This window comes from Sabethes cyaneus, chromosome 3, assembly GCF_943734655.1.
Source record: "Sabethes cyaneus chromosome 3, idSabCyanKW18_F2, whole genome shotgun sequence".
Lineage (NCBI taxonomy): Eukaryota > Metazoa > Arthropoda > Insecta > Diptera > Culicidae > Sabethes > Sabethes cyaneus.
The window spans coordinates 106,200,069-106,272,157 of record NC_071355.1 but is presented as its reverse complement, the minus strand read 5'-3'; the positions used below and the strand labels follow the sequence as shown (position 1 = coordinate 106,272,157).

Sequence of the window (72,089 nt, the reverse complement as noted above, 5' to 3'; positions counted from 1 at the left end):
GGGGGGGCTCCTGTACAAATGAAATACAAATTTCCTCCTAACTCGAGAACTAATCAAGCAAATAGAGCAACATTTGGCATGTGGGTGTTTTTTTTGGTGACAAGAATTTATTCTATGGTGAATTGAGACCCTTCCCCTCTTTATAAGAGGAATTATAACTCCTCTCCCCTTTAAGAGGGGGGACTTCCATACAAATTTCCTCATAACTCGAGAACTAATCAAGCAAATGCAGCCAAATTTGGCATGTGAAGGTTTTCGAGAGCAAGAAAATTTTCTATGGTGAATTAGGACCCCTCCCCACTTTAAGAGGAGGGGCTCCTGTACAAATGAAATACAAATTTCCTCATAACTCGAGAACTAATCAAGCGAATTGGGTCCTAAAATTTGTGATAAAAAGATGATTTTTTTAGAAGGAACGATAAAGCTTCCCATTATGACTACCAGAGTATAGTTTTTTCTTTTTTAAATAGATGCAGAGCACTAAAAAATTAAAAAACAAAAATATTGTTATTTATTCTCCCTTGACATAACGAAAATAACACGTTTCTGGCAACAATGATAACTTTTTCTCACTGGCAACTCTGGTTTGACATTAGAGCAGCTGATCGTTTTGACAGTTACAGCTTCGCAGTTGTCTCTTGTGCTTGTCTGCGTTTTGCTGGTCGTGAGGAAGTGGAACATCAAATTTGTACTAGTTATCGGATAAAAGTTTTGATTCGGGCAATGTATTCCAATCCATCGATTCACGGTGCTAGACTTTGTCCAAATCTAGTTTGCGCTAAGAATGACTAAACGATGTCAAACTGATGGCCAACAGTATAATCTCGGTACAATCGACCCGCAGAACAGTATGAAAAAAAACGCCAACCGAAACTGGCACCGTATTATCAACCAGATTGGTATGTTCTGCTACTCCGATGTGAATCAGCAGTAGGGCGAACGGCAGACCAAAAATTTCTGTGCGTTTCTAACCAAACACGGTCGCATCTCGATGGCGGGTGTTGCATCCGAAAACTGAAGTCATCCACGCTGTGACCAAGTGCAGTCACTACGCTTATTGCTGATTTTGACAAAGGCCTTAATTAAACTGAGATGACCGGAACCGGAAAATGAGCTATAAACTCAGAAAATGTTTTAGGTCGCGATTGCCAAGCCATTTCCTGACTTTGCAACTTTTGACTTTTTGACACACTATCACATGAGCGTGAAGGTAAACAAAAAGTTTTCCGTGACATTTCAAGACATACTATGTTTTTTTTTATAATTCGTGTTGTCTAGACACCGCTTGACACAACCATGCACAACTATAGTTTGTCTATATAAGGTTGCCCAAATGTTTATTTTTTGTTCAAAATTTCACAAAATTAACAAAAAGGTTTTTAACGGCAATAGCCTAAAAATATAAAATTGAATATCAAAATATGTGTTCCTAACCCTAACCTCATCGATTCTAGCTAAAAACGACATAGGGCTTTAGGACCCAATTGAACCAAATTTGGCATGTGTGTGTTTTTGGAGACAATTTTGTTTTCAATGATGAATTGGGACCCCTCCCCACTTTAGGAGGGGGGGTCCTATACAAACGAAATACAAATTTCCTCATAACTCGAGAACTAATCCAGCAAATGGAACCAAATTTGGCGTGTAGGTGTTTTTGGAGGCAAGAATTTTTTCTGTGATGAATTAGGACCTCTTCCCACATTAGGAGGGGGGCTCCAATACAAATGAAATACAAATTTCCCCATAACTCGAGAACTAATCAAGCAAATAGAACCAAATTCGGCATGTGGAGGTTTTTGGAGGCAAAAATATTTTCTACGGTGAATTAGGATCCTTCCACACTTCAAGAGGGGGGGCTTCTACACAAATGAAATACAAATTTCCTCATAATTCGAGAACTAATCAAGCAAATGGAACCATATTTGGCATGTGGGTGTTTTTGGAGGCAACCATTTTTCCCATGATGAATTAGGACTTCTTACCTTTTTAGGAGGGGGGGGGGGGGCTCCCATTCAAACGAAATACAAATTTGCTCATAACTTTAGAACTAATCAAGCAAATGGAACCAAATTTGGCATGTGAGAGTTTTAGATGGCAGAATTTTTTTTCTGTGGTGTATTACGACCCCTTTCCCTTTTAAGAGGGTGGGCTCCCATACAAATGAAATACAAATTTCCTTATAATTTGAGTACTAATCAAGCAAATGGAACCAAATTTAGCATGTAGGAGATTTTTGAGTCTTGAATTTATTTTATGATAGTTAGAGACCTCTCACCCCTGTGGTAGGGGGATATGGACTCTCATACAAATAAAACAGAAATTTTTGCGAAACTCAAAAACTAATCCAACTCGAGAAATTCGAGACTCTTCCATAAAACATTAATCAATAACAAGACCACAAAAACTATCTATAGTAACACTAGATCATTCAGGACGAGCCGGTCGCGAGTGTTGCCGGTGACCCGCCGTCGGAAGCGCCGCCCACTGGGGGGCTTGCAAAACTCGAGAAGTGACAAAGATCATCCGAGATTCATGATTTATGTACAACACAGGTTAATTTGTGGCAATACGAAGTTTGTCGGGTCAGCTAGTATCATAATAAATATACACATATACGCTAGCGCCGTTCGATGAGAAAACTTTGAACTATTTTTCATACCATCTTGAAGGTGACAGTCACTTGGGTAAAATTCTCGAAGATCACTACTTTCTAAGTAATCAGTAGCGTAAGTAACAGCCCATACAGTAATATTATCTATACGGTAACGCCACGTAGTGAGAGAATTCTGCACTATTTTCTATACCATCTGCAAGGCTGCTATTACTCAAACAACTTTCCCTAAGAAAATAATATCTTATGTTGCACGGATTATGAGCTATAGCAAATAAAACGAGGTAGCATATACACTAGCGCCGCACGTTGAGAATATTCTGAACTATTTTCAGTGCCATCTTCGAGATGACAGTCATTTGAAGAAGCTTTCCGAAGACTGCAACTTTCTAAATAGTCAGTAGCGTAGGATACAGCCTATACAAAAATATTACATATGCACAAGCGCCACGTAGCGAGAAAATCCTGAACTACTACCGCCTGCCCGCTAACCTACCTTTCAATGAAGATGATGGTAATATGATTCCAAGATATGCACTTGCACCCTTTTTAGTCCAAGTAGTAATTCCTTGTAATCGCTTGGAATAAAAAGGGTACAAGTGCATAACTTAGAAGGAAGGGGTGTAAGTGAAAATAACATTTTCAAAAATGTCTTATAAATTCCGAAAATTAAAATGCTTTTCCAAGATTTCAATAGAAATTAATAAAGTGAAGTTAACAGAACCATAGTGCGTCATTAGTTTTGTATTATATAACCTGACGAATTTTCTAGATGATGTTAACTTTGGTTCCGATTTTCTCGAAATTTACTTTTTGTACTTACACCCCTTTCCTTCTGAGCCACTCATATGAAAACAAAATTGTAAATATTAGTATAAAATGCAATATATTGAATGCAAAAAACCCGATGCGATTCGCCTTTCGTGTTATCGAGAAAAAATATTTGAAATAAGGCAAAAAATATGGCGTAAAAGGTACTATGCCCATTGGCGGAACTAGCGCTCATTTCTAGGGGGGCTATAGCCCCCGGAATTTTTTTCAACCGTTTTATTTCGTCGGCATATTAAAATTAATGCCTGGAATCTTATAAAAGTCATGCAAATAAACTTTACTCTGAAGTTATTCGTACCTATAGTTATTTAACTATTGGTTTTTCAAAAATTACAAAACTTAGTCAACTTTTCTAGGGAGGGCTAAATCTTTGGTAGGGTGGCTTAGCCTCCCCCTAGTTCCGCCAATGCTAGCTAGCACAGCGAAAAGCAATCCTCACTCGGTTTGTTTGCATTTTGTAGATTGGCCTTTTTGAAAATTTGGTGTCGATTTCACATAAATTATTTACAGGCGTTTTTTGAAAAACGCTCATTTAGAATTCAATTAGTCTTGTTTTTCTCAATTGTAAATTAACTTGTTTGTAAAACTGGGTCAATTGGCACCAAAATATGTCATTATAAAACACACACACACAAGTTTGATTTATTTGCACGAAAATGAAAGCAAACGTAATAGGAATAACAAGAACCGCCAAAGCCAGAGAAAAAGGACACCAATCGTGACTCTCTCGAGGTATATACGATATTCAAACTAATAGGGTAACGGATCCATATTTCGCCACTTTTATCTAAAAAATTTGCATGAAACGAAACAGAACAAGGTTCTATAAGTTCAGATATTCGATAACATGAAAATATTATACTTCGGACATTTCTTTTACTGATTCAATCATCATATTCATACTAAATTGTGTGTTTTTTTCGTTATATTGATTATTTAAATGTGTATTCTGGGCCCAAATTTCGCCAACCTCTGGACCCAAATTTCGCCACTTTAGAAAAATCCAATTCAAATAGATTTTAATGTCAAATTTATAAATGAATTCTCTATATTCCTAATAAATCCAGTTGTTAAATAGTTTTTGCTTCGTTTTCAAGTGATTATTTATAAAACGTTTTTGAAAACCAATAAAATAGCAATAAAACCACAAATAAATCAATGAAAAGCAACAAAATAGGAGAAATATTTTTACATATTGAATAAAATTCACTCATAAAGTAACTTAATTTTCTTCTGTATTAACCTCTCTAAGGTCTACATCATTTACAGCATCACAAAATCCACTAAAAAGGTCGTAACTTTTTTATCTTTCAATATTTTTTCACCAAATTTGGGGTATTTCCCGAATATCTTTTGCATTTTCGTAAAATCTATAGATAATGGCCATATAACTTATGACCCCGACGTTAGTCCGGAGTTCCCTGGGGTGCCGTGACATGGGGTTTTTAGATGAAGATGCCAAATATTTGAAATTTGTCTGAAATCTGTTGATTTTTGTAACTATATCATCGACTGTGGACATATCAGTTACTTTGCCGTAGTTACGAGTAAAGGGGCATTTCAGCGTCAGTAATATATGTCGTGTCGCATATCAAAAAACGTCACAAAATTCGACAAAATAGCGGTTGGTGACCATCTCATGTCTCTCAGAAGCCATGTGACCGGTTCCGGCCCCGGGAAGGTTTCTTTTCTGATTCAAGCACGGAACGGATTTCGAAGGAACTTGTCCGAGACCTGGCTTCTGAGAGACCTGAGATAATTGCCAATCGCTATTTTGTGGTGGTGATGTTTTTTGATATGCCACACGACATATGTTACTGATGCTGAAAATTCCCTTTTTAGGAACCGGTTCCGGATTCATAGTGTCACCCCGGATCCGGATGCGCACCATGGCTCGTAACTGCGGCAAAGTAACTGATGAGTCCACAGTCGATGATATATTTATAAAAATCAACAGATTTAAAAAAAAATTAAATACTTGGCAACTTTATCTAAAAAAGCCATGTCACGTCCCCCAAGAAACTCCGGAATAAATCCGGGGCCATAAGACATATGGCCATTATCTATAGATATTATGAAAATAGAAAAGATTTTCGGGACATCCCCCAAATTTGGTGAAAAAAATATTGAAAGATATAAAAGTTTTAAAAAAAAACCAATTTAGTGAATTTTGCGATGCTAAAAATGATGTAGACCTTAAGTGGTTAATATTATTTTCTGTCAAATTATCAAATTGTATTAGGGGGAAGTCACACACATTAATCACACAAAATCGCCATTAAATTTTCTGTTACAAACTTCGCCGACTTTAATTACACTTTATTGAAACACGATTTTCCCTGTAAACACTTCGTTTAATTTTAAAAATATGTTTTGTATTCCCAAAGATTCCACAACAATAATTCACTTGTCGTCCCTTTAACATTGAATAGCAGGGAATTTCGTGTAGTCAATGGCACTGAAATCCAACTGATGAAGTAATAAAACTCTTAATCCACTTTTAAAACTTTGTACCGTTAAGGAAACTGTAATATTCAAGATAAATGATCGATATTTAGTTAACTAACTTTTTTTATTGATTTTGTTCTAATTTCTGCAATTTTTTAAAAGAAATCACATAACTAGAAACCATACAAAGAAAACCGGTTTAAAAAAATCAAGTGGCGAAATTTGGATCCATGACTAAAAATGGATACCATGTTTCGCCACTTTAATTTTGATGAATTTTTCCAAATTATCCAAAGTTTAAAGTGAAATCGGCATAAAATTAGTTGAAATATTGTACATAGAATCATATTAGTCAAGAATAATTGAATAATGAAACAGTTTGAGCACATTTTTCCCCAATAGTATTTTCGCCTCTCGTTTTGATTTTGTAAAAAAATATACACTAAGTATGAGATGGTATTTTCAAATTGTAAGTAATACATGATAAATTAATAACAAGCCAAAGGTATCAATTATTTTTGGTCGTACATGCCCTTAATTTTACCAATTCGTCAAATAATTTCTTTTAAGTTGACCAAAAATATGCAAAAAAGCTTTGGATTCATCAAACTGGCGAAATATGGCTCCTGGCGAAATATGGATCCTCTACCCTATGTCCGCACGTGGTAGTTTCGCCAAATCTAACAAAACAGTCCTTGCCCTTGGTGGTCTTACTAAAGTTAAGGTTGAATTACTTTTAAAAAAGTTTAAGTACACTCAAGTCGCCTTTTACAAAAGGATCAAAATCATACAAAATCAATACCGCGTATAGTTAATTCCGAAATTCGTGTTAAAAAACCGTGTAAATTCCACAATTCGCATAAAAAATCTTGTAAATTTCAAACCTACATGCAAAAATAGACGTTTTGAGCACATCCGCGAAAATCGCGTAAAAACCACGTAAATTCCGAAATTCGCGTAAAAAGACCTCGTAAATTCTGAAATTCACCTGAAAATAGTCGTAAAAATAGTAGCATTAGCATTAGGTTGCTTCGAAATACGAGGAGAGAAACCAGCAAATTCAATAGCTGCAGCTAAACAATAAGCTGATTGAAAAATCTAATATAGATGAATATTTGATTGGAATTAGTGCCACTAGATTTATCTTTTTTTTCTCAAATGGCTACGGAGGACGCACTTCGGATAAAACTATTACCACATCCTGTGGGCTCTTGGAAAAGATTTCAGAAGAAAATACTATTATGTCAGATCGTGGATTTTCAATTTAGGATATTTTAAAGGAAAAGAACGCTTCATTAAATATGCCAGCCGGAGAGCAGCTTTCTGTTATTGACATTGACAATAATAAAAAATTGCAACAGTTAGAATCCATGTGGAATACGGAATAAAGCAAATGCGAGAGAGGTATCAAATTCTGACAAATGCGGTCTATGACATTAATGACAAAAACACAATAATGTGATGGTCTTGGATATGATTGTAATATATATCTGAAAATATTTTAGTAAATCTTAGTAAGTCCATTCTTACTGACTAATCTATCCAAAAGGTTTCTGCGTTTATATCATGTAACGGGTGGCAACTAAAATTTGGATTTTTTTTCTAAAGCTGTCAAAAAAAGACAAAGATCATGAAGAAGATCTGATTTACCAAAATTAAAGATACATTATCCGTTGTTGAAAAAAAAATTAGTGTACATTTGAAAACGGTCCGTAATCGGCTGTTCGTCGAAGCTTCCGTTTACTGTCTGAACAGCCCGGTAAACATTGTTACCTAACATTAACCAGATTGTTACGTAACTGTGTTATAATGTGAGGTTGTAGTTACGTAACCTGGGAGTAACAGGATGGTTGAAATTTCCCACTTTTTTACATAACAATGTAACATTGCAATAACATTAAAGCAATGTAACGTTACGTCACATAATTGCCATTGTTATGTAACAAACCCATTATTTCTGTTATGTAACAATATAAATGTTTTTGTAACATCACAAAACATACTTAACTGTAACACCTCCATAATACTTGCCACCAGAATGTATGTAAAGCCTTGATAACACTATGCGAATTGACTAACTACTATTTTTTATTTATTTACAAGTCTTCGACTAATTCGTACAGACTGTCGCTACATATTACTTATTCTATGTTTAAAGGTTATTTTACTAATATTAAAATCATAGCACTCTGAAATATTGTCAAACTCTCTACAGCAAACATTAAACGGATTATTTTGGACATATTGAGTACGATACGCAGGAAGCCGAAGGAAATGAGGCTGGCGAGTAGGCCTTGGTGGCACGTTAATTGGAACACGGCTCAGCAAGTCGGGGCAGTCAAAAACAAAAAGCCGTTACAGCAGCGTCCTTCTAGTTGTCAGCGTCGGTAGATGGATAAGCGCGCATCGGTTTTCGTAATGCGGTAGACGAACTGGATCGCGCCAGGCAGGAGTCGTAGAGCATATCGAACAAAGTGGCGCTGGATTCGTTCGATTCGATTTACTTGCACAGCATGATAAGGAGCCCACACAGACACTCCATACTCCAAAATGCTCCGTACAAGTGCACAATATAACGACTTTAGGCAGTAGACATCTTGGAATTGCTTCGTGTTTCGTTTGACGAACCCCAATACAGTATAGGCGTAGACGCAATGTGCTGTGTGAAACTCAATTTGCTGTCTAGTAGAATGCCCAGATCTTTCACTGTATTTACACGGTTGATACTTGCTGCAGACATTTTATAATCGAATGTTATAACGTTGCGTCTTTTTCTGCAGAAAGAGATAGCATTACATTTCTGTATATTCACTTCCATCCCGTTCAGCGAGCACCAGTTTACTAACGCGTCAATGTCAGCTTGGATTGCACAGCAGTCAACCGCTGACGTTACTACACGAAAAAATTTGAGATCATCTGCGAGCATGTATTTAGGAGACTGTATGGTGGTGCACAGATCGTTTACAAATAGTATAAACAGCAGTGGACCTAGATGGCTTCCCTGAGGCACACCCGATTCGATCTTAAACGGAAGTGAACTCGTTCCATCTATGCGGACGTATGCAGTACGCTCGGTGAGATACGACAGTATCCACCGTGTTAACCATTCGGGGAATCCAATTTTTTCTAATTTGGCCACCAATATGAAATGCGGCACTTTATCGAAAGCCTTTGCAAAATCGATATAAACGGCATCGACTTGCTATCGTTTATCAAGTGCACTGATCAGCGATGAAACGTAAGCCATCAGGTTGGTCGTCGTTGATCGTTTTTTAACGAACCCATGCTGCCATTCGGAAATAATGTGGCGGATCTCCGGATACAGCAAATCATGGACGAGGCTTTCAAATATCTTTGGTAGACAGCTCAGAATCGAAATAGCACGGTAATTAGTGACTTCATGAAGACTACATGCTTTATGAATCGGCGTAATTCGGTCCGGCGCCCTTAGCTCCATCGATTGAACGCAGCTTCATTATAACATCATTTAGCGGGAAGTTGAAAAGCGGCAAATTCAAATCGAAACACGGCAGACTATTCAAATACGCTTCAGACGAAGGTGGGCGGTTATTACTTTGCACGCTTCGAAAAAAGGATGAGAATAGATTTGCCGATTGCAACTGCGACTCGGCTACATTGTCATTGTAACGTACACGACGAGGGACTCCAGTTGGCTGCTTCCTACTTTTAACGTAAGTCCAGAACGATTTGGGATCACTCGTTAAGTTTTCTTCCATGCGATGAATATAACAACGAAAACAACATGCATGCAAAGAGTTATATTCGCTCTCTATTGCACGCAATGCAACTTTACGCTGTTCGTCTTTCGAACGAAAATATTGTTTCCTAGCCTTGCGAAGACGATTTCGTAGATACTGCAGCTCACTATTCCACCAGGGTTGCCTTCTACCACAAGAACGACGAGGTTTTTTAGCGGCACCAATTCACGAAATACGGCAAACATTTGCTCGTACAAGCGAGACACAGCTTCATCAACACTGCATTCAATCAAAATATCCTCCCAGTGAACATCAGAAAATGATCTGTTAAGTAGTTCAAAATCGCATCGATTGAAATCGAAGGCAAACGGATCCTCAGCGCTATCGGAATTTGTTTTCTCATCGGCTAATTCAAATAGCAACACAAAGGGTCGGTGGTGGCGGTCAACTCCAAGCAATGGTACCGGTGGCTCTAGTAATTGCACGCAACTGTTATCACTAATAAAGGCGAGATCGAGAAGCCTGCCATTTACATTTGTCAAATTATTTATTTGAAATAAGCCACTTGTCATAACAGACTCTAGCAAAGCAGTTTCTTGTTCAGTCGAAACATTAATCGGTAACAGACAATTCAAATTTTCATCGGGCATCCAACACAACTGTGGCAGATTGTAATCGCCAACAACCAATACCACATCGCGATCATCTGCTTGATCTACAATCTTCTGCACACATGCCGCATGTTGTTCATATAACACCGGTGCACTGTTCGGCGGGAGATAAATACAGCAAATAGTCATATTGAAATTTGGCAGTAAGATCCGAACAATAATCTTTTCCAACCGATCACAGTCAGCAATGCAAACAGCCGTACTATGAAGCTCATTCTTAACAGCTATCAATACACCGCCACCGCGTCTGTATTGGCTCGTTAGGGTGTTTCTATCACAACGGTAAATGGTGTATTTATTCGTAAGCTCAGAACTTCGAATATCATCATTCAACAACGTTCGAAAACAGACACTGAGGAAGCCTGCAAGTCGTAGGCGAAATACGTATCTGTCATTGAATAAAATACACATAGTAGAATTAAATTGGATAAGTTTTCTTATTTTTACCTTTGTTATACTATATAACAAAGGTTTAGAAATTGGTCGAAAAACACGAAATTGATCCGAGGCCCGTAGGGCCGAATCACATATACCAATCGATAGAGCTCGACGAACTGAGCAATGTCTGTGTGTGTGTGTATGTGTGTATGTGCAGCTCATTTTCTATCGCCTGTTTCTCGAATATGGCTGAACCGATTTGATCGCTTTTACTTTTGTTTGAAAGGTATTATTGTCTAGTATATCACTATTGAATTGCTTTGCGGTCCGACGTTTCGTTTAAAAGTTATAAGCAAAAATGTGAAAACTACGTGACACGCGTTTCTCCTGAACTACGCAACCAATTTTAACGATCTTAGTACCAAACGAAAGCTCTTGCTGTTACTAAACTTTTTACCAAGTTTTATTGAAAACGGACAAGCAGTTTAAAAGTTAGCCTTAAAAAACCATTTTTGATAAGGTTCAAATGATCGCCTGTTTCTCAGAGATGGCCAAGCCGATTTATGCGCTATTAGTTTTATTTGGCAGGTAATATAGCCGGATCGATCACTATTGAATGGTTTTTGGATTGGACGTTTAATTTGAAAGTTATGAGCAATCGTATACACCACACCAAAATCTATACCTATAAAGAAGGATTTCTGTCTGTCTGTCTGTCTGTCTGTCTGTCCTGTGTTCCTTATAGAATCAAAAACTACTGAACCAATCGGCGTGAAAATTTGCATGTAGAGGTTTTTGGGGCCAGGAAAGGTTTTAGTGATGGTTAGAGACCCCTCCGCCCACTAAGAGGGGGAGCTCCCATACAAATGAAACACAAATTTCTGCATAACTCGAGAACTAATCAAGCAAATAGAACCAAATTTGGCATGTGGGTGTTTTGGGTGACAAGAATTTATTCTAGGGTAATTTGAGACCCCTCCACTCTTTATAAGGGGAATTATAACTCCTCTCCCCTTTAAGAGGGGGGGTTTCCATACAAATTTCCTCATAACTCGAGAACTAATCAAGCAAATGCAACCAAATTTGGCATGTGCAGGTTTTCGAGAGCAAGAAAATTTTCTATGGTGAATTAGGACCCCTCCCCACTTTAAGAGGAGGGGCTCCTGTACAAATGAAATACAAATTTCCTCATAACTCGAGAACTAATCAAGCGAATTGAACCAAATTTGGCATGTGTGTGTTTTTGGAGACAATTTTTTTTTTCAATGATGAATTGGGACCCCTCCCCACTTTAGGAGGGGGGGTCCTATACAAACGAAATACAAATTTCCTCATAACTCGAGAACTAATCCAGCAAATGGAACCAAATTTGGCGTGTAGGTGTTTTTGGAGGCAAGAATTTTTTCTGTGATGAATTAGGACCTCTTCCCACATTAGGAGGGGGGGGCTCCAATACAAATGAAATACAAATTTCCCCATAACTCGAGAACTAATCAAGCAAATAGAACCAAATTCGGCATGTGGAGGTTTTTGGAGGCAAAAATATTTTCTACGGTGAATTAGGATCCTTCCACACTTCAAGAGGGGGGGCTTCTACACAAATGAAATACAAATTTCCTCATAATTCGAGAACTAATCAAGCAAATGGAACCATATTTGGCATGTGGGTGTTTTTGGAGGCAACCATTTTTCCCATGATGAATTAGGACTTCTTACCTTTTTAGGAGGGGGGGTGGGCTCCCATGCAAACGAAAAACAAATTTGCTCATAACTTTAGAACTAATCAAGCAAATGGAACCAAATTTGGCATGTGAGAGTTTTAGATGGCAGAATGTTTTTTCTGTGGTGTATTACGACCCCTTTCCCTTTTAAGAGGGTGGGCTCCCATACAAATGAAATACAAATTTCCTTATAATTTGAGTACTAATCAAGCAAATGGAACCAAATTTAGCATGTAGGAGATTTTTGAGTCTTGAATTTATTTTATGATAGTTAGAGACCTCTCACCCCTGTGGTAGGGGGATATGGACTCTCATACAAATAAAACAGAAATTTTTGCGAAACTCAAAAACTAATCCAACTCGAGAAATTCGAGACTCTTCCATAAAACATTAATCAATAACAAGACCACAAAAACTATCTATAGTAACACTAGATCATTCAGGACGAGCCGGTCGCGAGTGTTGCCGGTGACCCGCCGTCGGAAGCGCCGCCCACTGGGGGGCTTGCAAAACTCGAGAAGTGACAAAGATCATCCGAGATTCATGATTTATGTACAACACAGGTTAATTTGTGGCAATACGAAGTTTGTCGGGTCAGCTAGTTAACAATAATTTACAATGATTTTAACCAAGATAATTTACCTAATTTCAATTATTTTAATATCAAACGAGAGGTTTTCACACTACGAATATATATGCAAAATTTCATAAGAGTTGGTTTTACCGGTCAAAAGATTATAACCCTCGAACACTCGCGCCCACTTTTATAACACGGTTACTTGCGCGCACAAAAGCCCAAAACCAAAGAAAACATGTGCACTAGAGTTTTGACTAAGAAAACTTAGTTTTAAGTTTATTAAACCTTTGGAAGAGTTTCGTAAAATTGAAAGCTCTATTGTCTGGTAGAATTTGAATTTTGATTAATCCCCCTAAAAGTGAAATAAAAAAATTATTTTCCTTTAGTTTCAATATAACACATTGATGTGTTCTGCAAACTTTTAGAGCATATTATTGCAAGAAATTTTGCTAAAGACAGTAACCTTCTATCTCTTCAGTGAAGATAGAAAAATCTTATTTATTGTATATGAATTGGTAAAGTCAGTTTTTCTATTCTAACTCTTTTTGTAATTATTGTATGACTTTTTCATGTATTACAAAGTAGTACAAATAATAAAAATACATAACTTTGCTGAATTTAATATACCTCTATGTTTGCTTGTTTAGGAACTGTAGAACTTTGATTGTGAAAAACACCCTGATTTTGACCCCGAATTACTCGACTACCAACAGACGGATACATCTTAAACATTTTACATTTGCTGGTAGTTTTGCTGCATACAGACACCATTTTTTCCATATGAAGAAACGAGAGAAAATTCCAGTTGGGTCAATTGCGGTACACGTCACATGCTACTTGCTTCGTTTCTGTGATGTCGGTTTATGCTAATCTTGTTTCCTAACAATTTAAAGTATTAGTGCATTAAATAATGCTGACATTTTGCTCATAACAAGTTTACTGAAGAATATACGTTAGTATATACGTAATATACGATTTGTGACTTTATAACAATATGGCATTCAAAAACACATGTTGTACAAAATACAACAGCGTGAGTAACCGAAGGTTAATAAAAATTGATGAAATTTATTCAAGAAAACTTTATTGTTGTGAATCAAATAGAATGGCATTACAGGAAATTACGCATAATTCAAAAACTTATAAACTAGACCTTTACTACTCAATGTATATGTTAAAGAATTATATTTCATCTTACAACATACTTTTACTTGCACTTACCTTCATTAGTAACAACTCACTCAGCAATGTCATGAGAAAAGGCACTATCAAAATTTATAAGTGCTTCTATTTGTTTCAAATTTTGTAAACTTATTCAATTTCCAAAAATTTCATGTAAGCCAAACGTGTCGATTTCTATCTCAAATAGCAAGTAAGATCGTATAACAAAGGTTCCTTTCACCACTAGGTGGATTAAATCAGGTTTTATTTTTAGGTTTCGTATTGATTGACGTTTTGATAGGCAAGTGCGAATGTGCGGCAATCATTAGCAGGAACAGTTGGATGCGAAATTGTATGTCTAGTTGAGAGCGAAACGTTATTGATTCGGGGAAGCGTGTTTGATCGTTCGCAATTGGTAGCGGAGTTAACAGTGCGGTTGTATGGTGACATTATTGGCTTATTGCGATTGAGTTCCATCTGGCGTGAGTAAAAATCGAAAGAACGTGCGTGGACGTGTACTATGTTGGAAGTCAAAAGGTCGGATGATAATTCCTTTCTGCCAGGTCGATCTGGATAAAGCTAAATCTCTTAATTCCATCTCGACACCAGCTTTAAAAGAAACAAACGTGAGTTCCTCAAGTGTTTTCCCTTTCGGAACCAACTTAACGACGTCAACAGTCTTATCTGTATTCAAATAGCTTCGCACAAGTTTCTCGATCTGATTTACCGTAGCTTGCGGATCAAATCCAGATAAATACAGCCAAAACAATTTTTCCTTTTTAGAAGCAGCCAGAGGGATAGCATCGTTAGGCTCAATATCTCTGGTGCCTTCAGAGGCATTATCACGCTGCGTTGGTTGTTCGTCCGGAATTATTAGTCGTGGCCTTTTACGTGAGTTTTTTGATTGTTGCGATCAGGGATTGAACAATCACTTTGACTCAATTCACATTCATTTGACAGTACCGTCTCAGTCATGCAGAATTTGAAAAAGTTATATATGGGACGATTGAAAAACTAGTTCTTATCTACAACTTTTCTGAATGAAGTATTGCTGTATCTATTGTATTTACGGTGCTACAATGCTAGTACCTCTTTAGTGACTAAGTGAATGTTCATTTAGTCATTAACGAGTTACTAGCATTGTAGCACCGTAACTACAAAAGATACAGCAAAACTTTATTCAACAAAATTGTAGATAATAACTAATTCTACAAATGTCCCATATAAAAGTTTGTGAAATTTTGCCTGGTTGAGACGGTACTGTCAAATGAATGTAAATTGAGTCAAAGTGATCGTGCCATCCCGCATCCATCGTGCAGGCAAGGGAGTCCGCTGGAGAATCGTATTTATCTTCGTAGTGTTCAGTGCAATTTCCTTCCGCAGCAGATCAAGCACTTTGTTTTGATCGTCAACCATTGTCTGCATAGCGTTGTTAGTAAACTATATGGCTTGATGAAAACGAGCGTTATTCATCATTTTCAAACACACATTACACATCCAAAATAATTGTGAACTACCGGCGATAGCATCTCGAGCTTCAGCAGCTATACGTGCACATTTCAGATGGAAAGAAGATTTGCAAAAGCTCTTGCAAACGATTTCGCCAGCTTCTACTAGATCGTGAGCACAACCACAACAAACAGACTCCATTGCTTTTTCAACTCGTTCGCTATTCATTTGGAAAGCAATGTAGTATAATGCAGATTTTTCACTTAATTTTTCACAATTCCTTAAAAATGTTGTACTCCAACTGATACCGATGAAGCGATGAAAGAAGCGTCTGATACGTTATACTCAGCCCCAATAAACATCCGAGAAAAAAAACAGAAAAACGTAGAATTAGCACAGCTAGAAAGCAACAGCTAGTCAATTGTTTACCTTACGCACACAATCTTCCACTAGTTCAATCAATACTAGCGAGTGCACCTAAGAGCTGATCATAAACTCACGCAGTTAACGATCAGCTTGCAAGCTCATTTGCTAGCAGCTGCATAGCCAACTCGCCTAGTATTTTCGAGACTTGACATACATTCACGCCTCCGCAACCAATCTTTGTTCTTTAAATGGTCGTTAAATAAAAAGTACATTTAGATTCCAAATCATTTATTATTCGATTCCTTTTAATTCATGTAGGGTTGATGGTCCAGTAGTTGTCGTAGTCAGGGATGGAAGATCAGTGATTTTGATAAAATCTGTGAGTTATCGCCACACGCACAGATCACGATCCGTACAGATCATGACAAACAGTGAATCTTCAGCGTTGATCACAAGATTTTGTTCTCTGAACAGTCTCAGCAGTCGATCACAGTGTTACATCTTACCTAGCTGCGAGAAAAAGGTCACACATGTTGTTTGTATTGGGACTCATACGATGCACGCAACCAATCGTCTGTATCTGTTATATTTCTCAACGCAATCATACAATGAACATGATCTGACATGAGGTTTGTCATAATCTGTACGAATCGCGACAAAGTGTTTGTCGCTTACAAGTAGTGATGACATTGAATCTGGATCTGATTCTAATCGCTTCTATGATCTTGATCGCTAGAAGCGATTTTTTTCCATCCCTGATCGTAGTACTTGTAGTGGTGGAAACTTGAAACATTCCGTTATTTTTGCAGATTTTGGTACAGTTTGACAAGTATCGAACTACCAGTACCAGTTTCATTTGGTAAGTATCAAACGTCACACGCAGTACCTTGTAAGTCGCAAGGGCCTGCATAGTATCGTCGTCCCGCTAGTAAAAACAAAGTTAGATTAAACTTCTCGGACGGTAGTTCTACAGTCGACGAAGGAAGAGGAACAATTTGTGTCTAAAAATAACACAACCCAGGTCACTAGCTTAATAAGGGGGGTTGTGCAGTCTCCTTTTGTCCAGCGCCTCTGTGGTGAACACACGGTGTTCAACACTGAAAGTAACACAACGTTGCTGTTCAGTAACACAGAAGTAACATAGCAATGTTACAAAGTTATCAAAATTTGACGTAACATTTAAATAAAAAAATGGTAGCATTGTTACGTTAAAATGTTACCTGTAGGTTATGTAGCAATAACATTAAATTTGTAACATTACATTTTTTATCAAAATTTGATGTAACATTTAAATAAAAAAAATGGTAGCATTGTTACGTTAAAATATTATCCGTAGGTTATGTAACAAGAACATTAAGTTTGTAATGTTACAAACTTAACCCTCTAACGGGTAAGGCCGTCTGTAGACGGCCTTCGCTTTTGGAGCTCCAGAGCCGAATACGAAATTTGTTTTAAATTGACAATATGCAAAACGTGTTCAGAACAGATTTCTTCACATTTTGATATTAATATCGCAACATTCTGACTGCATTCAAAAGTTATCATTTTTCAAAAACAAAAATTCCGAAAACTTTCGAAAATAATTAATGCACGAATATTTCCTTTTTTACTTTTGATGAAAAAGCACATCTAGAACGAAATGATTGACCTTAAAATTTTTCTATGAGTAAATTTCATGCTTTATATCCCTCCCATGGGTAGGTGGTTTGTCGTGTTCTTCGGCATCATCCTATAGCTTAGTTCCGCATGTAGAATGTAATATAGTTTAAGTTAGATATATGTGTAGTATGTAGTATTGCATAATTTACCTTTACGTGTAGTATGTGTTTCGTAAAGCGGAATGGAGCGGAATTGAACGGATTTGATTTTAAATCAAATCCATTCAGGCCGAAGCACCGGGAGGGCTTACTCAGTTCCCTAGATGAATTGCTGATATGCACAGAAATTTCTCTAGAAAACTGAAACAAAATCCTACCCACCATTCATGAGATTTTTACTTACTCATGAAAATTAAAATTTATCGCTAGTTAGAACGAACGAGTGTTCAAAAATGATGTGATGTCTTTATTTGCGTAATCGATGAGATTGTCATAGAATTTGTGGCTGTTATGCGATTATGGACAGCACAGCACTGAAAAATATACACACACGTACATGTATACATGTGTATACATGTATGAGTGTGCATGGGTGTATAGGTATGAATGAATATATGTTTGAGTGTTCTATGATGAGTCGGAATTTTTTCTTATACTTATGCTGCCAAACTACAATTGATAATGGGCAGGAAGTTATAGTCAGTAGCTGTGTTTCCTGTGTCAGTTTCCTATGTTATTACTATTATTACTAATATTGCTATCGTTGTTGTTACTGTCACCTCTATTGTATTGTTTTCTTGCTATTCTTCAACGATATTGCGTTGTTGCTGGGAGTTGGCTGCAAGTTAGTGTACGCCGATGACCAGAAATTGTTTGCATCGATAGGAAATATAGACGACTGCCGCCGCTTGCAAGATTTGCTTGATTTTTTCACTGACTGGTGTAAACGGAACTGGCTCATTGTAAGCATAGCTAAATGTGAAGTGATGAGTTTTTACCGCATCAAAAACCCGATCACCTTTGGTTACACTATCGATGGTGTTGAGTTACGCAGAGTGGACCGAGTTAGTGACCTCGGCGTTTTGCTGGACACCAAACTGACGTTTAATCTACATCGTGAGTTGATTATCTCCAAAGCATCTCGACAGCTTGGTTTCATCTTTAAAATTGGTCGGAACTTTAAGGATCCACACTGTCTTAAATCATTGTACTGCGCCCTAGTACGTCCACTACTGGAGAATTGTAGTCTTGTTTGGTTTCCTAAACAGCTAACATGGAATCTTCGGATTGAACGTGTGCAACGGAGATTTATCCGACTAGCATTGCGACACTTGCCCTGGGAACATCCGGATATCTTACCTGCTTACGTAGATAGGTGCCGTTTACTCGACTTGGACACCCTTGAACACCGACGCAAGATGCAACAAGCAATATTCGTAGCAAAAACTATCAATGGCGAAATCGACTCTCCAAACTTGCTTTCCATGATTAATTTTCGCGCATCACAACGACCGTTGCAATCAACTGGACTAGTTCAAACGCAGTTTCATCGGACGGCGTTCGGATATAGCGAACCGATAACTGAATGTATCAGGACCTTTTCTAATGTAGAGGAACTTTTTGACTTTGGTTTACCGTCACACTTGTTTGCACAGAGATTGCGTAGAGCTTATTTAGAATAAGATTTTATTCATGTAGACAATTTGAAGGTCAGATGAATTATATATAATAAATAAATAAATAAATGTAATTAATTATAATTATTATTTTCTTATTTCCCTCCTTTAGTAGAATGATTTGCATGTCTTGTGACTAACCGCATTAACGGTATTCAACTAACAACATAAAATGATCATGAATGACGCTGTTTGTCTCCCAAGGGCCCTCCTAATGCTGATGAGCCTCTGTCGGAGAGTCCATCAAGTCGGACGGTGGCAACTCACCGGCGGCCTGCTCCTCTTCATTCTTGCGGCTGTCGTCGCGGTCGGACTTAGTGGATCTCTCGAAAAGCTTTATAGCCTCGATATATATTTTGTTCTGTCCATTGCCCAATCCTGTCAGACTTCAACTGGAATTCCATTTCTAACTAAATCTTTTTAGAGTATAGCTCTTCAAGTAAAAACAGGTATTCGATTCTCTGGCTGATACAAGCGATAGCGAAGGGCTGTCCTCAATATACTATCATTCTCACTTCCTAAAATATGGTCGTAGTACATAATATATGGCCATGGTATGAGGATTTTTTCGATTCAATACCATCCTCACAGAATTATCAACTTTGTTAACATCTTATTAAGTCTTGCTTTAGTGACAGCTTGCACTTAAGACTTAACACGGCATATATACATATCTCCAAGTGAAGTTCTACATGATACACCTAATCCTTTCTTAGTTACAGAATTGCTTCAATTTGACTACGGTCTGAAGAGCATACCGACAAATCGGTTGACTACCGCTACAAATAGGCAATTATTGCCACCGGGAATAATACGAGCTAGTACCAGTCCCCATTATATCGCATCTGCTCTATTTTGCGGAAGTTCAAATAGTTTTTCGATAGTTCTGAGCGATAATATTGCTCTTGAATAATATTCCGCACAAAATATTCGAAAATTTACGCCAACAGCTACAATACTGCAAAGATGGTAAATAAAGAAGCGGCTGTGACTTTTAATGAGCATAGGTGGTTGAACAGCGCTGGGTCAACCGTGATGACATGGGTAGTTGGAGAGATGAGTAGCGTCCATTCTAGCGAGTAGTTAGTCGGTAGTAGCATAGGTGATGGACAGACATAGAATTCTCGTGATATTACTAACCCGAAAATTGCAATCAACATGTTGACTAAAAATTTCCTCTTTTCTTTTCTTTTCTTTTCTGCCTGATCTCTATCGCTTCTTCTCACGGTAACAATAATGTTGTCGTGAGGAACGGCAAGAAATCAGCCACAGATGACTACACTGGTGACAACGATGGATGAGGACGCCGTGGTGCCGTGAATAAGCAGTAAGAAAGGGACGAACAACACGAGGAAACAAACAAAAGAAGGAGAAAACAAGATAAGTACAAGCCATCTTATTCAATATTCACGGCAATAAGTACACAATTATAACGAGTTCTGTCACTCTTCTTCCTTCTCATAATCCATAATCACCAACGCATTATGGCGCTAGTGTTATCCGCAAGGATTCTTTTATCATTGTCACAACCACCTTATCTCAGCCCTGGACAGACTTGGCTCTAACTGCCCCACCTCGTGCTGCAAACAGAAACAGAAACAGAGTAAATTTCATGCTTTATATCAATTTTGCAATGCATTTGAATTGAAAAAATTTCTGGGTAGAGCGTTAGACATGAAAAACGAAAAAGAGAAATTGGACTTTTTCTAACCTGGCGCTCCTGCAGATAATTATTTTTGCATGAAAATCAGAACTTAAGGTTCTTTTGTGTGTACTTTCATGATAAAACAGTCATTAGCTTGATCGCATCGTTTTTACGATGTTGCCCGTTAGAGGGTTACTGTTATTGTTACATAACCTACAGGTAACATTTTAACTAATCGAGCTCGAGAAATTTTAGACTCTTTCATAAAACATTAGTCAATAACAAAACCACCAGAAACTATCAATAGTAACATTAGATGATTCAGGGCGGGACGGACACAGGCCTAGAATTTTGCCGGCGACCTGCCGTCGGAGGCACCGGCCACTGCGGGAGAGGGGGGGGGGTTGATCTAGGAAAATAAATAAACCTCTATCTAGGTTTATTTATTTTCCTAGATCTACTGGCCTCTATAACTTTCCTTCAGTTGGGTGACCCTTGCGAAATGGTACTTTCTACGAAAAGGTTTTCCGTGAAATGGTACATCCCGCGTAAGGTTTTTTGCGAAATTCTATATTCCGCGTTATGGTCAACCGAGAATTGGTGTTCTGCAAAATGGTATTCGCCGAAATGATTTGTAATGATGGCGAATGTTTAAATGCTATCCGCTTTATTTTATCAGGCTAAGAAATGGGGGAGTTGTTTTCTATTTTACTGTGAGGATAAAATTTGTATATTAAAACACCCATGAACTCCTCAGAAACTTGCAAAACTCGAGATTGTGACAAAGGTCATCCAAGATTTACGATTTATGTACAACACAGTTTTATTTGTGGCAATATGAAGTTTGTCGGGTCAGCTAGTGTTTTACATAAATATTACTAATGAGATTTTTCACTTGGCCTGACCGAAAACTGAAATTATTTTAATCAGCCTTTTTCCTTGTTACTTACCAAATGGTCGGCCATTGAAATATGATATGATTAAATAAAACCCATTCCCTTGAATAATAAATTTGATTTCTTTTTTAAATAAATTAAACTTTTAATATCATGTTAAATGTCGATTATTGAATATGTCACAGAGAATACGGCATGTAACAAAAATCATTTTATAACTTAAATCATATCAAATTGTACACAATGGTAGCATCTGCATTAAATTAATGGTAGGAAACTTGTTCGCACGCAGTGTCTTCACGTACTATTGTATAGTAGTGATTCTATGCTAAACGGATTTGGCCTCATACTATTCCTATGCGTATCGGTATTTTCATCCAGAGCATCATCGATACTGTCTCTCCTATCCATTAAACAGTCTTCTGGTGTTTCATTAGATTCTGCTCCGCCGACTACATCGATCGGATCCTCATCGTCATCGTCGTCATCGCCAGCTTCGCTATCAGAGCTAGAGTTATGACGATGCTGGGACAGATATTCTGCTTTAAGCGCTTCCAAATCTACTGCAATGCCTTTAGCTCGTAATTTTCTAGCTTGGCGCTCTAACGCTTTAGCCAACTTTTTTCTCCGTCGAGCTCTGAAAAGAGAAACAATTTTTATGAGAATGACAGAAAAAGGAATATGTTGTAACTATATTAACAAAATTAAATTTAACACATGCAATAATTTAATACAAATAGAAACAAGAAATATCCCTTTTTTGCAAGTAAATTCAAAATACCATCCGTCTCCATTACTTCATTTTAACTTTATTTCTTCAAGAAATTGTAACAGTTTAGCAACACTATTTTGGCAGGTAACAAGCCGCGTTTTTATTCGTGTTCAAAATATTCGATTTACTTGTTGAAATCGATAATCTAAATCGCGATTATTCATACTGGGACGAGTTGATAATTCCGGGCCCCTGGTGGACTAAACCGCAATCAGGCACCCTCAAAATGTGAAACGCCGGCTCGAAGCCGAATATAACCTCCAAGATGGCCCTTGTCGTGCAAAGAGCCCATATCGAATTCGAACCACATCCCCCAAATTGACGTCATTACCGGACTTAGTGATCGAGGATGAAACTTCCAATAGCGGCACCCCTTTAACGCAAGTTACTGCGAACATCCCCGTGAGAACTGACTTCGAAATGCTGGGTGATGATGGTAACGACAATGACGTTCACGATCTGTCTGAGATCGCTTACAGCTCAAAAACAACCGCACTTCCTAAAACGAATAAGGTGCGTACTCCTCCGATCTGTATCGTTAATAAAACCACAAAGCAAGTACGAGAACTCTTGGTCAAAATAATGATTGGACAGGAAAAATACCACATGGAAGCTACCAAAATGGGTGTGCAATTGTTTTGTTAAGAAGAGGAAGGATTTCACTGTGTTTTGGACATACTCAAGACAATTATTATTTAGTTTCATACCTACACTCGCGCTGCTGAGCAACCGGTATAAATCACCCTATCAGGATTGCCAGTATTTGTTGTTATGGTGGTGTTCACATCAGTAAACTGCAACAGGAATTGGAAACACACGGTCTCCAGCCCAACGAGATGAAACATTTCTCTCGAAAAATTAGCGGTTGGAAGAAAGTGCGCTCTATCTACACTATTTCCCAGAGGAACCATCAAGCTATCGATTTAACAAAAAGTGAGGGCAATTTTAAATGCCAATGTAAAATGGTGTTGCTACGGATGCGGTACAATGTCATCGATGTCAATGGTTCGGACATGGAATGCGGAACTGCAATCTTGCCCCGTGTGTTAAATGCAGTGAGAAATATTTGTCTACATTATGCTCGCTTCTAAAAAAACAGCTGGAGATATCGCGAAATTCAATCCGTTGTGCAAACTCTCAACAGGTAAGAACTATTGCAAACGACAAAAGCAAAAACAGAACGATCGCCGACACCAACAGCTCAACCCGAGACTATCTCGAGCTAAGCCGCATCAAAAAACACCTTGAAAATACACAGATAATCCCTGACGTACATTTTGGCTTCAACAGAGATAATTCAACCAATCGCCAGTTGGTTAGACTTGTGAGAAAAGGTCGGGGCCACTTCGCATATAAAAAATCTTCAGGTATTGTCCTCTTGGATGTCGAGAAAGCATATGATTCTGTCTGGCAGGAAGAAGGTCTTCACAAAATGCTCCAAGTAAACTTGCCTTTGAATATCCTGAAAATCATCCGTTCTTTTCCATTGAATCGCTCGTTCTACGTCGCAGTTAATTGACAATCGTCAGATCAGAAAGCCGTTTTGGTGATCCACAAAGAGGCCTTTTGGCGTTCCACAAGGACGTGTTCTGAGCCCCACGCTGTATAATATTTTCACAGCCAACCTAGTGATGCTTGATGACGTCAAATATTTTCTTTTCGCGGACAACACTAGTTACACCAAATTGCAAGCTGCCCAAAACGCTATTGGGAACTACCAAAAGCAATGGAAAACCAATACTAGCAAAACGGAGCTCACGTGATCTTCCTCACAGTCAGATCATCGTGTGTGGGCAACCAATCCCATGGTCGAACGACGTACCTAGGTCTAATCGAAAAGCCCTTTAACAAGAAGACTGATATTTCTGTTATTTTCGGGACTGTGGTGTTTGTTTTGTTTGTTTTGTTCCTCTAACTATCCTCTAAGCTATCTTATAACTAGCAAGGATTTTTTTCAATTTTTTCCTTAAATTGCCCAAATATTAATTTATAGATCCTCATTAGCTATTACAATTTGAATAACAAAGTTGTTGAAAGTTATCATCTGTCTCACTTCACGTACACTATCACCTACAATGAAAATAAATTGAATTGAATCGAAAAGAAATTGTAACTAAAACAAAACATTAGAGTAGGGCGGGGCATAAGTGCGATGTTTGAAGTTGTCTTCAATTTTTGTCAGTTATAAAGAAGGGCAACAACAAAATATATGTTATAGCGATGCAATAGCTCAATGTGTTCACATTGAAATATAAATTATCTGAAATAATAGTTTTATGCAAAATAAATTCTGATCAAGTGCCGATTCGCACTTTTACCCCACTAGCCCGACCAGCATTCGACAAAATAGCGATTGGTGATCACCTCATGTCTCTCAGAGGCCGTATGACTGGTTCCGCGCTCGGGAAGGGTTTCTTTCCTGATTCATGCACGGAACGGATTTCGGAGGAACCTGTTCGGGACCTGGAATCGGCCATATGGCCTCTGAGAGACATGAGATGATCGCCAATCGCTATTTTGTCGAGTGCTGATGTTTTTTATGTGCGACACGATTAGGGCTGTCGGTATTGGGCACTTTTGGTGAAAACCGGTATTTCGGTATTAGCGTAGAAAATACCGGTAGTACCGGTAAAATACCGGTATTGGCAGATTATTCGCAATCAATAGAAATGTCGATGTTTTTAAGTAAATATTTTTGTTTTTAAACTATTACTTCAGTGTTGTTGCTTTGCAAAGTAGTATTAAGGCAGAAATACTACGCTTAGCGATTTATTTCCTTTGGTAGAACGAATTTTGTTGCCAACGCTTCTAACAATTGAAGAAACTTCCGCTTTCATCGAAGTCTGACGAACGACTTTAGGCGCATCAGGAATTTTTCTATCATTTCTTCAAATTTATAGTAGGAAACCCCGCTTTTAACTATTTTCAAAAATCTCCGTATTGCAGCTTCCAGCATAATGGATGCACTGGTCTCTTACAGTCTCTTCACGAATTTTACCTCTATCCCTAAATCGGAGCGCTTGCATCATCGTGCACAGATACCTTCTCTTCTCTGCTTTTAATCCCACTCTTCGTAGATAGTGGCTTGGAGATTTCATCTACTTGTTGAATCAATATATCACATGAAAGACTTCAAACATATTCCAGATTCTTTCCTGGTAGATCCTTTGATGCCAAGAATACTCAAAAAGCGCGAAAATTCCCATATTCTAATTACGGACCGGCATCGTCGACACAAATAAATGAAGCTGACTTTCTCGTACCTTCGCATCATACATGAAGTCACTTGTTTCATTTATTGAACAGAACGTTTCAAGCAAACTTCAGCTGAAGTTAGTGACTATATCAAATGACGACGACTGGCAGTCAGGCACGACTTATTAATGTTGTGTAAATTCAAAGTTGTTGATCTTCTAGTGAATATTTGAAATAGCAACACTTCACCATGACGACCGGTTTTAAAGTTTCATTTGTATTTTTCTATATACAAATGAAACCGGTCGTCATGGTGAAGTGAAAATGGTTTCATGGTTGAAGTCAGTTTAGAAACGAATCGGCGTCGCTGCAGTTGAAACTGAAGTTTTATTACTTCATTGTTGAGTGACTATTGTATTTACTATTGTAAGCAACGGGCCCTGATCTTGTTTCCTAAATTCGTTAAGTGAGAGCTTCGAATAGTTTGGTGGCTTGTACATATGTATCAAGTCAAGTTGTTCAAAAATAAATTGAAACGTGACGTTTGGCTTATACACTGAAACATTTGCATGAAACATACAGCAAAGATGCTGTACTGTGCCTTAAACGGGTTCAAAAGGTATAATTGTTTGACCCACAGTGTCACCCTATTCATTGCTAGTAGTCGAAGAATCTCGTCATCATTAACATGAAGTTGTTTTTCTATGAGTTTTACAATCTTTTATCAAACTTAGTTCTTCTTTGAATAAGGAAACTAAAAAAATTAGGATATTAGAAAATACCGGAAATACCGGTTTTTTGCCTTTCCAAAACCGGTATTTCGGTATCCAAAAATTGGCCGGTATTACCGGTTTCGGTACTACCGGTACTACCGGTTAGACAGCCCTAGACACGATATACTTTACTGATGCTGAAATGCCCCTTTATGGGAACCGGTTCCGGATTTATAGCCTCCCCCAGGATCCGGATGGCGCACACCATGGCTCATAACTGCGGCAAAGTAACTGATATGTCCACAGACGTGATATGTTTACAAAAATCAACAGATTTCAAACAAATTTTAAATATTTAACAACTTTATCTAAAAAAGTCATGTCACGGTCTCCCACGGAACTCCGGAATAACTCCGGGACCATATGAAATATGGCCATTATCTATAGATATTATGAAAATAGAAAATATTTTCGGCAAAATTCCCAAATTTGGTGAAAAAATATTGAAAGATAAAAAAGTTATGTCCATTTTAGTGAATTTTGCGGTGCTAAAAATGATATAGACCTTAGAGGGGCTAGCGGGACAAAAGTGCGAATACCGCGGGGCAAAAATGGGAAGTTCGAATCCATAAAATTAGCACAGCGGTAGCTAATAAAACCATATTTTCTTCAATTTGCGGTATGTTTCGGTAAGGAATATTCTCAATTTGCACCTTTTCTATTTTGCGCTGGTGTATTGCAGCCTCTGACAGATCGAAACTTTTCCAAACGTTTGTTTTGACGTAGGACTACGTCTTTGTTTGCTATACTGGGACTGGGTAGCAGTTTGCGAAAACGAAAATAGAAGTGTAACGTTTGAATGAGAGATTTCAAGTATTAATAACTACTAAACTACTGAACGAAACTGAATCATTTATATGTCGTTGGATAGATAAAATGACCAGCAATTTTTTAGGGGGTGAGAGAGCAATTCTAAAGGGAGCGTAAGAGAGGGGGCTCCTACACAAATGGAACACAAATTTCCTCAAAACTCGAGAACTAATCAAGCAAATGGAACCAAATTTGGCATGTGGGGGTTTCAGAAGGCAGGATTATTTTTCTACGGTGTACTGAGACCTCTTCTTCTAAGAGGGGGCGGAGGTCCCGTACAAATGAAATACAAATTTCCACAAAACTCCAGAACTAATCAAGCAAATGGAACCAAATTTAGCATGTGGGGGATTCAGAAGGCAGGATTATTTTTCTACGGTGTACTGAGACCTCTTCTCCTTCTAAGAGGGGGGGCTCCCGTACAAATGAAATACAAATTTCCTCAAAACTCTAAAACTATTCAAGCAAATGGAACCAAATTTGGAATGTAGGAGTTTCAGAAGGCAAGAATTTTTTTCTTTGGTAAATTGAGACCCCTCCCCTCTTTAGGAGGATGGGCATCCATTCAAATAATATTCAAATTTCCTCATAACTCGAGAACTATTCGAGCAAAAGGAATCAAAATTGGCTTGTGGGGGTTTTTTGAGATAAGATGTTTTTCTATGGTGTACTGAGACCCCTTCTTCTTCTTCTAAGGAGGAGGGCCCCCATACAAATGAAATACAAATTTCCTCATAACTCTAGAGCTAATCAAGTAAATGAAACCAAATTTGGCATGTGGGGGTTTTTGAAGGCAGGAATTTTTTCTATCGTATAATGAGACCCATCCGTCTTTTAACAGGGGGGGATTTTTTCTATGGTGGATTAGAACCTTTGCTTTCTTTAGAAGGGGAGATCCCATACAAATGAAATACAAATTTCTTCATAACTCGAGAACTAATCAAGCAAATGGCACCAAATTTGGCGTGTGGGGTTTTTTGGAGGCATGAATTTATTTATTTTATGATGCTTTGAGACCCTTCCCATTACCCATTACCATTTCAACCTTTATGATGCACACAAGTGATTTTTAAAAGAAATTTCTATGTCTCAAAGGTTGCAGGCGTTGTACTTATGAACCCCCGTTCACGTATTTTCAAAGACACCATTTCATTGAATGAAGAATTGAATCTGAATATATCGCTCTTTTCTTTTAAACATTCACTTAAACAATGGAACTCACAGATTCTTATAAACATACATATGCCAAAAATGCAGTTTACATTGTCTTTGATCTGATGATCTGATATGGTCCTATGTCACCCTTTTGTACAACCATTAGGGCTGTATACCTTATAGTTTTTTGTTTCATCAACGAAAAATATTGTTTTTCTTCGGCCAACATCTGTAGAGCACACAGTTTTCTGCAGATATTCCATTTCTAGTATCTGTAATATAGTGCCCAAAGCTGTATATAATTAGCTATACATTTTTGCGTCGTCCATGAATCGCACTTTTGCCCCGTCCGTAAATCGACTTTTGCCCCTGTTAGGCGCTTGACGGGGTTTGATTAAATTATGGAAAAGCGAGATATGTTTTGTAAATTCGGTTCACCGTATTTTTAAAACATGATTCAAAATGTTATGTAAAACGCTGCTACAAATTTTCAACAAGTAATATCCTCCTGTTAATATCGCATTTGCCGTATTACGAAAAATTACATCAAAACCACCCTAAAATAACATTTGCACATAACTCAGCAACTATGCTTCGTAAGCAACCAAAGTTTACGTAAGGTTCAAACTGTCAAAGTAGTCACTCATCTATGCTAATGTAGTCAATTTACTCGGAATCTGCACCGATAAATCATTGAATCGCACTTTTACCTCCATCGCACTTTTACCCCTCCTTACTCTATACTTTTCAAAAATTTTGATGTTGTGAAAAAATATTTAAAAAAATCTGATTTTTCTAGAAAAAATAAAAAGCAGTGAGATCTCTAGCGCTGAAATTACAACGGATAATTTCCAAATAACGAATATTTTTCACTCATATAATCATGTATTTTTCCTAAAAAGCTCAATAATATTGGTTTGTGATTTAAAAATTATGAAGCGCCAAATAAAACATTACGGACTTATAATTTGCTGGAAAGGAAACAAGTACAAGTTTTGAACGAAACTGAAACACAAAGAAACCCCTGATTTAATCCACCTAGTGGTGAAAAAAACCTTTGTTATACAGTCTTACTTGCTTTTTGAGATAGAAATCGATACGTCGTCGGAACATAATTCATTTATTGGTAGCTTTACGTAGTGCGTTGGTTTACATAAAAAAAAAATTGGAAATCGAATAAGTTTACAAAATTTGAACAAAATAGGAGCACTTATAAATTTTGATAGATCCTTTTTTTCATGAAAATGCTGAGTAAGAATAAGTAAGTTGTTACTAATTTGAGTAAGTGCAAGTAAAAGTAAGTTGTAAGAGGAAATATTATTCTTTAGCATATACATTGCGTAGTTTATCTAATTTGATGCCAAAATAATTTAAACTAGATAAATTAACTTAGATGATATGGTTATAAATTATTGTAAATTAATTACATTAAATACATTAATTGTATACGATTGCTCATAACCTTCAAATTAAACGTCCAATCAAAAAACAAATCAATACTCATCTATTAGACTATATTACCTTTCAAATGAGACTAATAGCGCATAAATCGGTTTGGCCACCTCTGAGAAACAGGCGATAATTATTACCTTGTCAAAACAGGTTTTTTAAGCATAACTTTTAAACTACTTGTTTGTTTTTAGTAAAACTTCCTGAAAAATTTAGCGTTAATAAGAGCTTTAATTTGATACTAAGATCGTTGAAATCTGTCATGTGGTTCCGGAGAAAACCGTGTCACGTAGTTTTCACCTTTTTGCTTATAACTTTTAAACGAAACGTGGGATCGCTAAACAATTCAATAGTGATCTACTAGGCAATAATACCTTTCAAACAAAAATAATAGCGCATGAATCGGCCTAGCCAACTCTGCTCAAAACACACAACTCTGCATAACACGGATCGAACGGGACTACCCAACATTGAGCGATTATGAAACACCACCGATGTTCAAGAACACTCATAGCAGTTGAAAGCAGCACCATCAGCGGAAGAGCAGCTGGCTGGAAATATATTCAAACAGCCAAACGTAGTATTACACGTAAAGTATTACACCATGACGGCGTGTTAGTACTTAGCAGAGAAGCAAAAGGGAGAAACCCGAAAATGCAGCAACATCGTGCGAGAACTAACGTGAAACAATAAGATAGTCGCGGAACAGACAAAAGAAGCGCCAAATACGAGATCGTGAAGTGCTAGAGGAACTAAACCACGTAAAAGACGTACGGGCGATCTCTTCACAAACTTCTCAACCAATCAAAAAACTAGCAACTAAACTGGTGGTAGACTCGTTAAAAAAATACACAGAGTAATTGTCAAGTTTTATGAGGAAAATCGTTTGCCGGAGGAGTGGATGGAAGGGATGTGCTCAATTTATTAAAAGGACTCTTATGGTTGCTATTATCATGTTCAGGGCTCTCTGCGCACCAGCCAGTGTGAACTGGGAGTGCGCCGTGAATACTTAAGATAGAGCAATATTCAATTCAGCAAACCTATGGATAATAATTGACTCTATAAATGCCCCACACATAACATTTTCGAATTTTGCTTGGTTGAGGTGTTACAGTGAAATAAGCAAAATAGATGCACTGAGTGCAGGACAACCCTGATCATGTTAGAAGGCGTCCGATTTCCCGAAAATCAACTCAGCTTTAATACGATTTTACAGGCGATCTTGACATCGTGGCACGCGGCTTTGTGACAATGACGTTTTGTTATTAATACATACGTCGAAGAGAATATACACGCCTCTCAACAAAAATTCGAATTAACGATGGTGAAATCGAAATGGTCGACAAATTAGGGTATTTAGGCTCACTAAACCACCGAGTTAAGTTCCCCGCACCGCGATGCTGACAATCCACAAAACATTGAAAAGACCGATAGCTCTCTACGTTAACGCGATATGAGTTGTGCTTGAGGAGAACCAGCGCGTCCTTAGTGTCTCTGAGCAAATGTTGTTAAGCGCTTTCTTCAGTGGAATGCACATAGATAACACAATGTGAAAGTATGTGGAAGTGAATGTCGACAACGAATCGATCGGCAAAGAGGTGCGATGCGGCAAGATAGAAGGCAACATGTGGATCCTAGGACTACAAGGCTATGAACCAAATTGAACGAAGACGACTCCCAAGTAGCACACTTTAGGTCCATTTAGTTGAAGCAACCGGATTACGACTGAAATTAGTCATAATTCGGTTACCACAACTGATTTGTAACAACCGTGCTAGTAGGGCTGTTGTATACACCACAGAATTCGATTAAAAAATACTGCTTCGAAGAAAATATGATAAACTCCATACTGTAACACGAATAAAAACTCATCGTTAACTCAATAGCAACGGTGGCAAAGAAATACAACAAACATCCACACAATATCACAATCGATCAAATGTTACGTAGATACCACTGGCATTGTATTAAGAGTTGTTTCAACGTTATCGCAGTGTTATGTTTATGACTGCTATTTATTTTTATTTTATAGAATGCACATTAAATTTAATACAGCGGTTACCATTTTCTGTGCCGAAATATTTGGAATTGTTAACAGACACACGACTTTTCGCAGAATGGACATACGACGTTCGATCCGTGGTGGAACGGTATACGTAATCAACGCAACGTTCTTCGTAAGGCACGCCGTCGTTTCCTGCGTCATCGTACCGCAGAAAATAGGGATGTTCTCCTTAGGTTCGAGGCAGAGTATGACGAACACGTTGCTTCTTCCTTCCATGAGTATATCTTTCGAATTAAAGACGAGGTTAAGTTGGATCCGTCCTCTTTCTGGCGATTTTTCAACAGTAGAAAATGTAATCAGTCGATTCCGTTAGACATGTCATTCAACGCCAAAACGAGCAACGACGTTGAAAGTTCTGCCGAACTCTTCGCCACTTGGTCCCTTGATTTTCATCCTGTTCTTGAATGACTCGAGCTACCGAATTAACTCTCATCACCTTATGTACGCCGACGACTTGAAGATATATCGTACGCTAGCTCATTGGTCGACTGTGCTGCTCTACAGCAAGACGTTGAGAGCATAGTCAGTTGGTGTGTCTTAAATGACATGGAAATGAATGCAATAAAGTGAAATATAATAAGTTTTTCCAAAGCGCGGACGCAGCTGACTTATAACTATAGTGTAAATGATTTCAGTTTGGATCGTGTTACATCGTTAAAAGACTTGGGAGTGGCAATGAACTGGTATCCCATCAGTGCGGTTACTTCCAAAGTTTTTGCCATGCTTGGATTCATTCGCCGTAATGCTCGTAAATTCCGTGATGTGTACGCACTGAAGACGCGCTATTGCTCTCTCGTTCAAAGTGTCCTCGAATATGCTGTTCAAATCTGGGCACCTTACCATGCAACTCACATTGCTCGCTTTAGAAGAGTGCAACATTGTTTCGTTCATTTCGCATTACAACGACTGCCATGGAACGAATCGCAAAGGTTACCACCGTATGAACAAAGATGCCTATTGATAAGACTGGAACTTTTGAACCAACGACGCATATACTTTCAAAAAATGTTTGCTTTTGACGTGCTGTGCAACAGGACTGATTGCCCCCACCTTTTACGACTAGCAAACTTTTTCGTCCCAGCCCGACGATCCTGTCGACGTTCGTTAATACATATTGTAAGGCACAGAACCGTTTTTGGACAAAACCATCCGATGTACAAATGTTTTAACCTGTTAAATAATTTAGAAGTATTCGATTTTCACGTAAGCAGATATCTTTTTAAAACTAGCATAAGATACTTAACATAGATCAGTCTCAGAGGTGGGTACCGCTAACCGAAATTTCAGCTTCGCTAACAGCTAATTCGCTAAATCAAAACGTTAGCTTCGATAACTTTACTTTGATAAGCGCTGATTTCGGCAATAAAAGAAAATTTTTGTTTCAAAGGTCTAAGAACAAATACCTGAGTTAATTCCGTGCCAAGAATTGCAGGCATTCATGAAACATGTTTAAAGAACATTATCGCTCACCATATTAGCACATTAAAAGGGTATAAAACATTTCCATGTTCCATGACATATATATATATTTTTTTGAGTGGTTTTAACCCAAAGCAGTGTTGCCACATATTCATCTGTACTGGAAGGTAAAAAAATCTTTTTCATCTGTACTTTTGCTTTCAAAAATCTGTACCAAAATCTGTACCACAAAGTTGGTTTGTAACATAGGGAAACCTGGTTTGTTTGCTTTAAAAAATACAAAAATCGCAAATTACTGATTTCTTTGATGATATTGGTACATAACCTTAAAGACAGACATGTTTTGTTTTGTTTGCATTCATGTCAAGAGGTGCTCCTCTATTAATTTCAAGTAACAAAACTGAAAGAAAAAAATTAGTTTTTGACACCCAAAAAAATCTGTACCCATCTGTACTTTATGACAAAAATCTGTAATCTGTACCGTACAGAATCTGTACCAAAAAAATCGGAAAAATCTGTACTTTTCCAGATAAATCTGTACATGTGGCAACACTGACCCAAAGGGTCATTCACCATGACATATATTTCTCGATTATTTATTGGAGTTTTCCATCGCTGTTTTGTAAAAGCTTTCCAAATAATATTTTCTCTGGATTGCTTAGTAAAAAGTTACTTACATTTTGTTAGGTTTACACTTGAGCATTACTACCGGTAAGCGAACCAGTAGTGGTGCATTTAGTAATACAATTTCAAGTTTTTAGTAAAAATACAATGAAATCAGAATAAAAGGAATCAGAATCAGAAGGTAGAAAATTAGTATAAAAATATTTTGTAGATAATAATTTTCCTTGGTTGTTGTGAAAACTTTATTGCGTTGATACTTGGCCCAACATTTATGAATTTATAAAACGAGTGATGTCCGAGAAAATCGAAAAATCTCCTTTGATGTTTTCAGTGAATAGGTATAGGAGGCCTCGAATTTTTTAAATAACGATTTATTTAAGTCCGCGTACAAAAGTAGTCCTCTACGGACTTGAGACAGCAAGTTTGTTTACGGCAGTGCACTTGCCGTATTTGAACGAAAGGTGTTGCGGACTATTTTTGGCGGAGTACAAACGGATAGCGGGGAGTTGCATAGGCGTATGAACCATGAGTTGTAGTCACTGTTTGGAAAAAGTTGGGAGACTACGGTGGGCCGGCCACATCTCAAGGATACCGAAGGACTGTGCAGTAAAATTCGTTCTCTTCAAGAGCCACACTGGCACCAGGAATAGAGGGGCCAAACGAGTTAGATGACTTGACCAGGTTGAAGCCGACTTGAATGTGCCGAGACGCGTAACGAGTAGGAAACGAGTGTCTCCCAGTTGACTTCGAGGTATGACGCTGGTCTAATAAGCCAGTCGTCGTATGTTCGAATCTCAACTGGGAGAGGCTGTTAGAGTCAATAGGATCGTAGCAACTGCCCCTGCAATTATCCTGTACTCTAACAGTTGGCTGTGAAGTCTGTCGTATGAAAACAGAAGGTCAAGTTTCGATAACGGAATGTAGCAGCTAGGCTTTACTTTGCTTTGCTCATCCCAGGACCCAGAAGTACAATGGAGAGGACTTCTTGATACGGCCCCGGCTCTTGGCTGGTAAAGTACACACAAAAGTTTGGAATTTGGAAGCCTTCGACCGAAGCCTGTCCGATATTTCTCACAAATTTTCCTTCTGCCAAAAAAGTTAGCGGTTTATTTAGCGGCACATATATTTAGCGGAAGCTAACAAAAACGCTAACGGTTATAAAAATGAGCGAAAACGCTAACCGCTAACCAAAATGTTAGCTGAGCTAATTAGCTGTTAGCGGATTAGCGGAATTGTGCCCACCTCTGATCAGTCTGTACAGTATTAACTGAAGACGCAGTAAATAAATATAAATATAACAAAGAGTACTTACTTTTCTCTGGCTCGCAATTCATTAGGTGGTATAGGTTCCCCTGAGCAGGACTGCGGGTGCGCATTGTGGGCGGGTCTTCCGGGGCCTTTTTTTGTGTGTTCTTTTTTTCTCCATTTTGCCCTTCTATTTTGGAACCATACCTAAAAAGAATATTACTTTATAGTATTGAATCGAACTTTCAATTGTTTAGCTGAAAAAGGTTATATCGATAAACTTTAAAAAATTCCACTCATAGAGAATAAATGTTCTCATTTCAATACGAGAAAATTACCAGTATTGAAAAATTAAAAAACGGTCATATTGGTCGACGAAATATAGCAACCCCAAAAAGTTGCTATTGTTTACACTGTTTTGGTGCCGTCGTCAGCCACGTAGCCAGAAGGGGGGGCCCGGGGGCCCAATTTTGATTTTAACTGTTTTATATGCATATTTTTTCGTTTAGAACTACAATACATTAAATGTATTATAATGTATTATAGTTATAAGCAATAAGATATGTATATAATGTTTTAGGAGCCAAGATAAGACTCCTGGCCCCCACCTCTAGCTACGTGGCTGGCCGTCGTTGCTGAATATCGTAATTGACCGCCTTTTTTCTTTTGTATGATTATTATCACTGCGACCAGTATTTTAATCTACTGTGATATAGTCCAGGTGTTGTGTTGCTAACTTCGTTTTTCTTGCAGTATCGCTATAGAGTGCTTAAGTGTCCACCCTTTTACTTTTGTTATATATAAAACCGGATTTAATCAACTAGTGAAAGGAACCTTTGTTACACCATCTTACTTGTAATTTGAGACAAACATCGACACGTCTTCGAAACATAATTCAACTGTCCTTTCTGTGTTTTCAAATCATGAAAATAGAACCAGTCGTTCAAAAGTTATGATTAAAAAAAATTTTGGCGAAGCATTGATTTTTGGGGTCACCAGGAGGAGGACGAACAGAAACAGGCACCTTAACGCCAAAGCAAAAAATACGGGGCTAAATTTTTCTGTAAATGAATAAGGTAACAAAGTTCGTACAAAATTGGAGCACTTTAAATTTTTGATTCATCCCTTTTTTATAAAATTGCTGAGTCATTACAAATAAAGTTGTAAGAAAAAATATTTATCTTTAACATATACATAGCCTGCCAAAGGTTTAGTTTATAGGTTTATGGTAATATTTAACTATGCATAATTTCATGTAATGCCATTCTAGGGTAACCAACGTATTTTGGACCCCATTTGCAGCTGTACATAATTTGCATTGGCTCCCAGTTGGTCTCGAGGTATGATGCTGGCCTAATAAGCTAGTCGTCCTGTACTCTGCAATTGTCCTGTACTCTAACAGCTGGCTGCAAAATCTGTCGTATAAAAACAGAAGGTCAAGTTTCGATAACGACATGTAGCTCCTAGGTTTTGCTTTGCTTTGCAGCAGCTGTACATAATTTACACCACTTACAGCAAAATCTAATAGAAGTGTCTAAATTATGCACAGCTGCTGATGATGCCCAAAATAGGTTGGTTACCTTTTTTGATTCATATCAAAACAGTTTTCTTGACTAAATTTCATAAAATAATTGAAGTTAGATCAATTAATCAATCAATCTTGGTTAAAATCGTTATAAATTATTGTAAATTTTAATGTGTTGGACACGATTACTCATAACTTTCAAATTCACATACAATCAAAAAACAATTCAATAGTGGTCTACCAGGTTATATTACTTTTGAACACAATAAAATTTACAATAATTTAGAACGATTTCAACCAAAATAATTTATGTAGTTTCAATTATTTTAGTATCAAGGACCTTTTAACACTGAGAATATATCTGCAAATTTTATAAGAACTGGTTTTACAGGTCAAGTTATTTAATAAAAAAATTTATGAAATTAATCTTTATGATGTGAATCAAATCGAATTACACAGGAAATTATGCTTTATGCATAATACAATGTGACCAAAAACTTATAAACTAGCCCTTTTACAAGCTATGAATCAATTTCCTCTTACAACTTAATTTTAGTGGTAGTTTTACTGAAATCAATAACAATATTTCGGAGGCACGCGGCTATCAAAATTTAAAAGTGCTCCGAAATTTTATAATCTTACTAGCTGATTGCCCGATCTTACCCGTTTGTCTCTCAGTTACTTGTACATTTGTTATTGTAACGAAAATTCCAATAATGCCAGAAACAAAACACGTTTTCGTCATTTGAATAGTAGTTGATAATAAAGTAAACATAAATTAGCGGATGCACCTTCTCGCAGAACTGCCAACAAAAAAATTGCAATGACATATCAGCAACACTGTAAAAATTTCAAGCGTCGAATAGGATATAATGACGTTATTTTGAATACACGTTTTGACAGTTATTTTGGATACAAAGGATTGATCTTCGCCGATCTATGTTTACTCTACTATCTATAATTTGAATGTGTCTTCTCCCTTTGTCAATTCCCCTCCTGTTGTCCACCAGCCACTTGTAAATCTGTCTTCTTCTCGGTAATTCCTATATAAGTTGACACAAAACCTTTTTTACGTTTTTGAACCTCCTTCTTGTTAATGGCCACCCTATTCCCCTTCTCAGAAATCCAGCCACTTGTACAACTGCTTTCGTTCCAAATGCAAGAGAAACACGCCCCTTTACTAATTCGAAATCCCCTTTCCTCCCCCTTTGTAAAAGACCGTCTCCATCAGCAGGATATTCTGCGTGATTTAATAGTTGGCATCGTGCCTTTAAGCTATATCCTGGATGGAGATGCCAGGATTGGACTTAACGCACTTCAATATCTTCGCCTTCAGCTCTCGGTTCCTAGTTCCGGTTTACTTAAAAGTTCTATGGCACCTTTCCACGCTTAGGTTCTCAAGATTTTTTTTGTACGTCGTTCGAGTTCCATTCTTTACTGCTCTGCAAGGTGGTGGAATATTTAAAAAAAATTACACCAATTGTTCTTCATAAACATGTCAACAAAGTTACGTCAAATGTTTCCAGTTTCCAGTGGTGAGCGAGTGACGCACAAGGGGCGTCCTGATTTATACTTTAACCTCGCAATTGTCTTATGCGCTAACAGATTCCGAAACTACCGTGACTGCTTACGAATAATAACACAACAATAATAAAAATAATAAATCGTTCTACTTTTTTATTGCCAGCTAAATGAAATTCGTATTCCAACTAAATGTAGGGGAACTGTGGGTAAGACGAACAGGGTGGGTAAGACGGACAGGTGGTTGATTCTACCAGTTAAGCATTAAAATTCGTAAATATTTTAATGAGAATCCAACCATCTTGCTATCTCATGACGTCTGAACATTTCCATCATCATTTAGAACTTTCAAATTTTGATAAAGTACAGAAAAACTGAAATTTGTAAGTGATTCTGCGTTTGGATGTAAGTTTTTTGTCATCAAAATTAAGCTTTTTTAGTGGCTTAAGTCTGAAATGTTACCCATAACATGGAGTATTTCGATTTAATACCTTTTCAAGTAACATCTGCATTGAAAAAATAGATAATTTTATTTTCAAATGAAAAATTGTAAACGCTTTAAAAAAATGTATAATGATGGGGTGAAATGGACAACTGCTAGTGTGGGTGATGGTCAGTGAACATATTATAATAAAATTGTTGATTTTGCTTCTTAGTAATATCTCATGCATATAAATGAAAATTTAACCGGCAAATGTGGACTTCAAACAAATTAGCAGCAGCCAGGCATGGAATAGATTTTAGAATTGTTATTTATATTGCCGCTGTCAAACAATTTTCGATTGTCTGCCACTGCCCCTTTCACTTTTTGCACGATACACCAACATATTTTACGTATTCAATTTGTTAATGGTCAAAAATAATAATATGCTCTCAGTAGGGGCGATTTAGAATACCTGTCCATCTTACCCCCACACATTGTCCGTTTCACCCGCAGCACTAAAAAAGTTCATTTTTCGGATCATTTTTAAAACGCAAAATACATTTTTTGTTAAATATTTCAGTAGCCGCTTTTGAAAACAATATATTGAACTGAAGTAAACTGTATTTAGATTTTATAAATAATAAGCTCTCTGTATTGTATTACATGTTCTTCTTAACTGTTCGTCTTACCCACAGTTCCCCTATCAAAGTTGAATTGTAATTCCGGCAAAGTAACGCATGACACAGAGAATTGAGTCAACATCAATAAATAGCAATTATTTCAATAGCAATAGCAAATATTTCGACAATAGTGGATTCAAATTACATCACACTACACTATGCTGGCAAAATTAAATACTAGAGAAATTATAGTAAAAATGATAAAAATGGTGAGATAACCGTCTTCCATTTATTTTCATCTTTTTTTTAACCGGTTGTGCCGTATTAGGTATTCAACTGGACAACCATATGTAAATAATACCTAACAAATTGTAAAACAGCATATGATAAACAATATTCACGTAATTAAGTATAATAAATTCATGATGACTTTATAATTAGCCGAATGGACTATAAATAATTTCTTGCTTAGCTACTTAGGATGAATGCCATTATAACGTCAACATTATTAAAATTTAAATTGATTTTTCGTTTCCTTCTTGTTTCGTTTCACGTTCACCTCAAAGCCACGTTCACAGCGAGATATTCGTATGAAAACGATAAAACTATGCGAAAGAGTGTGCTTCAACATCATTTATATTGCATTCTATTCGTTTCGTGTTCTACCTCTAGAGACCGTTTTTTCTATTTTCGACATTAGATACGCACCTCAAACTACCTGTGGAGAAACGTGCCTTTGCCCCCCGCTGTTTTCCACACTAGCTTAATCTTAAACATCCTAATTTATTCCCGCCAAGAGGTGAAAAAGCAATTAAAGTTCCGCGGTCGGCTAAAGCGAGAAAATATGTTCACAATTTCTTTATTGATTCCACTATTCGGTTAATTCCTATTGAGATTCATTTACACCTTAGTTGGCTCCTTTGCAGTCGGACTTTTCAATTTATTTTCTTTATTCAGCATTGATGTCTTTTTCATCGGCCCGCGTGCACCACAGGACCACGCATTTGTAACGAGTTAATTTACACCGATAGATCTGTTCTACACTGTCGATAATATATTATCCATGTGACAAGGTGTGTCGACAGGGCAAACCATTTTCTTTGCGGTAAGTGCGAAAAGAGCAGTTAAAATTTTATTTTGTTTGAAAATAGCGAAAGTATAGATTGGTGTAAAATCTTGATACTGAATGTTAGGGCGCACATTGATTTTCAAATTGATATGCATCATTCTTACAAAATACTATTTATGCTAAAACAGATAACATACCTATATTAAAAAAGATTTTTTATCTTTAAAAAATTTCATTGATCTTTTCGACTTGATCTACGGTGGTGGTAAGTAGGTCAGGGCTAAATGATAATAAATTAGTTCTTCATTGAAAATCACCATGTTTAATCGAATGTCGAGTATCGTAGTTGACTCGCTTAACAAAGCCGATTAATGGTTGTTGATGACTTTAAAAAAAGAGAGAAAATATTTGAGGCTTTAATGACTGCCCTCAAATTTAATATTGTAATAAAAACCCGAATTAATTAATCTAGTAGTGTCATTTAGCCATTCTCCCACAGCAAATATGTTTTCCTAAATTTCGGTGTGCTTGAGTGTTAATCTACACTAAAAGCCATTGTATGCCGTACCTTTTTACTGAGCTTGCTCGTTTTCGAAACTACCATGAAAAATGTATTTAAATTTATCATGACGCTCGTACTGGCAACATGCTTTCAGTCAATTTTATTACCTTGTTTTTTTTGTTTGTATAGGAGACAAAACCACTGCGACCAGCATTTAGATCTATGCTCCATCCTTTCTCTATGCACTGTTTGACATATCACTAGTAATGCGAGTGATTGTCAATACTCCGTATGCACAGATATTTATTGTGGTATTTGGCACTTATGCAGTTACACTCAAGTTTTTTTTACACGGTGTGTTTTTTTCGATTACTCAAGAATGGTGCAACTAAGGGACCATTTACAAACTACGTGACGAATGTCGGGCCTCTCCCAAATGTATTGAGAAATCAACGAATATTCCCTAAGTTGCTCCGTTCTTAATAATCGAAAAAACAAACTGTGTAAAAAGTACTTGAGTGTAATTACCTTATTGGATCTTTCAGTCTAACTACCCAATGGCTTCAATGTTCCTTTGCCGAGGACTCTTAGTCTACGTTGCATTAACGCACCGCATTCGCACAGTATAGATGTGCTGATATTTCAGTATCATATCCGCAGAAGCCGCATGTATCTTCCACAGTGAATGGCTATTGGCGTAGCTAGGAAATTTCCCTGGAGGGGGCCTAGGGGGTGCCTTCGAAAAAATTAGGTTTATATCACCGTCACCGATAGCACAAGGTTTTATGGAGAAATACCAGGCGGGCTTGATGAGGGTCCGCGCAATTACCAGAAATGTCGGGAGTACGACCTGTCCGCGCATCACATCTTTATTGATTTCAAAGTAACATACGATAGTCGATCGAGACCAGCTATGGCAGATAATGCACGAACACGGTTTTCCGAATAAACTGACGCTACTGGGCAGAGCTACATTGGAGAGAGTGTTGTGTTTCGTATGCATCTCGGGGATACTTTCGAGTTACTTTGAGACGCGGCGAAAGTTGGGACAAGGTGACGGCTTATTTTGCATGCTATTCAGCATCGCACTTAAAGGGGTGATCCGACGAAATCGGAATTTAGGACGAGTGTTCTAAACATATATGCGGCCAAGACCAAATACTCAAAGGAAACAAGCGGGTGCCTCTCGCGGACGGTAACTGTTGATGGCGACGAACTAGAAGTGGCAGATAAGTTCGTGTATTTGGGATTGCTGGTGCACACGGACAACAACACTAGTAAGGGGATCTAGTTGCGCATTTAAGCGGGAAATTAGGCTTCCTTAGCCCTTCGCAAAACGCTGGGCATACGCTATGTTCGAGCGGAAGGTACTGCGGATGATATTTGGCGGAGCACAAACTGAAAGTGGAAAGTAGCGGAGACGTATGAATCATGAGCTACAAGCACTATTTGGAGAGACTGTCATCGTCATCTGGCGAAAGTCAGTAGGCTACAGTGCGAGTAAAACAATTCTCTTTAACAACTGCACCAGCATCAGGAACAGGGAGGCTCAACGTACAAGATGGCTCGACCAGGTCGAAACTGATTTGCGACTTCTATGACAGGGAAATTTGCGACGAGTGGCCCAAGATGTAGTTGAATGGAGACGAATGCTTGAAACAGTATGAGCCGGGGTGGCTACTAAGCTACTAGCGACGACGACAACTACGCTTTTGCGACGCCTAGTGAAAATATCTACACAGCGGGAACATATACGCTGAGTTTTTTTCCGGTTTCCAATTCCAATGAGGAAAATTTCTGGAGGGGGCCTGCAGAATTCTGGAGGGGGCCTGGTACCCCCTCTAGCTACGCCAATGTGAATGGCCATCTTCATGAGATGGTATTTGCTCGGGTAGTATCCTGAAAACAATCCTGATTATGCTTAGCTTTTTTGTTTAAGCTAGGTATAATAAACTTGCGACAAGCCAATTTTCCTTTATAGTGTTGTTTTCTTTGCTTGTAGATTTGACCACGATTCTGTCATTCTGTATGCGCAGAGCTGAGCAGAGCACCGCAATCAGCTATCCGCTAGCATTTTAACAAGCGAATAGTGCGTTCGCCTGGCGCCTTCATTAGCTCCCGTAAATTGTAATATCATAACATAATTAATATTGATTTTTGTAAATCTCATTCATATGACATTAGAGATGATCGGGAATCGAAGTTGAGCTCGTTTGTCATATTATTACCGTAAGAACAGCCAACGACGCCGTAAACCACAAAACCACGACAACTGCATCAAATGCGTTCTGGTACAAAATGTGCTAAGAATGTGTTCTCGTACCAAATACGAATCATTAGTAATTCAACATTTGCAGTAGAAAATAAGCAAACGAATGTTTTTGAATGGTATTAATTTTTTGTCAGCTACGAATAGTTTTACGTTTATTGTTAATAAAAAATATAAAATTATGTTCTCAGAGGACTGTAGAACTAGCACACTGATAATATGTAAATTTGGTAAACCTCATTTGGCTAATTTTGCATACGTTCAGCTCACAAAGAACAAAACGAAACAAGTAGAAATACCAAGCAAAGAAAACTTAAATCTGACTAATAAAATATCTGAATAGTTTTTTGAATAATAAGTAATTTATCAACATATATATTGTTTTCTCTTTGCTCAACCTAAGAACACTTAACTCGTAAAAACAAGAAACGCTACTTATAGCGCTAACAGGAAATAAAATACCTTTTCCGCTGACCGGTAGGATCCTAAGCATCAACAGAGCGGTACCCGACGGAACTATAACAACAGAGAACAAACAACCAGGCTAAAACAAATATTTCACCTATATTCTTTTAACGTTTTCCCAAAATTCTCGTCAATATATGACAATTGACTTTACGGAGATTCGGTAGTTTCAGAATCGATTACTAAGTATCTCAGCAAAACTTTATGAACTCTCAATTGGTGATTTTCATGAAAAATTACTTTCACTTTTGAAGATCTCGCCACTATTGTAGTAACTTTTCGAGTTTTCAAAAGCCGCTACGTAATTATAGCCCAAAGCCTAACTTTCAACCCAATTATTATTGTTTCAATCATCTTTGAAATCCGTTTCAATGGATCCGAGTTTCAATCCACTCCAGCGGATCTCGCATTTCTATTCAGTAGTTACGGCGGTTTGCAACTGATTTGCAACATGTTGTCTAGAAGGCCTGTTTTTCAGTTACATCATCATGAGTATTATAGCTGTTTTATGAAATAAAACGCTATTTAGATTGTATAGAAGTAAATAACTTCTATATTGTTCATTTTATTCTATTTTTCTAATATGAAAATTCATTCAAATTTATATTTTTCCCAAAAACTTAAATTGATTTCCTTATAAAACAAGAAGGGACACCCGTTGAGTAACAGCTAAGATATGGCCATTTCCTAAAATCAGCGCCAGTAACATTTGCCTAAAATTAAATAAAAAGAAAACTATATCTAAAATTAAAACCTAAAATTAAGAAAGAAGAAAACTTATCCAATTTAATTCTACTATGTATATTTTATTCACGACAGATACGTATTTCGCCTACGACTTGCAGGCTTCCTCAGTGTCTGTTTTCGAACAGACGAAAACAGACACTGAGGAAGCCTGCAAGTCGTAGGCGAAATACGTATCTGTCGTGAATTAAATATCCATAGTAGAAAGAATTAAATTGGATAAGTTTTCTTCTTTTTACCTTTGTTATACTATAACAAAGGTTTAAAAATTGGTCGAAAAACACGAAATTGATCCGAGGCCCGGAGGGCCAAGTCACATATACCAATCGATAAGGTTCGACGTTTAGAGCAATGTCTGTGTGTGTGTGTGTGTGTGTGTGTATGTATGTAATGATTTTTTCTATCGCCTGTTTCTCAGAGATGGCTGAACCGAATCGTTCGCTATTACTTTTGTTTGAAAGGTGTTATTGTCTAGTAGATCACTATTGAGTTGGTTCGTGATACGACGTTTCGTTTAAAAGTTATAAGCAAAAATGTGAAAAATACGTGACACGGGTTTCTCCGGAACTACATGACCGATTTCAACGATCTTAGTATCAAATGAAAGCCCCTATTAAAGTTAAATTGTTCAGGAATTTTTAATTGAAAACAAACAAGTAGTTTAAAAGTTATACTTAAAAAACCTGTTTTGACAAGGTAATAATTATCGCCTGATTCTTAGAGATGGCCAAACCGATTTATGCGCTATTAGCCTCATTTGAAAGATAATATATCCTAATAGATCACTATTGAATGATTTTTTGATTGGACGTTTAATTTGAAAGTTATGAGCAATCGTATACAACACACCAAAATTAACAATAATTTATAATTATTTATACCAAGATAATTTACCTAATTTCAATTATTTTAATATCAAACGAGAGGCTTTCACACTACGGATATATATGCAAAATTTCATAAGAATTGGTTCTACCGATCAAAAGATATTAACCCTCGAACACTCGCGCCAACTTTTGTAACACGGTTACTCGCGCGCAAAATAGTCCCAAACCAAAGAAAACGTGTGCAAGGGAGTTTGGACTGGGAAAACTTGGTTTTAAGTTTATTAAACCATTGTAAGAGTTTCTTGAAATTGAAAGCTCTATCGTCTGGTGAGATTTAAATTTTGATTAATCCCCCTAAAAGTGAAATAAAAAAAATATTTTTTTTCAGTGTCAATATAACACATTGATGTGTTCTGCAAAGTTATAGAGCATATTATTACAAGAAATTTTGCTGAAGACAGTAACCTTCTATCTCTGCAGCGAAGATAGAAAAATCTTATTTATTGCATATGAATTTGTAAAATCAGTTTTTTTTTATTTTTGCTCTTTTTGTCATTGTTGCATGACTTTTTCATGTACTACAAAATTGTACAAATAGTAAAAATACACAACTTTGCTGAAAATAGTATACCTGTACGTTTGCTTGTTTAGGAACTGTAGAACTTTGATTATAAAGAATACCCTAATTTTGACTCCGAATTACTCGACTACCAGCAGACGGATACATTTTAAACATTTTACATTGGCTGATAGTTTTGCTGCATACGATTTCCCAACAATTTAAATTATTAATGCATTGAATAATTATGACATTTTGCTCACAATAAGTTAGTTGAAGAATATACGTTAGTTAAACAATGATTTGTAACTTTATAACAATATGGCGTTGAAAAACCTACACGTGTTGTACAAAATGCAACAGCGTGAGTAACCGAAGATTAATAAAAATTGATGAAAGCAATTTCATGAAAAAAGGATCTATCAACATTTAAAAGTGTTCCTATTTTGTTCAAATTTTGTAAACTTATTCAATTTTCAAACATTTTATGTAAACCAACGCACTACGCAATGATAACCAATAGATGAATTATGTTCAGAAGACGTGTCGATTTCTATCTCAAATAGCAAGTAAGACCGTATAACAAAGGTTCCTTTCACCACTAGGTGGATTAAATCGGGTTTTTAATTTTAGGTTTCGTATTCTACTAAGACTCTCCAAAAACTTCAGTCAAGAAAACTATTCCAATTAAATTCTACTATCTATCTGTTTCCGAACACAGACACTGATGAAGCCTGCAAAATACGCCTGCAGGCGAAATACGTATCTATCGGGAATCAATATAGATAGTAGAATTTAATTGGAATAGTTTTTTTATTTAATTTCAGGTTCCGTATTCTACTAAGACGCTCCAAAAACTTCAGTATTGGTATACAGGTATACAGGCGGGGCAAGACCGCCCCCTTAAGCAAAACCAGCTGTGTAAAAAAAGTTGTAGCTCAATTTCTAATTTATCTGCTTTAAATGAACAATTGATCTATTACCTACATGTAAAAAATAAAAACATAAATATCTGTAATAATTTTCTATTTTTTATTGCGATTTGGAAACACGTCCAAAAAAATAGAATACCGTCAAACGGGGTAACTTTCAACAGTTCTCAACTATGAGTGCAAGTTAAAACTTATCTGTAGTACATTTGAGAACATTTAATTAATACAAAGTTATTAAGTCTAGGATAGAACAATTTCACATATTGAGAAAAAATATGCGATCAATAATGGCTGTTGTAGAATGTTTTAACTAATTTGTTACTAGGAAGTCCCTAAACGGGGTAACTTGCAACAAGCAATATTTTTTTGAAATTTGGCGAATTTAATGATTTATATGAGTTTCTTTTGACTTGAATTTGCAAATGATAATCCGACTTGCGATTTTTCAAGCTTTTGCTATGAATAGGATGCATAAATGTCCTATGTCACGTTAGTTAAAATAATAATATAAGCCCCGATTTACACGTCGTAAATCCACTATGCAAAATTGCGTCACGAAATGGAGCGGGGGAGTTAAAAATCATAGATATCTTGGTTACGTAATATATGAACGTTCATTACTTTACGAGTGATCGTAATTAGACACTATCATATTGTTGGTCGATTTCTCTCAGTGCGGATATTTTCTTTTTGACCTCTTCTATGGCCATGTTCAGTATATCCAGAGAAAACTCCACTGGCATATTTCCGACTTACCGAAAGTATCTTACACTCTTCAGGTGTGCTTTAGTATTGCTTGATGCAAAATGAATGATAACTTGCCTCGTGAAGTTAACGGAACACAGCTTTTTATATCTAGCAAGTTACCCCGTTTAAGAACTTGTTTTACGAATAATGTTGGAACAAGCAGGATAAACAAAACTAGTCATCATGAATCAATTATTTTGTTTCCTTATTATTCATTGTACTATAAAAAATATATGTTAGGCTTCTTTTATTTGAATTGTTTGTGGGCGACACAAACGTTTTACGGACGAAAAAGTGACGATGAATTTGACAGCATATTGTGGGATTTTTTAAAAATCACCAAAACAGCAGAAAATCAACATAGCAGTATCTAAGGTTTCTTTGAATTGTTAACAATAAGATTCAGTGACTGATATAGATCAAAAATTGAAGTAACAGATCTAAAAGTACAATAACTTGGATCGATATAGCGTTGTTGCATGTTACCCCACTGTTGCAAGTTACCCCGTTTGACGGTATTTTTTCCATGCGGAGTGAAACACGCCAAATAACGGGGAAAAACCGCCATGGCGTATAACTTTAACAATATTCAACCGATTTGAACGAAACTGGTGGCATTGGATTCCTGAATTTATCTAATTTAAATAAATCGAATCATTTTGCCAACAAACAATACATGGTTCCCCGAGATTCGCAATTTCGAAAGAGTGTCCAGCAACCACTGGTATTAGAAAAATATCAGTAATATAGGTACCAACAGTCTTGAAATTGGTACCGTGTAGTTTCCTTAGACAACAAGATGGATCGGGTTTGGTATACTGGAGTCAATCTTTAAGGACTAGAGAGGATCTAAGATGAAATATAACAGTATGGGTATTAAAGTTCCTGCAATTGATCCGGTGGATCATTTTTTGACATTTGAAATTGCTCTGATTGATAAAACAGATATATATTATTTTAGCATTGCTAAGAAAATTTGCTATATTTTCATTAAAAAAATGTTTATTCTATGATATTTGTTCCACGAAGGAGGAATTATTGAAAAAAGCTATATCCGAGAAAACAAGAAAATGGGAAAATTGGGATGGGATTTAGATTTTTTCAAACAGTCTACTAGTTACAAGTTAAGCACATTTACATTGTTTTATGTAAATCTGAGATTCTTTGGTCCAAACTATGCAATTATTTTAAAAATCTCATCGCACTAGCATTATGCACGACGGTCTTGCGCCGTTCGTTGTGGGCGGGTTTACCCCCAAATGACCGATTTACACATTTCACTATTTATTTCAACAAAACTGCATGAACAGTTACCTAATTTAGGTACTGTGGGATGAAGACAGGATCAGAGATGCGATATGGGCTGGATTTACTAAAAGTTTTAATGTTTTGAATAAAATAAACCCTAAGTTCGGGAACAAAGTTTTAAAAAACGAAACGATTATAACGAAAAATCTGTTTTTATTTATTTCTCCGATTTCTCGAATAAACTTCAGGGTGGGAACTATCTGGAAAAACCTGGAATTATCAGGGAATTTGATATTACCTGGAAAAACCTGGAATAATCAGGGAATTTTTAACAAAATCAGGGATTTTGTCCCAATGATCGATGCATTGAGTAGTCAAGAACACTTAGAAATAGATAAAGAAGTACGGCACACAAGTGATAGATTGGGTTATCGACAATTAGCTCAGTGTTTTGCAAAGGGCCTTATTCTGCGAGGCAAGTGAAGTAATATAACAAATTTAGTTTGCACTCACTTTGCGCGTTTCGTTTGGCGTTAGTCAAGTCGAATCGAATGACATTGAAGTTTCAAGACGGACATTTTGCGGATGTGACACAATTCACAGAACATCAAAGTAAATCCCAGTGGCACCGCAGCGAAATTTGGTTTTCAAGAAAAATGTTGGAGAAATTCCACTGACTCACGGCAGTGCACAACCTTGCCATACTATTGAATGTAACAAGTTGTAACCGAAATGCGGGTGTAGCGACCCTACCTTCCGCGTTACAAATTTTTGGCTCTAGCTTGGACCCGGAAGAGTAAATCCCGATCAATCCATGCAAAGTGAAATAAGCCGCGTTGGTCAGAAAGTAGAACAGCGACCAGTGGTAAAGCGAAATTAAAAATTAGCTCTATTAAACTGCTTTTTTGCATGGCTTATGGCTGGGAGAACGAAAATTAAACGCGTGGTTGGCAAGAAAAGCGCCACGGCGGGTTCGAGAGCTAGCCGCAATGGGCACTAAAACTCCGCTTGCGCCTGAGTTTGCGAATAAACTTGCGCGGGAAAAAGAGCAGATAAGGAACTCACGGAAGGAGTATAATTTTCTGGTCGGCAGAATAAGAGAAAGTGATTGCAGAATTCGCCTAGGGAAATAGAGTAGGTGGGGTAATTTTTCTCAATACCTCGTAGATTGATAAACAATTAAAATATCAATGATCGAAACACATTTCCAGTTAAAATATATCGCAATATGAAATCTAGAATTTTATTAAACACCGGGAAAAAACTGGAAAAATCAGGGAATTTGGTTTTTCGTATCCAGTTGCCACCCTGTTTATACAATATTGCTGTACAAGGTATTGTAAAATATTGCGTACGCATTCAGTAATATGACTGTCATCAACATTTAACACCAATTTGAGCAAGGCCTGTAAAACCTTGGTGGGCGGTTTTAAACCGGCGGGCGTTGTTACCCCGTTTACCCTTACATTTAATTTCCTACAACTTATCCGAATACACCTTATTTATTGAACCTTTCGCTTTTGAGTTGTGGGTATTTTGAAAACTGTATTCGAAAAAACTGGACACACTGATTAGTTAGTAACTTTTTACCGCGTGAGTAAGCATAACAGAAATTTTGACTAAAAGTAGTTAAAAGTATGTTGTTTATATCGGTAGAGTTTTACCAAAGTAGATTAAGAGATTACAGTGATATCTTTGGAATAAGAGAAAGTACGCAAAAAACTTTGGGTACTTTCTTCGAAAAGCCAAATGCTTCTCATCGACAGAGCAGTAAACAGCTCGAATCGTGCAATCAAGAAGCATCAGATTACCAAACGGAATGATGACAGCGGTAGGAAACGCGGTACCATAGACCCGACGAATGCCAGCATGGTAGTTGCGCATTCAAGCACAACCATATATTTCGATTCAGGACATCCTGAACAAAAACAGATAAAATATTCAGTTTATTTTGTGCAAAAAACAATGACACGTTGTGGACTGCACGTGTAAAAAGTTCGGATGGCACCGAACTGGAGCGACAAACAAAACACGGTGGTCAAAACTCGCGGAAGGAAGCTGTTCAAAAAAATTGTTCTGTATTGTGATGAATGCTGAAACCTACCAGACCAATGCTGGAACAGGAATACTACGTTGCCACCTCTAAATTTTCAGTTCCTGAGAATGTACAAAAGAAGAATTCGTCGCTGAAAATTCGTTGTCTCGCATACAATCTGTGGAAGACGTAAAATGAGTCAGCCGATTGCGTCTATGGTGCCCGTTTCCTGCCGCTACCATCCTTCTGCTTGGTAGTCTGATGCTTCTTGAACGTCTGATTACTTGAGATATGGTCGAATGTTTGATTTCGAGTTGTTTACCGCTCTATCGACGAGAAGCATTAGGATTTTCGAAGAAAGTGCACAATTTTTTGTACGCTATCTCTTGTTCCAAGGATATCACTGTAATCTCTTAATCTATTTTGTTAAAACTCTACCGATATAAACAACATACTTTCAGCTAGTCTTAGTCAAAATTTCTGTTATGTTTTTTGCCTGTATGGACTTATCACTGCGACCAGTATCGTTTGATCTATTGTGATTGTGATTGTGATATTATTTTTGCTATAACCGCTATTGAGTGAGCGACATGCCTATTGAATTTTATGCGTGCTTGTGTGTAATTGGGTACCCTTCCTTCAATGCTTTTCTCTACTTTACCCACCTCGTTCCACATGACAGCTCTGTCCCCAATTATAGCCCTGGCGCAAATAAGGGTCTCATTGTTGCACTGTCAATAGGCCATATCGGGATAACATAGAATTTAGCATGAAGGAAGGGTGGTGAGGGGCCTAAGAATAAACCCATGCTAAAGTCACTTTGACATCGAATGGTCTGATTCTACTAAGATTCGAACCCATAACCATTCGCTTGTCAAAGCGTTATGTTCTGTTATGTTTACTCACGCGGTAAATAGTTGCTAACTAATCAGCGTGTCCAGTTTTTTCGAATACAGTTTTCAAAATACCCACAATTCAAAAGCGAAAGGTTGAATCAATAACGTGTATACAGATTAACTAATAATGTAATGTATATACTGGATACTATCACTTATTGTTCTTACAAAATAGAAATAAGCATTTACCTTATTCGCCAACCGGTTTCGGGTAGATGTTACCCATCATCAGGGCTAGGTCCAACTGATTTTGATAAGAGAGTAGTTACAACTTAAGCTTTGTTAGGTGAAAGAGCGGCGATACTATCGGAGCATCGTCTTTATTCATCAAACATTGCTCAGCTGTGGTGATATGAAGACGATGCTGCGATAGTATCGCCGCTCTTTCATCTAACAAAGCTTAAGTTGTAACTACTGTCTTATCAAAATCAGTTGAACCTAGCCCCGATGATGGGTAACATCTACCCGAAACCGGTTGGCGAATAAGGTAAATGCTTATTTTTATTTTGTAAGAAAAATAAGTGTTAGTGTCCAGTATATACATTACATTATTAGTTCAATAGTTCTTACGTTGCACGAAGATACGAAAGTGAAAGTGTACAGATAAGTTGTAGGAAATTAAATGTAGTTATTAGAAATTTTATAGAAACTGTGGAGCCACTGCATTAACATATGACAAAGACGTATTCAACATAAAAATTTAAAATAAATCCAACTTTTTCTCCGAATATCTCGAAAACGGCTGCATTTAGAAAAATTATTATTATGACCAATTTTGTTGTAAATGTCATAAAGAATTGTTATTTGTATTACAAATTTATATATTACTTGAAAAATCCCAAGTTAGAAAAAAATCATGAAAGTCGTTGTTCTACGAAGTCCGTCCATGAAAGTTACTCCATCTCAGGAGAACTTTTAAAAGGTTGCAAATTACTTCTATTTTTTCTAAAAAAAATTTAAAAATTTTCAAAAATGGTATATTTTTGGTATCTTGATTTTAAGTTTTATTTTCAAATTTTTGAAAAATTGATGAAATATTTTTTTCAGTGCATGATTTTTTTATGTTCAGAAATCAATTTTCTACAACTTTTGTTTAGACATAATTTTTGTAAAATCGATAGTTTTCGAGATACAATCTTTCAAACATAATACACATGAAAATAAATACTCCCTTTTTAAACATGAGTCTTGAATCAAAATGGTGCCATAACCTGTGTAAGCTGCATATTTCCTCCTATTAAACACATTTGTGAAGTTTCATCCAAAGCAAAGAGGTTCATTTCAGATTTCAGCTCTTTTGGACGATTTTGCGTGGAACTGCTCTGTACTAAATCAACACCACTAAAATATATATTTATTCAATAGTGTATGCAAATTTGCAAATTTCATGCAATATTAAGCATAATACAACAATGCTTCAAAGCCCAAAATTGTAATTCGATAGTACGTACATCTCGATAATACGTACGCTAAACGAAGCAAATGTGTACGTACTATCGAGGTATAGGGTATTGTCTTTATCGTCGGGCCACTGTTATGGTCGGGCCATCACGATTTTACAGCTTTAGTAACTCATGATATCTAGGATACAACCATTGTAAAACTTCTTACTGTGATAGCTAACTTTTCACAATATTGTGAGTTTTAATGATGTATTCAAAACACCCGTACTGAATTCAGTGACTAAATCTTACAAAAAAAGTTTTTCAGGCACAATGAACTTTTCTTCAAGAAATGATTCATGAAATGCAATTATCGAGATAAATTTTGAAATTGTATGATGTGTGTTATGCTGCACACGAAGACTATAGAAAAATCCCCTCCAGTAAGGTGTTTGGGAAGGCTAAGGTGAAATATTAGAAAAGCACTATTTGTAAAGGTCGGGCCACCGGAGTAGTCATGATTGGGCCACCATAATTTTAAGCGCAGAAGCGCAATAATCGCTAGAGAATGTCAGTCACGTAAAATGTGATGAAATAAAGCAAAATTAATACGATAAAAACCAAAATGTTTGTTGTTTTTTTATCATTGTAGTTGTACACGTCGGAAAAGGCGATTGTAGCAATATTGATTTTACAAGATCGTCAAAATTTCGCAGAAATACCATTAAAACTAGCGTATTTGTACCTATCTGAGCCGTTGTTTACGGAATTCATTCTTTTCATGTCTCTATATAGAATTTCATTACGTATGTCTTAGATTTTCTGCGGTGGCTCAACGTGTACAACATGGCCCGACTATGACAACATTTTTTTCCTTCACGTAAATGCCTATAACTTTTTTATTTTTCAAGCAATCAGTTCAAAACGTTCCGGAAATATACCCTATTCTTAGACCTTTGCAACGATGTATTTAGACTTCCAAAATTCCTTTTGAAGCGAAAGTTATGGGCGAATTCTAAAACGTGGCCCAACCACGACGACACTCCCCTACCTGTATAGAAAAAAGAATCGGTCAAACACTAAATATTTTTTAAAGGATTTGAAACAAAAAAAATGAATTGCTTGAACCGTTTTAAAGATATTTATGGTATCGACTTAGAAACCAAAATATTATTATTTCGAAATAATAAACAAAATTCAATGGCTTAGAAATTAAAAAGTACTATGTACCCTTAATAAATTGAATTTTGATTAGAAAAATTGTTCAGAAAATTGTATTAATCAGTTATCATTGCAAAATATTACTCACTCGTGCACACTTGGACCATAAGAATTGAAAAATCAATTCTTTAACCCATTATGACTTAAGGTAGCTTGAAATTACGTATCAAATTTTACACGCCGGGACATAATGGGTTAAGAGAGATAAGATTGTGTTGATAACATTCAACGCATTATTGTGATGTTTTAGAGATATTTAATGTTTTCTTAGACAACACCTTCTTTTACGATTTGTAATAGGTATATAAATTCGGATCTATTTGTATAATACGGATACCACTAGATTTACAAATGTTTAATATGCAATTATTTTCATAAAAGTTCGTCGCATCTTTATCTAGAGCGGGTTTTAGTAACAAACTAGTGTTTGAACTTACATATTTAATACACCAATGTACTTCTAAGATTTTATTGGGTTTTTTTAAATTCTTTTACAATGTGAAATTTTTCAACATAAGCTTCAGAACGAATACAGATCTTATGATAGAGGTTTTTACTAAACTATGTGGCAAAAATGCAGGTTTTGTCAAAATTATATAGGTATTTGTAGTTTAGGATTCAAACACGCGTCGTTGATTTCCCGGATTTTAAAAGCAGTTTTTATGCTCAAATCAAAAAATATGTTCACACAATGTTAAATTTTCGTGAACACATTTTTAGTTTTGATCATAAAAACTACTTTTGAAATCCCAGAATGACGCGTATTTGAACATTGATAATAGCAATGCAAAAAGCAAAGCCTAGGTGCACATTCCGTTATCGAAACTTGACCTACTGTTTTTATACGACAGACCTCGCAGCCAGCTGTTAGAGTACAGGACAATTGCAGAACCAGTTGCTACGATCCTGTTAACTCTAACAGTCTGTCCCAGTCGAGATTCAAACATACGACGACTGGCTTATTAGGCCAGCATCATACCTCGAGGCCAACTGAGAGACACAATAATAGCAAGGCCTGTAAAAAGTCCAGTTCAATTATTTCTATCAATATTCAGCTTTGCATACTTTCCTGTAGTGTAATTCTGTTTGTTTCAAATCAATAAAATTTTCTTAAAAGGGACATGGTCGACTAAAAATTAAAAAAAAAACTCAATGGTTTTTTATCTCGGACTTTGATTCTATAGACTTTTCCGCTTATTTTCATAATAATTTTGTAATGATCTGACCATGTGAAAAGAACGAAAAATACTCGTACCCGTAAGATTTCCAGTACTGTGTTGAATAAACCTCACGCAATAAAATGCCACTTTGGTAAAATAAGGATTTTTAAACTTCATGTAGGGCAGAAGAGCTATTTTCAGCCTAGTAAGCGATTGCTACTATTTATTCAGCTTAAGTAAGTTCTAATGGAGCAACAGGTGGTTTTGATGTTCATTTAATAAAAACAGTAGATTACATACATTTTTAAGAAAATAGTTATAACAAATTATGGTTATAGAGGTCGGACTCGATTATCTGGGTGAAAAAAAAATTTTTTTTTGAATAGGTTTTTTGAAATGTATTTTTACGTTCAAAACGTTTTTAACATTATGAGAAAAAAATTTCACCCAGATAATCGAGTCCGACCTGTATATCAACCAAGTATTTATTTAGCGAAAGAAAAGGAATACAGGCTGAATATAAAAGTATAGTAGGTTGAAAATATCCTTCCCTAACTTACTTTTTCTCGGAAATTAATTAACGTATTGGAACAAACCTTTTTTTTATTTTTTGTTTTTGGTAGAAATGGGAGAAGACCAATATTATAAGTCAAAATGTTTTTAAACAATTTTTAAATGTTTATTATAGTACAACAAAGGTAAAACAGGATTAATTAATCACCGTCGAATGCAAGCACTAGGTACCAGTGCTAATTAGTTTTTTTCTTAGAAAAGTTATGGCCATTTAAATTTTGTTTAAATTGCTTATAAAAAAAATTATTAAGAGCCAAAGCCTGAAGTTGGATATAGTATCCCGTATTCAACTTATGCGTGTACTAAAACGAAAACAAAAGGCCTCGTCAGTGGTTTATCACCTCTAATAAATCACCATGAAGAAAATTTGTTTCACGTATTTAATTTAATTTGAACAGATTTTTAGCACATTATGTTGTGATTTTTGCCTCTCGCCTCTTTATCCAATTTGCTCTCGCCACTATGCAGCTATCATACACTAAAACAGGTTGCAGGTTTTTATTCCCCACGGCACAAGTAGGATGATGGGTCGAAACATCGAGGAAGCAGAAACTGCAACATACGTGATTGTTATTTTTACAAACATAATCGACTCGCGAGTTACAAGGAATAAGTGAACGGAACGCAACAGCAGGAGCGTAATAATGATCTTTTCATTCAAGATCATCATGTTTATACGCAAGGGCCTTTTCGAAAAACCGAAAATGGAAATTACGGAGGGAAACTACGTCAATTGGGATTTAAGTAATAATAATATTGTTGTTATGCTGGATTATTACATTTTCTGGAATAAGGTTTTTGACTTTTTCAGCAGGCCAGAAAACGACAGATTTTATTGTTGCCGTACATTGCGGATTGCCGGTCGGTGTGAATGAAACCGCACCCCTCGTTCGAAAACATTTAGCTTCTTTTCCCCTGTTTAGAAAGAATTTTGCACCAGCAGATAGAGGCAGTTTTGTATGCGATGTCGGCGATTGTGAACAAATAGCTTCAGGAAGCATATCACAACACCCTCCCTCTGAATGTTGAATAATTTATTGTGCATTTGAGGTTAGCTTAAGAAGCATAGATTTTGATACCGTAATAATGTTGAGCTATGTGAGGGTGACAATATTTCAGCTGAACACTGATGCTGTGGGAGCAAATTGTAATTTAAGTTTGATAAGATACAATTATGAATAAAACATAGTATGAACTTCAATAAGATTCTCGATTTTTACCATACTCTTGAGTACATCTCTAGTACGACAGAATTAGTAACTTATATTTAAAAATATTTAATATTAATACACAATATAATACATACATTTTCTGGATAGATTGAACTTTAGGAAAAAAGAATGTTGCAATATATAGGGGGAAGTCCTCTATGCTCGGACACTTAAAGTTTTTCATATAAAACTCAATAAACCCCGGCTTTATTACATTTATTTTCTGTTTGATTTGAAGAAAAACAATATTACAAGTAAAAATATACAAAACAACAACATTTGTGCAGCAAGGTTACATTTGAAATTAAAAAATATTTTGTGTACAAATTAGCTCAAATCGGAAGCTGTTCGCTATGCTCGGACATGATAATTTGATTAAAACTTTAAACAATGGAAGAAAAAGATCATATAACAATTTAAAACTTCGCCATACATTTTGTGAGTCCAGTCTTTGCAGTTTTGCTGTATAACAGCTGAATAAAGTTCTATTCACATAAAATGTTTGTTGAGAGTGCTGGTAATGTGGAATGCATGCGAAAATGTACGCGACAACTCCATTTACAAGGCACATTGATAGATTGACATCAAATTGCTATTTTGCTACAATTTTTTTTTCTTATTTTTTCTTCCGTTTGCATTGCTTATCCAATTTTATTTCTCATGAGAATCAAAGATTCAGCAATTCCAGATTAAGTTAGTATTTTTCGTTGATTACTTTACTGTCCGGTCATAGAACACAAGTTGGTGTCGACACAGTTTCAAAAAAATAAGCTTTTTCTTCAAAATCTTGTATTTTCATGTCAAATTTAAACTGTTTTGAAAACATAACTTTATCACACTTATATTGATATTAATTTTACCAGGAAAGTACATTCAAAAGAAGCTCAAGTTTCGATTTTCATGCAAAAATAATTATTTGAAGGAGCGCCAATTGCGAAAAGCTCCAATTTCCCTTTTTCGTACATCTAATGCTCTACCCAGTTGTTTTTTCAATTCAGATATATTACAAAATTTAACAGTAGGCCTTACACGTAAGAGGGTTAAATTCTATTTTTTTACATATATTCATTCAAGTCTGCAAAAATTATCTTTTGTGCTTACATCCACGTCAAGTGTCCGAGTCCCATGTAATCGATCTAAATCGACTTTTCGGATATGAACCAAATTTTGTCAGATAGTTCGTTTCAGGTCACCAAAAAAATCTAAGTTTGGTGCCGATTGGACGTCCTCATCTTAATGGAAGTACTTCCATTTTTAAAGAAAAGATTAGTTTTTGTCAAATCTTCTTTTGCTAATATCTCTGGAAATATTAGGTTTAGAAAGACAATATTTTCATGTTTCCAAAGGAAATTGCCCAAGGAGTCTGAAAAATATTAGTTTTAATGGGCAGTGCTGCCAAATATTTTTAAATTAATACCAAATGGAGAGAAAAGTTACAGAAACAATTCTTGTGTAAACAATAAGTTTAAAGTCGCATTAAAAATGTTACATGCCGAGAAGCTAGAATTTTGAATTGCCACCTGGCAAGTAATTTCTCAAATGGTTTGCTCATTCATATCCTGTCGGTCATTACTAAGAAATACGGGAGAGTCGGTTTCGTGTTAAAATTCCGAGCTAGATCTCCTCTTATTTAAAGTATCAATGCGAATCATCCTCTTACCGCTACTCTGCTTTCCTTCAAGTCTAATCGCATCGCTAGTGCTTCCCTCATGAATACATCAGGATAGTGGCTGGCGGAAAAAGCTCGTTCTAATTCTTCTAACTGCCACGAATTAAAATTCGTTCTCGATCTCCTCCTTTTCGATGCACTACTTTCATCTTCTCCATCGGCAGTCGATCCTGAAATTAAATATAAAATTCAATCGTTACATTCTGTTTCACTCAGCATTTTCTACAGACATCTTTCCAGATTTTTCAAACAAGTAGTGTTTTTCTTTAAAAATAATATCATTTACAATGCAATCCAGCTTTTTACGCGCTATAATGGGCCGCTATAAATTGTGTTCGTAATATGCGAACAATCTTTTTGACAACTCTGCATACATCAAATCTGGCACTTTTCTCTTGCAACACTACCGTGCTCTTTCTTTCGTTTACGCCAAAGAAGGAGAGCAAAAATGTGCGAAATGTAAACAAAACTATTATTCTCCTTCTTTTGCGTAAACGAAAGAAAGAGCAACACTGCCGTACATGAGAAAAGTGCCCAGTTTTGATGGATGCAAAGTTGTCAAAAAGATTGTTCGAATATTACGAACTCAATTTATAGCGTCCGCCATTATAGCGCGTAAAAAGCTGGATAGTAGTTTAGGCATTCGTCATAGTTACCAGCCGCGATCTTCCGTGCTATCTCAACCGGTTTTACTTCACTCCTTATATTAGTGTCTTAAAATCTAAAACTTTTATAACTTTAATCTCGACTTATACATGTCAAATTATTTTGTACTTCGTATGAGGGAGTAAATGTGGTTTTTGTGAAAAGCGAACATTAGAAGAACTGAAAAAATTATATGCAAACTTTGAAAAATAATTGACTGTCCAGGTGAGACTTGAACCCACAACTCTCAATCTCGCGTCGAGTGCATTATCCAATTACACCATCGACAAGGTTTGCATATAATTTTCCCCGGTTCTTCCAATATTCGTTCTCCACATTTATTCTCTCATATGAAGTCTTAAATTCTACCTGCTAAATAACTCGAGACGTTCCCAGTTCTTCAGACGCGCTCAAACAAAGCCTACGTGCTACATTCCCGCTTCTGAAACTTGACCTTCTGTTTTTTAACCGACAGACATCGAAGTCAGCTGACAGGGCACAAAACAATTGCGTGGCAAGCGCTACAATCCGTTTGACGCTTAAAGCCTCTCCCAGACGATGAAATGTTAAATGAACTTCACCTCGGAGCTCACTTTCCTTCGTGGGGGAAGTAAAATACGAAGTGCCCTGCCAGTCGTTACCATCCAGGGTAAGACAGGTCTCGTCGTTCATCACCACCGCCACGTCGCGATTTTCCGGAAAAATCGACTTGACCATCTTATTTAGTCGTTGCTGCTGTGTCATTGCCTACAGCTCCGAGACCAGTTGACGGGACTGCCGCTTCCTGACATGTATGTCCATGTTCACCAAGTACTTTTTCACTGTTTGGCCAATTAAAGCGGCCAAGCGCACGCAGCGATGTAGCCACTTTTCCCTCGGTCTTCCTCTTCAGCATCCTTTGTAGCTTCTTGTCGCTCAGGGTCGAAAGCCGTCCGGAACCGGGCTTTCTTTCGATGCCCTGATTGTTGTCCAATAGTGCCAAGACGTTGTAGAAGTTGTAGATGCCGGAATGGGCGTATTAGGCGTCCACAAAGTGCCGCACGATGTCCGTTTTCGACGCGGCGAGGTACCGTTCTTTGAACGCGAACGCTTCTAAACGGAGTAGCTTCGCTGTTTTCGCCATCACGGTTAGAGTTCGACTTGTAGAGCTGAAGCTGAATTTTTATTGCAAGTAAGCTAGTATAATTACCTTCCATGGAAAATTTATCAAACTCAATTAGCTGTTTTAGTTTTTTTATCTTATATTTTTATAATATAAATCTTGATTGTGCTACCATATTGTTGCACCGTAACAGAAATTATAACTATTCAATAGTAACTTTTTGTAGCCGTCTTAGCTGAGTGGCTTCGGCGTGTATATTTACACTTTAATAAATATAAACAAACGCTTTTCATAAATTCTGATCTGTTTTCTTTATACAGTAATACCTTGATACAAAAAACTTTATTTTTATTTTCGTTACGTTGTGTCGATGTAAAGTTCTGTGTTCGTTATGTGTGTAAAGATTATGTTGATTGAAATTCGAAAATCTAAATAACGAAATTGTATTATAACTTATAAAATTTAAAAAATAGAAACGATTTTCGCACCACTGAACAGATTTAAACAGTATTAATACTAAGTGAAAAGTATTTCAATGGGTTTTTCGGAATAAAATGTTGGACTGAAGCTCAAAGTTTATCATGATCGCAAAAACATTGAAAACAATCGCTCTTTGTGTTTTTGTGGTGTGTAAACCAAAGAGTGTCCCAGTTTTTATAAAGTGGCGAGAACAGAATGAAGACGCATGGTTTTGCCTTTCTATTATATGAAAATATAGTATAAAGGTACCATGCTGCATCAATATCCGGACACTTAAGCAGGTCATATGTTTAATATGCTCCGTAAACAATAATTTCACAACATTCTAGTAACTGCTTTGTACCATAATCAAATGTAAAGCATAAATTTGCAATAATACGTCAATTTTTCCAATAAGTAAACAACTAATCACTTCTAAAATGTAGTATTAAAAATCATAACTTTATACATTTTTTTACTTTTAATGTCACTTTGGTGTTATTAATGGTACGATTTTAGTCAAGTGACACTGACCCTTACATAACCAGAGAACGAAAGTGATTAAGTATTTCTACATTAAATGCCTTAAAGTATTTTGGATTTCCAAATATTTTGACGGTTCCGTGGATCGAGACTCTTTCTCTTACCACACCTTCTACCTGGTTCAACGTGTCCTTTCATTTACTAAGAAAAACATAAAGTAGTTACCATCGTACATGTCCGGATTTAAAAACATGGTTTTAAATCCGGACAGCGTAATTATTTATAAAAATACACTTTGTTTCACCACTTTAATCAATGACACCGTCTCAATTAATTAAAACTAACCTTCTTTGTTGATGCAAAGCCTAAAAAGTTGGTTTCTTCGTAATAATAAGTTCCCAAAACCTTAAATCGCGAAAGCACTACTTTTTAGTAATCTGAAAAAACTCGCAGAAAAAAGACACTGTTTGACACCAACGTTACGTTTGGATTTATTAAAGTTATTTCGCGCAGCCTACTTAACCACCGATTATGTTGAAAGGATCTTAGATATATTTGCAAAGTAATCCACATAGCTACACCTCATAAATTGTATATATTATTGTTTAATGAGGATAAATTAGAGAAGGTGTCCAGATATTGGTACCGTCCGGATTTTGATGCAGCATGGTAAAACCGAACCGAAAAACCGAAAATCGAGAGAAAGCCTAGTGGGACGAATGTCATACGGGTCATTCCATCTCAAACGTACACAAAAATCGGAAAAATTAGATCCGACCATCAACGATTTCAACCAAAGTTGGCATAATTGTTCATTCCGACCCCACAACTAATTTCCCAAAGTTTCAATCCGCCTAGCAGTGGCGCTACTTCCTTTTTTCGAGATTTTCAAAAAAAGTCAATTTTCGGGTTTAAATATCTCTGAAACAGTTTGATGGGAAGACATGCCAATATACTTTTTCTATGGGTTTTTGCCGCGCAATCGAATGATGTTATCAGTTTTTGTCTAATTAGTTAACATCATACATTTTTTGCAATTTAAAACGAAAAATGCGAATATCTCAAGACACCTCCAATTTTATTTTCAAATAAATATGCTTAAAATGTTCGCCAGAAAATTCTACACAAGAATCATTTAACTAGAAAAAACAATATTGGTAGTTTGGGAGATATGGCGTTTTGAATATCTGGGGCATGCGTAATTCTATGTGAATTGTTAGTGAAAGCATGTTTAAATACGTCTACCTGAAGCTTCCGGACATTATCATTACTAAATAATGTATTTCAATGAAAAAGATGCACTTTCAACATAGATCAACATAATACATTTTCATGTTCTAGGTACTTTTGTATACCGTCATCCGGGGCGAGATTGTGCCAAAAAAGCATATGTTTTTGTTCTTTAGCGCAGTATACACACAATTTAGGAACTAAGTTGATTTCAAACCTGTCAATATATACTAAATTGTTCCATTAACAACTACCATAGAGATGGCCCTTCTAGGGGGTGACATTGTGCCAAAAACATAAAGTTAAGCTAAAAACACAAACAGTGAACATTAGCATGTTTATAAACAATACACATAAATATCAGTATAAAGTAGTTCATGTGCGGCCGTCCATGAACTAAGTGGACTATTAGGGGCATGGGGATCGGCCAAAAACAACGCATCATACAAAAAGTATGAACGAAAATAACCCGGGGAGGTCTGAAATAACTAAAAATGAGTTCGCAGTCAATGGACAGCCTTTATATAGCCAGTAGCGTTTCTAGGGTTAATAAGGGGGAGATATATGAAAGGGTGTATCCTAAGGGGGCATACCTATTTGATCATTTAACAAATATAACCATTACTTCATTCGAAAACCCGCGGCCGCAGAACATGTGACCTATCCCACGCCCTCCCCCTCCTTAAAACTGGCAGTTTATACACGGTATAATATATTCGTCCTATATTAGAGTGTTTATTCAAAGCATCTGAAATTTCCAGAGAAAAAGCAAAAATTAGTTTAAATTATTTAGCAGACCTATGATGCTGTTTGCTCCGAAATTGATGATGCAATCTATTCTGTCAAAATATTGTGCTCAATAGTAAAGAATGTGAGTGAACTGGTGTATACTGACGTATTTTTGTTGTGTATGTACAATCCACAAATTGGATCGATCATTATGGCTTGGCACAATCTCGCCCCCGTGAAGCTCGAAAAGTACAAAGTTTCGAAAAATACTATTTTCCTAATCAAAACTTATCCAATGCATAATAACCTTTCAATACATTGTAAATGATTAGTTTATATATCTTCAAAATAGCTAGTTGATGCGATTTCTTGTTTGAGTTGGTTTATGGGGGACATTTTTTACAAGCGTTATTTCCGAGTATTTTTGATCGCAAACTTTGAAACCCTGTTTAGGCGAAATAGCTTGCTAATATTATCTGTGTTCCATTCTAAGTTATAAATAAATATGTTATTTTCATCATCATTTTGAATTTAAGTCACCAGTTTCTAGATATATAATAAATTGTCACAAATAAACATTTTTGGTTTTTGGCACAATCTTACCCCGTGGCACAATCTCATCCCGGATGGCGGTATATAAATAAAAGTAACAACTTAGTAAAAATTTTTATAGCTTTATTATTTAATTGTGCTAGTTATTTGTGCAATATAATGCATTGTTATGTTGATTAATATGGTATTTCACTCCTAAAATTACTCGAAACTTCGACGTAATTTCGAAACTTGAAAATGGCTTTATTAACACTTCATTGCCCTATGGGAAAAACTAACCTAAAAACGAACGAAATTCAGAAACTGCCAGCCTATGACAAAATATAAGTGATGTTATGTTGAATTTTCCGGTAAATCTAATGGTGCCCACCCCTTCCCTAATTGTCATCGGAAAGCATCAAGTTTTGCTAATTTTCGTCTATTTTTAGCAACATTTAAACTTATTGGACTACACCAGAAAAGATTTTAAGAAAATAAAACTTGGAATAATAATACTTTGATTCTACGAACTTTTTTGCATAATATAATTGAGTTTTTAAGTTCTGTTTTATCAAAGTCTTGCCCGATAAAGTCCATTAAGTTAAAATATTGTTAAAAATACGAGAAAATCAGTAAAATTTGGTACTTTTCGATGGCAATTAGGGAAGGGGTGGGCACCACGCGATTCGCCGGAAAATTTTACATAAGATCACTTATTTATTATCAGCTGGCAGGCCGTTTCTGAATTACATTCGTTTTAAGGTAGCTTTTTCTATAGTGCAATAAAGTGTTAATAAAGCCATTTTCAAGTTTCGAAATTACTTCGAAGTTTCTAATAATTTCAGGAGTGAAATACCACATAAGTTGACATAGCAATACATTATAATGCACAAATTATTCATCAAAAAATGTCAAATCGTATGTTTATGGCAATTATTAGAATTTCTATTACGCGCTACATGTTTTATGATGCGTTGTGCTAAGGCGGCCCGTATTGCCCCTACCACCCCTATTTGGAAGTTGTGATGTAAAGAAAAATGTAGCAAGATCTTTATGAAATAATACTTAGTTCCTTTCAGTATGTTTATTTTATTTTTCTTTTCTTTAATTTCAGACATGCACCATAGTCAAACATTTTGAGCTTCTCAAGATGATAATCGAACTCATAAACACGCCCCTTCTACATAGAGGATTATGCGGGCAAAATCATTACATTATGAACTGCACAATTTTAATTAAAGCAATTCTTCATTTCACTGTAGGCCATCGACAGGAAATACCTGAAATCAAGATCAAAGCAGTCGCATATGTGTTAAAGAGCTTCAGTTAATAGTACATAAACCATATTTGGGTTAACTTGTTTCAAATAATTATTTTTAAGGCACCAAACAATGAATTGCACACCATACCCGATTAATGCGAACTAAATGGAATAACGCTTGAAGTGGAATTCGTTAACAATGTGATGCCATAATGGAACCAATTGTTGTTGAACGCCTGTACACGCTCAACAAAAGAACGTAATCAATAATAATTTTGAAAGATCTCATTAAATAATTTCGCTGCTCTTTAGTGTCCGTTCTTGCTGCGTCAGTTGCATCAATTAAAAAAGGCGCTAAATCATTAAATTTTCAAGATGTATACCAGATTTCCTTTATATTAAGGTTCTCACGACATAAAGCGTGAAAGTACCTAAACTATAAATGTCCTGTTACAGAGAGTTACTCTGTCTCTAATAGAAACCCAGCAGTTTCCAGGATTATAGCGACGTTCACTCACCATGAGCCTCAAACAAAATTTTCAATAAACATGAGTAGAGTGAATTAAAACACGTTAATTTTAAAGCTTTACCAATTTTCTTCAGTAATTGATCCATCATGCGAATTCAGTGCGTTCGCGTTTCGCTCGCTCGATGAAGCCATGTTGCTAATTCACTTCATATGGGTAGCTATTGTGATAAAATGATCATCGGGTTTTTTCATCTCTTTCGTGCCCACTTGACAAGCACAGTACCTTCTTATATACTGGCCTGCTCCTTAAATGAAGTCATTATAAAAATTGATTTTAATTTGAGGTAGTTTAAATTTACGAGCCCTTTTTTGTGGGTTTAATAATGGGTAACAATTTGCTGTGGTAATTGGAATTGAGAAAATTGATACCGCCGATGAATTTACATCAATATGGTGGAATTCTTCGTAAAACACAGTTCAGTTTATTACGTTGTGCATTTATGTGATGTTACTTCAAGCATTTTGATCGATTCCGGTACGAAGATACGATGTGCAAAAAGGTTTAGAGAATATAAACACATCGAATAGTGAACGTGGAAAAATTTAATGAAATATATTCCAAAATAACTTGGGTCTGTGTGAAATTAGTAATTTGCTCTTAACCTTAATTTTTACCGAGAAACAGATCAAATTGTTATCATAAAACGCAATTCTGTTGAACTTCTTAGAATAATCCAGCGCATGTCTATATGTTTTTTTGTTTTTCACATGTAATTATGTTTGATAATTATACTGGGTGTTGCACTATGCAAATGGGTTTTGTAATTAAATTGCAAGCTTAAACGTGGATTCAGCTGAGCTCATTTTGATAATACCTACTATATAAATAAAATATCGAAAATAACGTGTATGAAACTAATACAGTGGGCGTCAACAACATAAAAACGGACAAAAATATCCGATATTCCCTCTAGAATAGGATCGCCATTTACCTGTAAACCCATAATTTGATTCATTGAAAATTTATCGCTTTCGATTCAAAATAATTAAATCACCTGCCCAGCGTCATAATTCAATCATGAATACTGGTTAACACTAACCAACGGAGAGAATGAGAAGCAGAGGAGATAAGAAGCAACGAACAGAAATGAGAGCAGACACATGAACTATAAAAACCTGGCTTCGAATCCAAGATGTTCGAAGAACTGACGCTGATCGATAATTATATAGTTGCGGTTGCGAATGAATATAAGGACATTACCAAGCTATTGCCGTTGAAAATGTGTAAACTAGCAGCCCATAAGTGAGTAAAAATACACCTTTAGTATCGGTTTGACTTAGGCATGAACATTTATTCCAGATAGCATGCGATAACCATTTCATGCAATATACTTTCTTTTATTACCTCAAAAAGGCGACGAAAGTTCATAAGAAAACAAAACTGTTATTTATTATGAAGAACCGGTTTCAACACGAAAATTATCCAGCTCTTGGTTTTCTGCAGAATAAATCATCAAGCTAAATGATATTTTGTCCTGTACTTTCCGCCAAACTCTAGAATGGAATTTCAAGGAAATTGACAAAAAAGCATTAATCTCCTGCGAGTGGCACTGTTATCTTCGGCCTCAATCCTAGCGGATATCAAATTAAATCATCTATCGAATTTCCTTATCACAACATATTATCAGTCGTAAATATACACCAAATCAGCTAATTTATCCCTCTTAAAGTTGGCCTTTTAATAGATTCAGTGATAGAAAGCATATTCTCTAAAACAGTAAGGATAGCTGAGGGATTAATTCGGCATGCTGCCACCACCGTCGATAGTGTAACAAAGTGAGCAAACAAAACCAGGAAAAACAACTCTGCATCACGTCGGTCACGTGACTACTGCACTGCATGGTGAAACTGTTTATGGCACGCGGCATGTACTTAATTTTCCACTTCTTAATGCAAATATTTATATCAATTGGACTCACTTTTTATCTCTTCAAAAGTATAGCTTATTTATTTGCAATAAAATATGCCTCACTCCCGCGTGTAAAATAAATAGAACCAGCCAGCGGGATATTGGATTTCTTTGTAAGCTTATCGCAATATGATTGCACGGTAAACTTACAATAGTGTGAAGGTCCAGAGGATTAGGGAATACGATTTGTACCGTACAATTTTACCCCTGAGTGTGCGGCGGTATTAGCGGTTTCCCCTAACACGAGAAATAATTTCTTCAAAGGGCGATGATATTAGCTTAACTCATTTCGCGCCCTGAAATAAATGTTGCACAGGGCCAACCATACTTATACACTCTAACTAATACCTACAACTTTTGCATTCCAAATACATAACTGATACTCATAGCTATAACATGTTATAATGTTAACCGGAAATTAGCATGTATGTTGTATCAGCTTTTTAGTAAGTCGAGAACTAACACTTTCAGTAAGTCGAGAACTACAACAGCAAGATTCGACAACTGTCTAAGACTAAGGATTTCGAATCTTGAGAGAATTGTATTCAGAGTTGTAAGCCGAGAAATATTACCTATAAAAGCTTTCACAGTCGTTAAAAATTCAATATGCACGTTCACACGGTATGTACGAAAAGTGATGTAGAACTGCGAATGAATATTTTATTAGTCTATTGAAACTTCCACCAAGAGTTAATCATACATCGTTTATCAGAACAGATTTCTTGACAAATTGATATTAATATCACTACATTCTGCGCTCAAAAGTTATCATCTTTCAAAAAGAAGGACTTATCCTGAAGTCCTGAAAAAATATTTCAGGAATATTGCCTTTTTGCCTTTCTACTATATAAATATATAGTATAAAGGTATAGAAATCACTTGGAAAACCGAAAATGGAAAGAAGGTCCTGCGGGCCGAATGTTATATACCATTCGACTCAGTTTCGAAAACTAAGCATTTTCTGTGTGTGTGTGTGTGTGTGTGTGTGTGTGTGTGTGTGTGTGTGTGTGTGTGTGTGTGTGTGTGTGTGTGTGTGTGCGTGTGTGTGTGTGTGTGTGTGTGTGTGTGTGTGTGTGTGTGTGTGTGTGTGCGCGTGTGTGTGTGTGTGTGTGTGTGTGTGTGTGTGTGTGTGTGTGTGTGTGTGTGTGTGTGTGTGTGTGTGTGTGTGTGTGTGTGTGTGTGTGTGTGTGTGTGTGTGTGTGTGTGTGTGTGTGTGTGTGTGTGTGTGTGTGTGTGTGTGTGTGTGTGTGTGTGTGTGTGTGTGTGTGTGTGTGTGTGTGTGTGTGTGTGTGTGTGTGTGTGTGTGTGTGTGTGTGTGTGTGTGTGTGTGTGTGTGTGTGTGTGTGTGTGTGTGTGTGTGCGTGTGTGTGTGTGTGTGTGTGTGTGTGTGTGTATGTAACGCTTTTAATCTCACTCACTTTTCTCGGAGATGGCTGGACCAATTTTAATGTTCTTAGTGTCAAATGAAAGGTCTAGGTGTCCCATTGGTCGCTATTGAATTGCATACTGATCGGACTTTTAGTTCAAAAGTTATGTATAAAAATACGAAAAATATGGGACTTCATTATCTCATAGATCCCTTAACCGATTTGAACAAAATTGATTGCATATGAAAGAGGAGCCTTACAAACCCTTAACTTCCAAATTTCATGATGATTGGACTTGTAGTTTGAAAGTTACATAAAGAAATGTGAAAAAATAGTATTTAAAACATATTTTTGTAACATTTAAGAATTAATTCAATGAAAAACATCACACATTTTATTATTATTTGAAAATTACTGCTGAGATCTATCAAACGAAACCGAGTTATTTAAAATCGGACGGTTCATTCAAAAGTTATTCAAACTTTAACACTTAAGCACCGTATATTAAACCATTAAAACGTGTGAAATCAAAACAAATGTTGATTGTATTCAATGTGTGTGATGTATGTGTGTATGTATGTATGTGTTATGTATGTATGTATATATGTATGTATGTATGTATGTATGTATGTATGTATGTATGTATGTATGTATGTATGTATGTATGTATGTATGTATGTATGTATGTATGTATGTATGTATGTATGTATGTATGTATGTATGTATGTATGTAAGTATGTATGTAGGTATGTATGTATGTATGTATGTATGTATGTATGTATGTATGTATGTGTATGTGATGACAATTTGCAATGAAATTCAAGAAAAGTGAGAAACATGTCAATAGTCAGAAGTTTTTGAAGCCTCTTAGTGGAATACGAACTCTGAAATAAAAGAAAAGAAAAAAACTTTTACCGACTAAATTCCACTATTTAATATTTTTTCGCGACAGATACGTATACGCTTTGAAATAAGACACTGATGAAGCCTGCACGTCGTAGACGAACTACGTATCTGTCGCAAATAAATATTCAATAGCGGGATTCAATTGCAAAGTTTTTTTCTTTTCTTTGATTTTAGATTTCAATTGTCATTTTCTTCACTTGCTGTTACTCACAATTGTACACGAAAAGCAAAAAGCGGGGAAAAGCAGTTAATTTAAGTATATAAGTATAGTGGTGTATAGGATCAAAATACTAGTGAGTTGATTTTTCCAAATAAATTTATACAAATTCAAACAAATTTTGCGCATCAATATATGCTCTTTTCAATCCATAGATACTAGAGCTTAGAAATGTTATATGAAAAATAGGAAGTAAACGTTGCACGGTAGTAACTTTGTAAGATTTGTTTTCTTTAGTGACATTTTAAAGGACAGATGTCTTATGTCATGTATCATGTTTTAATAAATAAATCAAAAATGACAAGCACTGGAAATCATATCGATCATATTTCTCATTCTCAAGCATGTTTATGGCTCAGTTTTTGCACTATTTCGACCTCATCTTGTTTTCCTAACCCTCTAACATTGTAAAAACGATGCGATCAAGCTAATGACTATCTTTTCATGAAAGTACATTCAAAAGAAGCTCAAGTTTTGATTTCCATGCAAAAATAATTATCTGAAGGAGCGCCAGCTAAGAAAAAGTTCAATTTCTTTTTTCATATCTAATGCTCTATTCAGTTATTTTTTCTGATTCAGATATATTGCACAATTGAAGCCAAGCAAACTAATAGTAAAATTTTGAGATTAATCATTTTGTTGTCGAAATCCTTTTTCTTCAAAAGTGAAGTATATAATAATTTTTCTGAACTCTTGTTTTTCAAAGATGCTAACTTTTGAACGCATGGTATTAATATCAAAATATCAAAAAAAAAATCTACCCTTTGGGCTAAAACCACTCAAAAAAAATATCAAAAAATCTGCTATGGACATATATTTCATATTGTCAGTTCAAAACAAGTTTCGTATGTGGCTCTGAAACCCAAAAGTTAAGGCCGACCGATTATAAAACTAAATAAGGTGTTCATCAAATAACATAAATGACGCTTACAAGTATTTACGCACCCAAGGAAAGAAAATATAATTATTCTACGCAATACGTTGTGAATTTTACTGGCAAATAAGGATTTTGAGGAATACGGAACGGACATTTAAAAATATAGTCAAGTTAATTATAGATGCTCCTGAGAAATTAAATAATGATTATTGTGGCAGTAGAAAGGCTAGGTCACGCCGCTAGGTGGATTAATTCGGGTTTTTACTTTTGAAAAAAAAAGAACAATTTTAGATCTGTATTTTTTATTTTGCGGTTATGGTGCTGCCTAGTGCATTACACTGGTCCTAAAAATAATAAATAATTTTTTTAAAAATTGTATCTCCAAAAAAACAGACATTGCTGCATTTTTGATATGTTATGTAAAATGTCTATATCTTTCAAGAAAATATAAAAACGTGGATCTTTTTGAGTTTTAAATCATAAAAACACAAACATTTCACTGATTTTGCAAAAGTTCTGGTTTCGATCGAATATTTTTAATAGAAATCTAATTTAGATTACAATTTTTATTAAAAGCTCACTAATATAGACACAGAAAAATAATTTGTAAATGCAAAAATATTCTGTATAAATCAAACAACAAATATTGTAGACTCAGCGCTTACCCAGATATTTCTTTTATTCAAACTACATATTTGACCTTTTAGTTCAACAATAAGCTTCGTTATTTCTAAAAATATCTATAGCTTCTACCAAAAAAAAATTGTAGAATCAAAAATAAGTATTTTTGGGTTTATCTACGATCTAATAGAAACAAAAGGAGAAGGGTAGACGGGGTAACGACGCCCGCCGGGGTAAAACCGCCCTCCATGGTTTACAGGGCCTTGCTCAAATTGGTGTTAAATGTTGATGACAGACATATTACTGAATGCCTAAGCAATATTTTACAATACCTTGTACAGCAATATCGTATAAACTATCGGAGAAATAA

At 36.3% G+C, this 72,089-nt stretch overlaps 1 protein-coding gene across 1 annotated transcript; it reads right to left on the bottom strand.

Annotated features, from left to right (window-relative positions):
• Positions 1 to 22,044: 22,044 nt before the first annotated feature.
• On the bottom strand, positions 22,045 to 60,242 carry LOC128739976 (homeobox protein unc-4-like). Its single transcript, XM_053835484.1, has 4 exons — positions 60,140 to 60,242; positions 58,845 to 59,023; positions 35,322 to 35,461; positions 22,045 to 22,384 (listed from the first exon to the last, which is right to left on the bottom strand). Exons 1-4 carry the CDS (start codon positions 60,240 to 60,242, stop codon positions 22,045 to 22,047), a joined length of 762 nt encoding a protein of 253 aa, XP_053691459.1.
• Between the last annotated feature and the right edge of the window lie 11,847 nt (positions 60,243 to 72,089).

Coding starts and splice junctions, on each gene's coding strand:
- LOC128739976 (XM_053835484.1), bottom strand. CDS start 60,242: ATGACACAGCAGCAACGACTAAATAAGATGGTCAAGTCGATTTTTCCG. Junction 35,462..58,844: donor TGAAGGAAAGCAGAGTAGCG/GTAAGAGGATGA, acceptor TATTCTTTTTAG/GTATGGTTCCAAAATAGAAG. Junction 22,385..35,321: donor GAATTGCGAGCCAGAGAAAA/GTAAGTACTCTT, acceptor TTCTCTTTTCAG/AGCTCGACGGAGAAAAAAGT.